Source organism: Accipiter gentilis, chromosome 11, assembly GCF_929443795.1.
Source record: "Accipiter gentilis chromosome 11, bAccGen1.1, whole genome shotgun sequence".
NCBI lineage: Eukaryota > Metazoa > Chordata > Aves > Accipitriformes > Accipitridae > Astur > Astur gentilis.
Window position 1 is genome coordinate 35,342,967 of NC_064890.1, and position 72,089 is coordinate 35,415,055.

Here is a 72,089-nt window from a genome sequence, read left to right on the forward strand (position 1 = left end):
ACTTCTGGGTATCCCAATGCAGTAACCTCGTACTTAAATTACCATGATGTTCTTTCACCTTGCACCTTAATCTGGGATGCTGCTGCAAAATTTCTGTGATTGCCCATTTCCATTTTGTCCATCCCCTCCACTTTCTCCTACTTTTCATTTCATACTCTCTTTAGGCCGGTCGAGTACTATGCCACTGCTCTTGCTGAGTTCGGTTCACCACCTCTTAAGCTAAATACACAGTAACAAAACTGATAGTATATTTTGTTCTCCGTATGCCCTTTCTTGTGAATCTTGACCTCTCTGGGATGGTTAGTATGCCTGCACGTCCGTATCCCTCTAATGCGCTTCTGGTGTACGTCAGTGCTCTCAAGAAAGACTCTGGGAGACATCGGGACTGATGTAAGCCTTTATAAATTATTTCTCTTCACCAGCAGTGAGCTCTGGACAATAGCAGCCAAATTAATACATGCCTAGTATTTATACACATTTGATTTCCCTAGGACAGCATGGGTTTTTTTCCTCTGTTTTGCATGACAGCAAGCATATTGCCAGACATCAGCAAATAAAAATAAGACAATAAAATGCAAAATGGAATACAATCACAATCTCTAGTTCTTCTCAAAGTATTCAGTGACATAGGAAAGGTCTACTGTGGTTTTTTCCCTATTCATGAGAATACCAGGCAGCTTGATTATTTCCCCAATTAAGAGCAGGCTGTATTTCACTTTGTGCTGGGTAAAAGAGGAGCAGTCGGAGGCACTGCTGCTCACGGGGGGCAAGTTGCAGTGAACTGCGAGGCAGTACTTCAGCTGTACTGAAGAGAAGAACGTCAAGGGAAAGAAAACACTGCAGCGGCAGTGACAGTCAGCAAAGCTGAGTATGCAGATCAGTCAAATTCCCTTTCCTAGTCATATGCAGAGGTATGTGACTCCTTCCTATTATTTTTTTCAGATTCCTCGGGTTTATTATCAAACACAGCACGGTGGTAGCCATGGGAACGCTATTAAAGTTGTATCTAGTTTGCCAGGCAAGGATAGGACTTTGCAATCCCACAGGATGCTGTTCAAAGTATTTTATAGATTTTTTGTCCACATTTCAGTGTTGCCAACATATGTATTGTAGCATAATTGACGGGGGTTATTTTGTGATACTTTAAAGTTTTTCGCTAAACTTTTTGCATAATCATGTTAATACAGGTTTTAAAGAAAAGCTATAATGCAACCAGAACACAACATACTTCACCAGTTTTTTTCCCCTGGCAATTTGTTTCATTCCATTTTTTTACTTACATTCCCTTTCCCCAAACATGTCTTATAAGCGTAAAAAGCCTTACACCTGTAAAATGTGTATGAGGCCAATGGTGAGACCAAGATAACACATTTTTTTGTTTTCACAGCTGAAATCTGCAGTCCAGAACAAAACACGATTCGCTTTTCCCTCCGAGATTAGCGTATGTCATTGTGTCAACTGGCAAACTCGGCTTGCCCAGGTAATCTCCGCAGATTCGGAATACTTCACGCCAAGGATGCTGAGAAGGGGGAAGGTGTGTGTGGGAAGGCAGGAAGAGGAGGAAATACGTGCAGATGAATGAGGTTCCACCCTCGCTCAATCCCAGCTCAGAGCAGTTGTGCAGCAGATGTTTTCCAAAACGCCAACCTTGTGGGATGTGAGAAGCCAGAATCTCCTCTCATTCACTGCATTCTGGTTGCATACATATTGCCAGGATATAGGATTCCCTCCCCAGTTTTGGCCCCAGTGTAAGAATGTAATATTTTTGAGGGCAATTTGGGTTTGGTTCTTTCACAGGTGTGCATATGCCATGAATTCAGGAAGGACAAAAGCTTTTGCTAAAAAAAATGAGCAGGTCCATCTTCATTCTTGCCACCAGCTGTTGAAATGGAACACAAACAAAGTGGTCACTATCTCATTTTGCAGGGATATTGTTCGTGAAAAAAACACAGCTCTCGGTACTTGGTTTTATTTCTGATTTCCTGACTCATGCAAAACTAATGATTTTCATTTTAGCCTGTGGTAAATTAGGACACTATTTCCAGAATACATAATAGCAATTAGAAATTGCTTTGTACTTTGTAGGACTATTGTACCAGATGTTGTTGCCTGACAACGTTATAAAAATCAGGTGTTTAACTGTCAGCACTGCTGCAACCTTGGAAATGTTCTTTGATGCTTTTTCTAGCTTTGAGAGACAAAACCATAAAAACACTGGAAAGAAAATTCCTATGTGCCAATCCATAGCAGTACCAACAAGAAGTGGTAAAACTGAATTTGGGAAAACTTCGTGACCTCTTTCTGTCGTCAGGGAAGGGACTTTTTCCTTAAAGGAGCAGAAACTTCCCTGAAACTCATTCTGACTCCATCTGTTTTCCTATGACAGTCCCAGCTCTCAGAAAACACACAGATACTGTTTTATAGATCAGGAAGGAATGTGCCAGACCAAGTTTTCATGACTTGATCTTAGAGTGCTCCGGTAAAGCACACCATCCAGAGCTGCCAAGAATGGCTCTGGGCTTGGGTGTTTTATAGCTTTGGAGGGAACAGAAAGAATGAGAAACCAAAGCGTCGAGTCTGATGTCAGTAGGATGAAGGGCAATAAAAGAAAAAAAAAAAAGTTAAACTGCTGTGGAGGAAATGATTTTGATGAAAATAATTAGAAGGAAAGCTGTACCTGTGGCGAGCAGAGGGTAATATCGGAACAGAGGTGGTTTCAGGCTGAGTAACGTTCACAGCAGAGGGCTTCAGTAGGAAGGGTTGGAAACATCCCTTTGCTATTGAAGGGCACATACATACAGGTGCAACTCTGAGTGCTCTATAGTGACAGGGGAGATGGCTACAAAAAGAAAAAAAAAATCAATACTCCTATAAACAAAATAGCAGTAGCCTATCAAGGAAGCTCAGTTATTGTGATCTAAGCAACTTTGGAAGGAGCCTGGCTAGGTGTGAAGGATCACAGAATTGGAGGGGTGGACAGTCCAACCCCACTGCTCAGAACTGGGGCAACTAAGAGCAGGTTGCTCAGGACGGTGTTCATCTGGGATCTGAATATCTCCAAGAACAGAGACTCCACAACTGCTCTGGGCAATCTGCTTCTGTGTAATGACTACCCTCACAGTAAAAAAAAAAAATTCCGTAGGTTTAAATGAATTTCCTGTATCTCAGGCTGTGCCTGTCGCCTTTTGTCCTTTCTCTGGGCACCAACAGAGAAGGCTCTGGGGGAGTTCTTTACTTCCCACATCAGATATTTATATACGTTGGTAAGATTCCCCCTGGAGCCTTCTCTTCTCCAGGCTGAACAGTTCCAGCTCTCTCAGACTCTCCTCATATGAGATGCTCCAGTCACCTTCACGCCCCTTTGCTGGACTCTCTCCAGTATGTCCAGGTCTCTCTTATACCGGGGAGCCCAGCACCAGACCCAGCACTCCAGATGTGTCTTACCAGTGCTGAGCAGAGCAGCAGCATCACCTCCCTCAACCTGCTGTCAGTGTCATACTATAGGTAATACTACAGGGTCATTACTATAGTTCTGTTTTAGTTAGATGGTAATTTAAAAGCTAAGAAGTTCTTTCCCCTCCTTTGCAATGAGCACTCAGTAAAAGCTTGCTTTTCTGAAATTTTTAATGGATATTCTTTTGACATTGCAGAACACTTCTTCTAGAAAGGCGGTCATCACTTAGAACTATTTAGGCTTGTATTGCCTAATTAATAAGAATAAACACAGGTAAGGATTATCGACACCAATAATCAAGCACTGCCTGTAACGAGACGAGGAACATTTTGAATCTGTTTGCCAATGCCCTGTGATGTCTATCGTATTGATCAAACATCCATTTTGTGAGCATCTGATAAGCAAGAGCACTTCCCACAATCAAGATAACTAAAAATACAGCCTGTGATCCTCATGTTAGGGAAGATTAAGGGTGAGCTGCCCTGCAAGGGACAGCGAGCCAAGAGCCGTGGCAACAGCAAGGCAAGCAGGGCAGTGCCTTCCCCAGCATGGGCTCCAGTCCCACCTCGGCAGAAGATGGAGAGCAGAGTGGGGCTGGCATAGCCCAGGGATGGCCGGACACACTGGCAGCAACCCCGCAGGTCTGAGGTCCAGCCAGCCCAGGCACAAGGCTGGGCAGAACATGCCCGCCAGGAGCTCAGGCAAGGACCACGGGTGGTGTAAATGCAGGTCCCGACTCGTGGGTGAGGGTGATGCTTGTCCCTGCTCCTTCTCCCAGCAGAGCTGCTTTCAGGGCGGTCAGCTCCAAGGTGGGACGTCTGCACCAGGTCAGAGCAGATCCGCAACGCGGCCAGCCCAAGCCCTGGGGCGAGGAGGGAGCTGTGGAAGAGGAGGGTGCAGAAAGACGTTACAGGATGATTCCCGCCTGCTGAGGCACTCAGGGCCTTGATGGTTTATCCATACTATTTTCCAAGCCAACAAATACTTATTTGATGACGTTCCGGTCTATTCTCCAATACAGCACTTTGGGTTAAATTTCACCCCCGTGTCTGTAGCCCACAGTGGAAGCAAAGCAGTGGTATGAATTTCCCATTTAAATGTACTCCCTGGAGTTACCTTCTGTGAGCTGACCCCTACTCGCACAAAGCTCTTTTTAACACCAGTAGAAGTTTTCTTTGGGAGCCTACAGCAGCAGCAGGTGCTACACGCTGAAGTCTTTCATTCATGCTAGTGAATCCTTCTATTTAATAAAACACTTACATCCCCTGTATTGATTCAAGTTATCCATCTACCTACTGCATTTCTTTGTCTCTAATGGGAGTCTGGTTTAGAGTTGATTTCTCCTCTGTAACAATCATGTAAGGTGTATTACAGATTTAACTATGATATTCATCCCTTACAGCAGAGCTGGCTTTCGATTCTCGTGCAGCTAGATCCTTCTGTTCTGCAACAGAAGACATTGAAGTTCAAGAGAGTGTTTAAGCTCACTTTTCCACCATTTTCAGAGGCTGTCAAGTGTAAGTCTTATTCATTATTTGTGACTCAGGAAGTTTATTAATCCTTTTAATTATAATCGTACATTGCTGATACGTAGAAATACAAGAAGTTTAGGTTTGTCCGTTATTTTAAGTTTGGCATATACTGGACATACATTTTTCTCTTTAAATTTACTCTTAAAGCAGGATAATGGTCTGGAGTAGATGTGGGATTCTTTCTTACAAACCTGGGGTTTTAAGGCTTGGTGGATGCTTTAGAAAAGACAGATTTTGATTAGTGGTGAACATTTAGCTTGGGTGTTGGGTGTAGGTTTTGTATTTGAGTTAGAAATCTTCTTTGTTGATCCTGGTAGATAGTGCAGCAACCACAAGATACTATTCCTCATGATGAACTGGTCGTTTGCCTTCATGGGATCTGTATCTCAGTAAACATCGTTGGAGATCACTAGAGAACCAGCTAACATATTTACATAATCAAAAAGGAAGATAATATTTTGAGAAGATGTCTGGCAAAACCTGGCAGCTGCAATACTTAAAACCAGTGACAACTTCTTTAAAATGTTATTTTGAGGAAACACCTCCCTTTGACCAGCAAAGAGTTAACACTGCAGCAGAAAGAGAATAAGCTGACAATGATCATAAAGAAGAACTCTTTCTAACGTACCTCTAGTTATCTTTTCTGACTCTTGACCTCTCAGGATAATAGTAAATTTTGCTGAATATTCATTTACAAAATATTGTTTTAAAATTCACAAAAAATTGTCATTATAGCAAGAACTATATTTGCTGACAATAAGATGTACACTACCTACAATGTCTATGTTTCTCTCCCTACAGGAGTCCATTTTGAAGTGCAGTCCTAAGCATACTAAAAATAATGACAGAAAATAAGGTAAAACATAATTCTTTCCTGTTTTCATCTCTTTTGCTACCATTTTAGATGACATTTGCTCTTATTAAATGCATGTGGTGCAGAAATTAATGACGTTCAGTAGGAGACAAATCTTTTTAAAGGGATAGGGAAACATTTTTGCCATAAATACGAGTGAATGTAAGAAAACATGCTGTATTCATTTGAAAATTCGAGACAGGCAGATGACAGCAGGCCGCTGAGTGTGGGCAACCGAACTGAGCTCCCTGTCGCCACAGCCTGCAGTGGGAGTTTAGACACCTACCTCACATATGGGCACCCCCATCTAGACATTTTAATCCAGATCCAAATCCCATCCAAAAAGCTCGAGAAAAGCTGCACGCATAAATTTCCACAACAGAAGCGTGTCTATATTTTCTGCCCGTTAAGTACTGTCTGTCATGACACATACAGACGTCACATTTGTGTGTGGTCCAGAAGTTAAGCAGTGCAACGTCAGATAAAACTAATTCTGTACCATATGATGGAAGATCGTTTTCAGTGTGGTATAACTGCATTTCCACAGTGTCAGATAAAACTGAAAATCTGTGACTACTGCAAACCAGCCTAATTTATGCCTGATATGCTCTGTGACGCATGCTTGTGCAAATTCCACCATAATCATGCAAAGTAATTTTTGAAATCCATTTGCATGTGTAAAATAGTTCACATCTGCCTATGATCGCATCCCCCAGCGTTAGTGGTCTCTGCAATTATATGCAGGACAACTTGCCAAGCCCCTCTTCTGCTCAAGGCTTAGAAGTCTGTATTTTCTACCTACATGGAACATATGCATGACACTGTATTAAACTTTACCAGACTATGAGAGTGCTTATATAAGAAATTCTTGGAAATATTTATGGGAAAGAAAATGTGGGCGGTGCAAGTGCATAATCCATCTTCGTATCAAGGTCAGATGTGTCTAAATCATACTCAGAAAAGTCACAGACACAACAAGCGGCACATTTTGCAAAGCTTTATTGCATTCTGTGAAACCGTCAGAAGTTCTAAGAATTCAGCAGTGTGGGAATCCATATACTGATTTCTCAACATACTTTAAGGTTTGCAAAGTCCAGGAATGTTTGACCGCACACATCCACCTCTAAAATCTAAACAGATGGCATGCAGCTAAACCCTACATAGTTAGAGGAATCTCCACTTACAGTCCAAAATTTAGGAGGGGTTGATAGGTTCAGAATTCCCTCACACATCAGTACGGATTGTTGCTTTTCAGGCCTGTTAACATACATTTAGATTGGTTTGTGTTGTCACTGAAGTTTTTCAATATGCTCATATAACAGCATAAACACATTAAGTATACATATTATGTATAGTTCGAAGTCACATACGTACTTCTATAATTAATAGAGTGATGTAGTAACAGCACAGATTGCCCTAGTGGTTTTGTGGGGGAGATAAGCTGTCCCAGATCTTTATGGTCAGCTACAAATTCTGGCACCAAACTGCTACAAAAGCTATGCGTTCAGACTTCTCTGCCCAAGCAAAAGCTGCACAGTTGCTACTTTTTTCTGGCATGGTGGCAAATTTGTCTGTACTTTTCAATTGCACTAGCAAATCCTATAAAAAGTTTTACTCTTCCCTGAGAATCTCAGCTGGCTGAAAGTCCTGATTTATAGAAACAATCAGCCTACCCAAAGTAGAATGAAAATGACCTTGGTTTTAAACTGTCTACATTTAAATTTCTTTAATTAAATAAATAGTTTTCTGATGTTTTACTGGCACACGCCCTTCCAGAATATTGAGTTCTCCTGGGACATGCAGTAGTATCAGCTCTGACAGTCAAACCGACATCCAGTTTTCGCCCTCTTGCACCTGCTTTGTGATTTAATTCAATTCAGTTGACCTGTTTCCTCTTTGATTTACCATATAATTTGGATAATGAGCAAAAAGTGAAGGCAGAGATTGAGGTATCTGACCAAGTAAAAGAGCAGCAAATTGAGTTTTACAGGTTTTGATATGTTCTAGGTCAGCTCCCTTTTAATTGCCTTGGCAAAAGTAAGACTGACTTGTATTCTGTAGTTGTCTAGATAACATCTGACAGGAAACATTTTTGTCAGTAATTAGCAGTTCAGATGGCCTACCAGATGAGGAAATGCTTTTTTTTATACCTCGAGTGGAAGACAGCGACTTTCTGCAGTTCAGCGTGTCAATAGCTTGCTGTCACTGAATTCTGTGATACATAGCAGTGATGGTAAATCTGCCAAGGTGAGCTTTGTACAACCACCCTCAGTGCTGTCCCAGGGGTGATGGTCAAACTCATCACCATGGAGACTGACGTGAAGAAAACCCTGCCGTTTGACACAAAAGAATAAATCTATGCCCAAACCTAGGGTGTCCTGTCTTGAGTCACGATCTCCTGAAGCAGAATCATCAGGTTGCCGAGCTACTGTGCTAGCTCGGCGAGTCTGCTTTCCTCTCCCGAAAACACGTCTTGGCATCCAAGCAAGTGTGACTCAGTGGCACTAGCAGTCAATGTACGCGCTAAGTGGCCTTTGTGCATCGACTTGAGGATTTGTTCCCTTACTAAACAGAGAGCGCATTGCTTTGTTTTCTTTCCAGGAATCCTACAGTGATTCATTCCTAATACATAAAAACCAGATTTACTGGCCCTGTTTGTGAGACTGAAGATCATCTTCTTCTCAATGTGGTTCCTATAGTTTCTTCATAAATGCAGGGCACATTTCAAAAACCTTGTTTTTCTTCCCTACTTCAACTTCCTTCTTTCTGTGGTAGGGAATTAAAGTCTAGTTTCACTCAGATCCAACTGAGCTGGCATTCAAAGGCCATTCGTGTCCTATGGAGGATGCCCTTTTTAAAGAAAAAGTAATTCAGAACTTGAAGAATGAGAATAGAGATACTGCTGGCATGTAAAAGTTGCTCTCTGTGGTTCTACAGCTGGGGGGGAAACTGTCTTTACAACTGCAGAGTGCAATGCCTGACACCGATATGTGTTATATTCACCTGAGAACAAACACATACACACATAAGTAAATGAATAGTCCTCGTTCCTAGCTCTTCATTCTGCCGCCTTGCTCTGAACTTAAGGCAGCCTATACAGATAAATAAAAACCAGTCCTAGTTACCAGCTCTCCCTTTGCTTTTCTTGACCTGAATTTTAAGGCTGGGTTTGGGGAAGAGATGGTGTTTGCACTTTTCTTGGAGTGCCTGAGGCGATCGTGGGCTGAGGGCATGTGGTACATATTACATTCTTTGCTTTTCAAGACGAGATTCCATCTTCACGGTTCCGTTCAATGTGGATCTGAATCATATCGATTCGATTACAAAGTCACCTTAAAAGCATTAGTACTGCACCGACCACCTCCGCGAGTCTGAAATATTCCAGGCTGCCAACAAAAATCCCAGTTTCATTACTGAATACCTGCATGTGGTGTAGCAATACAATTTCTGTACCCACGTTTTATCATTTACACAGTTCCTGAAAACCATTATATTCTCAGAGTATTAATCCAGTTAACTAGACAAGGTAAGCATTTTTTAGATTAGTGGGATTTGCTGAGGCAGTTGATATTCCCTTATCCAATTATTTATTCTTAATAGCTCACAGGGATCCATTCTGATATGAACCATCTAATTTTTGAAAGTATTTTAAAAGTGGAGGAAGGAACCTAATGTAGCAGAAGAGTTTAGTTCAGGTCTTGATAAAGAACTTCCAGATAGTTAATACAAAAGAAAAGCACTTCTGTCTTCCTGTAGTGCACAAACCATGTTCTTTCATTTTATTTTATATGCACTGGAATAAGTAAATGCATTAACTGATGTGGACGTGTTCCTGCTCCATTCCATCATACATCAAATTGTTCCTGTGTTTCCTAACCCAATTTGGTAACAGTGAAAAGAAAACTTGTATTCAAGGAACTACTAGGTTTTTTAACAGGCTAATAAATTTGCCCCCCATATATGCATTTTGGATCAGATCAAAATTATTTATGAACTCACTTTTTTTTACATGAAACACCTATACCTAAAAAAAAAGCAGGGAAATTAGTCAGAAACTAATACGACATTAAAAAAATGTTAAATAGTTCCACAGTTAAAATGAAACTGTTCCTTTATTATAATTCAATATGTAGATATAATGTTCTTTTTCCATTTACAAACGAGCAAAAAGTTCTCTCTTTGCTCCATTCTGAAACAAATTTCTCTGTCTACAGCATTTCTAGGGTATTAAGAATGGAATTAGGCCTGTTGTTCTGTTTTGATGAATGTAAGAGAACCCGACTCATACTGTCTATGTGAAATTAGAACATATGTTCCAGAAAATAAAAATTAATCTTCTTTTAGGAATAAGGAATGCAAGGCTGGGATAATTTTAAACTCTTGCAAAAGCCAGAAACCAAAGGAAAAAGAAATAGATCTCATTCTCCTCGATATCTTACCTGCTGGACCCTCAGTCTTTCTATATCCACCTTGCGTTTCCAAGCAAAATATATTTTGACTTTTACTGCATAAATAAATCGTTCTTGGAGAAAGAGTCCATCACTTGTATTTTTATAGTTCTCCAACTTTCTCAAATTTCAGTCTATGCGAACATTCTGCAAGACAACACTTCTACTGTGAGTTTGGTCAAACACTGAAGCTGGCTGCCTGGAAAGGTTCTAGAGCCTCCAGCTGTGGAGATGTTTGAAATCCAAACTCTCCTGGATCCAGCTGCTCCAGCTGACCCGGCTCTGAGCAGAGGGGTTGGATTAGACCATCCCCGGATGGTCTGCCAGCCTCAGCCATTTTCTGATTCTAAAACACTCAGAGTTCCTCTTACAGTAGACAAATGTCCAATGAATGAACATCTGGATGTGTGGCAGAAATAACATCTGTGTGGCTGTATACAAACCTCTCCACCTGAAAAGCAATCCTAAGCCAAAAAGATGAGGTGGTCTCATAGGAGCTCAGGGCATAAGTAGTACAACTCAAGGCTGTCTGCCACAGCGTGAGAAATCCGAACTGCTGTCATATTTCTAAAAAATAAGCTTGGAAAGCTGAAAACAGCAACATCCTATTTATAGTCTCGGTGGTTCTGGACTGTATTCTCAGCTAAGAATCTCAATTTCTTTGTCATTCTGGCTTCAAATGTTTATTTAACACTCTCTGTGTAATAGTAACTGTGACAAGCTAATTATTGTACACAGAGATCTGACTATTGTCCCCAACTCTTGAATCGAAATCTGTACCAGGAACTAAAATTTTCCCATTCCCTGAACCTAAGGGAAAGTGCCATGGCATGGCTTACGTCCTTACGTTCATACTCTCTCCCACCCTTCCCGTGACAGCATAGCCTGGGAAAACTCCAGACCCCCCCTCCTTTTCCTCTACCATCCATAGGCAGGCGACAAAAGGTGCGAGGAACTACCGTGGGCACTCGCGCGGTGCCCGAAGGCGGCGCGTGGTTTCTGCGGGCGCCTGGAGCCGCGTTTCTCACCGCTCTGGCCATGACAAGGCAGTAAGACGACTCTGCACAGTTCGCTTCAAGAGTTCTGTCTGTTTGGCAGGTTTGCTTAATTAAAAGTTGTTGGCAATTCGTTAGAATGTTTTCTGTGAGAAGGAAAGTTCCCTGGACCGCTCCAATGTGACTCTTCTCTCAAGGCGGAGTGGTTCAGGCCTCATTTTCGAGCTACTAACTAAGGAGTGAAAGAGGCTTAGCCCAAAAAACCCAGAGGAAATGCTGCTCAGACAACATATAGATTGTGATCAATGTAGGTTATTAGGAAACAAAAATAGCTGTCGTTTTTTTGCTTTTCTTTTTCACGCATATTTGAAGAAAAATATCTTTCAGCTAAGTGTAAGTGACACCATGATTCAGTAAAAAGGAAATAAAATTAAAACGTCCCCAAACTTGAGTGTGCTACTGTATAGGTACTGTATACAGCTATATAGAAGAAAATTTACTGTTGACTTCTGCAATATTCTAGCTGTAAAAGAATCTGTTTCAACCTACATAACAACATTAGAAGGTAGTGCTAGCACAATGAATTTCTGTAAGCCGTATAATTCATCATCCTTTCAAACAAACTACCTAGCATTCATTCTAGAAAAGGACAATTTTCCTTAAAAAAATAAACTCCTGCTTCACGATCTACGTTTACTTAGACAAATAGCTGCCTTGGGAAATGCAGACTGCCACTGATTATTAGCAGAATGGTCTGAGTCTTTCTGTTATCATCTCTGGCTGAATCTCTACGAGGAAACGGAACAGGGTCAGAGCATGGATCGAGAACGGGGCTGTGACTTTCCACAGCTGTTTGTGCAATCTCTGCCAAGGCTTTGCTCCGGGACAAGCAAACGCTGCCAGGACAGTGCCTGAGCACGGCTCAGGAGACAGCCTCCTCTAGGGGCTGTTCCCAAGCAGCAGTGTGGGTAAGGCTCATTTTGGGGCAGGAGGCAAGTTTAATCAAATGAACATGATCTGAGATGTGCCACGTGCCGTCAGGGCCAGAGAATGGTCCCCTTGCCAGTTTTGGGGAGTAGTATAGATATAACCTGTGTGTAAAGCATGTTGCTTTCCCTACAGGTTGTGAGAGAACAAAATAAGTGGGCTTTTCGTGATTTGCTTTAAAAGCGAGCCACAATTCCATTCATAGAGTGTTAGCGAAAGACCATTCTTACCCTATTCTCAAGCGCTGATGGAAATCTCAAGTTCACTGATGTATTCAATATCTTGTCAACTACTAGGAGGAACATAGCAGCAGTATAATTCTGTTTTAAAAGTTTCTTTCATGTGATCTGCTCTAGCACATCTTGTTAATGTACAGAAAGAAGCATTTCATTGTAAAAGAAGGAGGAAAAATATACCTCAAAGAGACTTTTTTGAAGTGACTGTCGAACAGTGAAGCTGCCTGTTCACACAAAAAGCTGCATTTAACCTGGAAAAGGAAGTCCCACTGGGGCTACTTAATTGTGTAAGGAAGTCAGAAGTATTTTACTACAGTGTCTCAAAGTGCAACTGAGTATAAAGGAATGCGCCTCACCCACACATCTCTTGCAAAAAACCCACCACAATAAAAATATGCAGTAAGAAATACCGAGTCGGATGCTTTTTTAAGAAGTCATCACTCAATGAGAATCTGACTCACTCACTTTGCCTACAAAAGTAACGTTATTTCATCCCACTTTCTGAACAAAGGGAGGAAGGAAGTCAAATTATATATCCATAGTCAAAATATTACACAAATCAGAAGCATTGCATTTTAGATATCCCTGGATCCAGACAGCATTAAAAAGCAGTTTCTTTAAGATGTTTCTGTGTTTTTGAATATGGATTAAGGTCAGTATGTACAATGTGAGATGTCCGTGTAGCTCCAGTGTACAAATTCATCCGCAGAACGATTGGGCTTTTATAGTAGGATTTTAGAGTATTCTGTTACAATCATTTTCCATCATAGACGTAAACACAGGGTATCACAGATTAAATGCTGGGCTTCTAAATGTGCTCTCAAAGTTTCCTTTTGTTTTTACATTTCAAGAAAATTACAGGAAAGCACCATTTCTGGCTCACAAGAAAATGTTGCTTTCTCAGAAGAAATGAGCATTCTATCTAGTGCCTGATTTGAAAGTCCACTGAAGTTAGTAGAGAGACTGCCTTGGACTTCAGTGAACTTTAGATCAAACCTTAGATGAATCACAGTAGGACAGCATTTAAATTCATTTTATAGGTATTTGCTAAGCAATGAACTACTTCTGATTTTTCCCCCCCAAGCATGTTATTCTGTGCTCAGACCCGCCATTCACGTCAGTGGGAGTTCTGTACATAAATCTGGCAGGAGCTGAGCTCTCCCCCTACTTTTTGTCGTTGTTGTTCCTCAGACAAGGTTTCAACTCTTTTCTCCGTCTCAAATCCCAAGTCCCATCCTGTAGCTCAGTTCAGTGCCTATCTAGCTTCATACCCTGAGCTAATCCTCACCTTCCTCTCCTCCCACTCCTGTCTTGGTATCTAGATACCACTTACACTCATGGCAAGACTGTACCTTTGCTGGCCCAGCCGCATCGAAGATGAGCACGGCGTGATCTGAAGAGCCTGGAAGTGATACCCTCATCAGTCTGTCTTGCCATCACTTTCCTTTCGGCAGCCTCACTCCCAAGCAGGCTTAGTCTGTCCCAAACTCTTGTGCGATTAGCATCTGTTTGTAGGTTAGGTATCTCATTTAGGACAAGATTGTCATATTAGGTGGTCACCCAATTCTTTCTGTTTTGAGATGCTGTTACTAGCCACATTTTATTTACACTGTTTATGCGTGCGGAGCACTTCCTGGAATCCCTGGCTATGACTGGGACCCCATCACACTAGATGGTGCAAAATATACTTTAAAAAAATATATTCTTGTCCTAACAGCTGACAAGGGGTAGTATAAAGGAGGTGTCATTGTTTCCATTCTGCAGAACAAGGAATTAAAGACACGGAGAGGGAATATAAAGTGGTCTCTCCAGTCTTGGAAATCAGGTATAAGACCTGGAGACCCATTTGAAGGAACAAACAAACGTAGGAAGAGCCACTATCTCTAAACACGTGACACCTACAAAGCTATTCTAATAACAAATTGCCCTCCTCTCTGATCCCACAAAAATAAAGACCCCTAGACATGCTGAAATTCCAGTGTGGATTTGGTCCGCACGCAACTCCTCATCCCTTCATGCCTAGAGGTATTCCAGGTCTCAGCGGCGGCGTGTCTGAATCCAGATCTCCTACGATCCAGGTGTGCGGGTTCTGCGAGGTGGCATTCCCGCTCCGGCAGGCTGCCGGGGCAGAAGCACGCGTAGCTTCGGCTGGGCGCAGAGCGGTACGCCTGGGACACCGCGGCGAGAGGGACCCTTCCAAGAAGATGGATGTTCCGGCGTGAGATGATAAAGCGAACAGAGAGGGGCTCTGTCATGGAAAAACTGGTTCTGAGGAGAGAATACTTTTGTAAGCTAGTGGCAACATATACTTAAGGCAGCAAATCAGTCAGCAGATCCCAAAGGAAATAAGATTCACATTATACTTTTGTACTAACGCTTTTCTGCAGCTTCTTCCTTACCTCCCCTTTCGGACCTACTCTCTCGCCTCCCTCCGTTCTCAGGATGACTGTATCTTCAACAGATTTATTGATTCAGATTGTTCAAAGCAGCAAGGTTGTTTTCATAGCACTGAAAGTAGCACAGATTACCATTCAAGAGTTCGGGGCTACTGAATAATTTAAAGCAGAGACTTCCAATTAGGTAAGCCTGAAAGTGAACTGGCTGTTATCTCCCAGTCTCTCTGTGTTTGAATTAAAAACTACAGATTCACAGAAAATAAATGCTTTTTTTCTGCCTTGAAATAATAGCTTTATTTCTGTTGCTCAGAAGATGGAGATCTTAGGCAACAGCTGCATAAATTGCAAGCTGTTATATGACCAACATGTTAAGAGCTTTTGATTTTGCTTTCTTCAAAACAAAAGTTCACACTAGAATGTCAGGAAAATGCAAAGTAAACTTAGAGGCCATGACGGGTCTTAGCACAACGGGCGCAAATTTTCTATGATTTTTGGATGTTGTTTCCAAATGCCTTTTTTTTTTTTTTTTTAAATACACTTTTCTAACCATATAATGATTTTATTACCATATTCTCCTGGGTTTTTTTTTCCTTTAGCTTTTTAAATTTAACCTTAGGAGATCAAGAAGGTAAAAAAATAAGAGCATACATATATACACACACACATACATATAGGTACATATACATACGTTTATACAGGTGTATATAACAATATATTTTCTTTATGTCTGAAACACATCAGAAAAGGCAAAGCTGCTTCTCTTTTGAAACCATTCTGAAGTAATCAGTTTCCTTTTTTTTCATAAAAACTGAAAAAAATAAAGAATCTGATAATATATTATTGGATATAAGCATAAACTTCTCACATTTAATATTATTGGATGTTTATGCTTTCTGAATATATCAAGTATCCCCAGTTTAACTTATGGCCCCAGAAACAGAGAATAAACAGAAGTGGTATGAGGGCAGGGGTATCACAGCATGTCAAAAGCCTATGGGCTTCTTGTTCAAGAGAGTTTTTGCACAGCCCGTGATCCTTGAGTAAGGTTCCCAGTGAAACGTTTGTCCTTACCAGGACATAGCTACTGAACGGGAGGGAAGAAAATTCAGAAGGTCAGTGTATAAAAAGCATGGAATGCTCAGTAATTAGAGATTACATAGGTTTAGTGGACTATATTAAATGGTACCAGCTGGCTAGCTAGACAGAAATGACCAGGGCAATATTTGGACTAGAACAACTCCTGATGCTCTTTCTAGTCCCTTGGGGGCCAAATCCGTAAGAATGAAAATGTTCTGCTGCGAAACTGGTCCCTAAACTGTCTCTTGGGGAAAACTGCATATTTTGCCTCCCCTGAGCTGCAAGACCTATTGCAGTCCTACGTCTCCTTCGGAAGCTGATCCCAGGGGCATCAGTAAGGCAGTCAGAGCTTTCTGTGCACAGAGAACGCTCTATTTATTTCCTTGCATAATAGACCACTCTGTCAGGATTTCTGCAGACATCCCAGGCAAAGGGTGAGATTCCACCCCTCAGCCTTGGTGTGAGGGTCCTCATTCAGCTGCTCTGTGTCAATTGATTCTGCACACAAAAGCCCTCTAATTAAGAGAACACTATGGTGGGCTTTTGGCTCTTCCAAGCACAGTCCGTTTGCGGCTTGACCAGATCCCAGAATCAAAAGCGGTTATGGTCATGCCATCTCGTCTAAAAAAGTTGTCACAGTAAATCTGAAAGTCAAGTAGTAGAACAAGGCTGACAAGGTTCCTGGCAACAAATTGATTTCATGACCCTTGGGGAGAAACAGATTGAGACATCAGCAGGATACAAAGGACCTCACAGGAAAAGCCATTGGAGTCTGTAGGAGGTGTCTGCCACTCTGATTTATCTCACAGCTCATCACCCTGTGTGACTGCCATAGGTAATGATAATGAAAGAGAACTCATTTATGGAATGGTTATCTTGATCATAGCTTGGACAGAATGTAAAACTTCATGTGAGTGACAATATTGTGAAATACAAGGAAAAGTCACTTACATTTACTTGAGGAAGGCTTGGAATATCCCACCAGGCAAACCAGGGAAAGAAGAGGAGAGAAGAAAAAAAAATAAAAAAAATTAAAGAAGCTGATGGATGTGACTTAACCTTTAGTTCTGATTTTGCTTGAATAAAAGAAAAACACTTCTTTAATCTGATATATAATTAAAAGTACACTGCTTTCTACCCACAACTAAACTCCATTCCAAGCTCCAGCAGAAACCACCTTGAATTTAGCCTGGGACAAAGCAGGCTTATTGGGAGACACTGAGGAAATAAAGTGTTTGCCTCTTGCCCGTGACATTTAGCGGTATTTCGAAGGCTCACCACTATTGTTTGATGGCTTCTTCACATGCCTAACCCTGAGCTACACCGCTCTCAGCAAACCTTGTGATGCTTTCTCTCTGCCTCGGGGAGCACGAACTGCCATCTTTATGTCCCTTGCAAAACAAAGAATTTTTTTCCTCCTCTGTTTTCCCAGCTCGCTACCAAAATGTAATGAAAATATCTAGATTCATTTACGCCTACTTTTGTCACCCGCTGCTTGTGTCCCTGCTCTCCCGGCACCGTAACACATTGCTGGGATGTAATTGCAGCCACGGGCTGTGTGAGTAAAACAATGAAGGTGAGCCCAGGGGATTCACGAGGCCCTTCTCCGAGCGTGCTGCAAACCTAAAGCAAGTATCATCTCTGTTAAACACCACCTCAAGTTTCTCTCTACAATAGCTAATCGCATCTTATGCCCTCTTGGTTTGGTGCAGAAGTTTGAACTAGATCCTCAGAGGTTTTTCCCAGCTCTATCATACACATATTTATTTTTTTTTTTTTCTTCTGGTTAAATCACATTTTATTTTCTCCTGGTACTTAACATAAAAATAAAGCACCAGAAAACAAACTTCACTTCCAAGAGAATATTACACTGGAGGCAAAGCCATTGAAACAAGGGGTTCAGAACAGCACAGCAACTGGGATTGTCAGATCTGCCTTAAGGGCTAAATCCCGTAAGCGATAGAGGAGCTTAAAGACGGACTTGGCTGGAGTCAGAGCTCGCGAATCACAACTGACACCCAAAATATCCCCAGCACAGCCCCGTCTCAGACGAAGGCTCCCTCTCCAATATGACCCTTTCTCTAGGCACCTGCGGTTCTGTTTCTGAGCCTCACAACTGTGCCTGCAGCGCTCTTCTTTTTAAAATAACGGCTGGAGCGGTAGCTGAGCGGTAACAGCACCGCTGCCGGTGAGGGTGGTTAGAAGCTTGTTCAGAAAATGGGAGATTTTGGTTCCCTGGCCTCCGTGCCCTGCGGCAGTCTAGCTCGTATTTATTTACCGTGCTGTAGCAGGCTCGCCTGGGGAGAGCAACGCGTTCCCCACTGCCGGCGAGAGCCGTGCCTCCTCGCAGACAAGGAAATAAAAATTCTGGAGGAGATGGAGTGACTGAACAGAAGCGGAGGTTAACTTCTCCAGCTGAGTGCACAGTGGGAAGGCACGGAGCTCACCTCTGGTCCACCCCCTCAGGACTGCTTCTGCTTATTTACTGAAATCCTTTTTCTCTCGTGTACTTATTATTACAATTCTAATAACTCTATACAATCCAATGTCTTCTTTTAAGGTCATGTTTTCCAAAGGCCATTAAACTAATTTCTATTTATTCCGCCAACATTAGATAGCTAGAGGGGTATTTCCCGCGTACAGAAAAGAAGCACAAATCCTGTGGCAGAAGGAAATGCTCTTTGCAAACTTGTGGCTGTCTTCTACAAACTTCTTGTCAAGAAGGATGACAGTTCCCCGGCTAAATTTAGGATGTTTCTGTAGTAGATTCAGGTTTCTGATTAGGAGCAAATTCTTGACTTGCTAGGTTTACTATTTAGTAGTGTACTTTTGCTAGCAGCTGGCAGAAAATAATAGCACTACTGAAAAAAAGCAAATTAATATGGGAAAAAGAGCACTGAAGTCATTCGGGAAAACCTCTATGCCTAGGAAACATTGCTTAAAACCAGCTTTCAGTAACACCCCCAGAAAAACGTACATAGATTATTCTATGAGTAGAAAATCTGACAGCTTCACCAAATGATACAAGTGGTCACTGTTCAGATATGAATGAAGAGCTTTCAGAGAAACTTATTCTAGTTGATGAGCATTCAGGCCACACACTTCTACCCACACGCACTTCCATATTTCAGTTAAAAATCTTCAGAATGAAAGAAAAAGAATGAGTTAAAGAAATAGAGTATATTTTTTTCCCCCTCAGAATGGAAAAGATAACTTAAACAAGAGAGAAGCATAGCTTCAAATCAGAGCATGGAAACATGGGAGCTGTGCTCTGTAATTGGGTTGTGTGGGAATAAATTACCTTGAGTAAAACAGGATCAGGACTTCTGCATCTGAAAACTTTGGAATCTGAATTGCGAATGACACAGGGGCGTCAGACACCATTAACGAAAACACGTGTCTTTAAGCATGCAAGACCAAGAGATCCTGTGCTATATTTCAACCTGTTGAGAAAATAGAGGAGAACCATCAGCGGTCCAGGGAATAAGGACTTCTTGATTCTTTACCAGCGCTGTTTTTTACTGGAATATAAGCTCATCCCATTAGTTTGTACTGAGTGTCCATGTCCAAGTGTTGGCCGCGGAGTGGCCGCAGGAGTGGCCTCTGGGAGAAGAGACCAGGGGCTGCCCCACGTCAGACAGAAGCGGTTCTATCGGACCCAACGCTGAGCTCATCAGCAGCCCTGGTAGTGGTTGTATTTAAGATGTGATGGGGTATTTAAGAGAGGATAAAAATGCTGCGTGGCAGCTGGGAGAGAGTTGTCCACCCCTGCACCCCATGGAGGACCACGATGGAGAACGTGGTTGTCTGGCATATCCAAAGCAGGTTTTTTTAAAGATCAGATTTTCCAGTCCTAGCTTCTTCAATTTTGGACAGATTTTCACAAAGAAATCAATACTAAAAATAAATCACACTTCTCATATCCAGGCCCTGTACAGATCCTCAGATCCTTAACAAAGCGTCTCTGCCCAAGGCTTTTTGATCAGTACATTAAAAAATTAAACAACGGAGCTGGATTCCTGTTCTCATAATTTCCCAGCATAAATTTATATATACATATCTGATACTGTTTACAGCTTAAAACTCTTATGCAAAGTCCAATTTTTTTTTTTTTTTTCCAGCAACACAAACTCTTCTGAAGGAGCACAAACGAAATGGCAAATTCCAGCTCAAGCACTGAAGTTTGACACGGGTATTATCTGCTGAAAATTTGTTCTTGTAAATGTATGGCAACTGTAGCACATATTCTGCTCTATCTTTAGCAAATGTATTACTAGTCTGGGTAACTATTAAATCTCTGTTTGGTGTCACAGATTAATGATGGTCTAGTAACTAATCAACAAAACACAATGAGGACATTGCCATTTAATCACTCTTAACCAGACGTTACAGAAAGAGTTTGAGTGTGACCAACAAAAGACAATAAGACACGATTATGCATCAGCTGGAAAAATCTTTCTGGTTTTATATATCATTACCAGTGGTTTTATTCCTGTTGGGTTCCTGGCTTTGTTGAATTTTATGTTATCTTTTTCTTTCTTTTTTTTTTTTTTTTTTTAAATCAGGACCAATATATTTTGTGTTTTATGTTATATATTTAATATTTATATTTTTATAAAATACATTTTAACATATTTATACACTTTATAGTTATCAAGTCCAACATATTTATATTTTATATTTTATTTAATAGATGTATCTTTTTATTTTCTGCCCTAAAGATCCTTCTTATTTATACACAAGAACAAAGAGCCTCTAATTTTTAGTGCCTTGTGATCCCTGTAGCCAAAAATCCTAAAACAACTAAACCAACATTTGCCATAATGAAGTGTTATGGCAAATAAGAAATCTCTTTGTAAAAAGGCTAGTGATATCTGTGTTTGGTGGCTTTTTTTGATCTTTGATATTGTTTTCATCGTTGTTTCCTTTTGCAGTAAAATATTTTTAGTCTTTCCATGCAAAACTTTAAGTAACTATTTTAACATTCCTCTGCAGCGTGTTTTTGTTCTTCCTGTGCTGAATCATTCATATTAAATGCATGATCTACTAATATTTTGACTACTTCACAATGAACTGCAGGATGATAATTTGATTCTTAATTTAAATAGGCATCTGCGTAAGTATCATTTCTCTGAACTGTGAAAGGCAATTCACTATAATCTTTCTTAATAATATTTTACATCAAGAAAGAGAAGTATGCCATTATTATCTCTTTCTAGATCAGTTCCATTTTACTAGATGTAATTGTTCCTGTGCAGTTCTCCAGACTGCTTCATTTTATCTCGTCCTATAACTAGGAAGATGCTATTTGCATGTCATTACTAACTTTTCCACACCAAGCTGTTCCTTTAAAATTTCATATTAATTTATGTTTGAAGTTGACCATTGCTAAAAAGGATTATTTTCCTATGTGTTATAAACTTGGAAGAGGACAGGATGGTTGTTTAAGAACAAAAAGCTATTAACACAGTGTGGGAGTTAGGACATAAAGCAAACCCCAAAGCTGTCTACTTCTCTGCCAGTTTTATTTCTTGGACAGGATTTGTGCACTCAGAGGAGAGCAGAAGTGTGTAGCTTCTAATTCTGTGCTCAAACCATGTGGTTGGAAAATATCAATAACATCGATGGAAACCTGAACAAAGATAGCAAATCATACTTGTTATAAAACACAAGTATTTTCTAATGTTGTAAGATAACAGATAATTGGGGTTTTCGGTGATCACCATCCTGTAGGACTAGATTTTTAGGAAGAATTTTTGGCTAACAGTGGGCAGGAATTGTTTTCCATGAAAGGATGGGTGCAGTCTGCACTAAATGAGTAGAGGGAGTTGTAAAGCCACGTGTGCTGTTGCACAGGTCCTGCTGCCTGACTCCAGCGAGAGGTTGTCTCAGCAAACGTGAACTACCCTGTGCTCCACACAACAACAGTAAGGATTTCTCATTTTGTTTTCACGTTCTAAGTAAGTCCAACCACAAACCTTTGAAGTATTTTAGAGACTCTGAGACATTTATTTTTAAGGCACTTACCCATGGTTCAGAAAAAAGTAATTCCAGTAACTACCTGATTCAATGTCAGTGTCCCCAAAGCAGTGTCCTTAAACATCCCAGGAGAATAACTCAGTCACTAGAACACCACGGCAGCTTCACTGTAGCTTAGCAAGTATGCTTTTACAGAAAATGAAATCGTTCCAGTAAAAGATACAAAGAAAACCTCTTTAATATCTTGGGATGTGGAAACCTACACTTCAAAAATCCCTGGAATGAGCTAGGCACAGTGGGGCTCTTGAATTATAGCTGCATATATCCCCAGCATATGTCAAAACCACTTGGCTGTTGAGTAGCTGCATGGATGGGTTCATAATCTTGGCTTTCCATCTTGGTCTTGATATAGGACCACCCTGCCTGAGCATTCAAATAGCTGTAGCAATCTCCTACCTGCAGTCATAAACGTCAATAAACCATATCCAGCCCATCATGCACAGCTGAATGACTTCTTGTTCTTACTGCATTCATGGCTGGATAGCTAAGAAGCTCAGATATGTAGATGCCACATTTTGGGTAAACATACTTTATACATAAATTTAAAGAAACTCAGTCATCGTTCTCAAGACCTCCTAATAGTAGCAATATAAAAAAGTTTACCACCTGTCTCTTAAACATCACCAGAGTCAGCAGAAAAGGATCTGAAAAATTCAGTGAACAGCTGGTGAGGGAAAGTCCACTGAAAATTCCTGAGAGCAGAATCAGGAAAGAACACATGTAAAAACATAGAATAAACGAGCAATGCAAGCATATCCTTAGAAACCCAGGCCATAGAAAGCAATTACCATGAAACCCCCCTATATAACAGGAAGAGGTGAAGCATGGTTTGTTATTGCTAAAGGATAACATACGTGTCATGCAGTCGGCTAAAAGTGTTAAAATAAAACCTCTTCTGGAATCAAATAAGTCCAAGTAACATACCACGTGAGATCATTTCTCATTACAACCCATCAAATATGGAAAAGAACCAGAATGTGGGAACTGAAAACCTTTCATAGAACTACACCTAAAAGGCAGGCAGATTATCAGTAAGACCTCAGCCACCTGTCACTAATTATTTTAGCTTCAGGTTCTTAAGTAAACACAGATGCAGCAAAACTAATCACTTGAGAAAAAGAAATGCTCAGGCAGAATGCAGGAAAAAACCCTTATCCATTGCACTTCCCTTGTAACACCCATCCAGAGAGATAATCATTTTTGAATGGAACACTTAATGAGGTCTTTTCATACCAAGGGAAATTACTCCATAATGAGGTTTATTGTGTTAGAAATGAGGTGGAATTTATTAAAAAATAAATAAAAGCCTTACCCAAGGTGAAAGGTAGTACACTGGATTGTTAGGGATGCTGTGTTTTGAAGGGCATTCTCGCCACAAATTGTTAGCACATAGGCAAAGCAAATGGAACAGTTATGTGGGGGAAAGCGCACAGCAAATGAAAGCTGACAAAAACCCAAACCATAGGCTTTAAACGTTAAAACAACTGCTTAATAAACACTAATATGCTTTAAAACTCCATGTGATGCCTCAGGCTTACATCCCAGCCTACTGGGAAAAAGGAGAGCTTTGCCCCTGTGCATCACTCATTTGAGCTGTGCCACATTTCAGGAACATTTTCACTCTCTGACTAAAATTTAAAGCAAGCCAAGCATGGACACTTTGCCATGACTTCTCATCAGGAAAGCCAGGAATATTAACAACGTGTAGAACGGTAATCATGTGTCATCTCCTTTTCCTGTGCAACATGAAGCACCATCTCCCTCCAGCACAGAAAGCGAAGTTTTGCTCCATCTTCTATTGCTGCTCCTGAGCAATCCCCAGCAGCTGCTCTGCACTACATAAATCTCACTATGTGTATCAGGTCTTTGTGAAGGGTAAAGAAAAGTCATCACGAAAGAACAAAGTACAAAGATGATCAATGAAAACGCAAGGTCAAGTAAAACCAAACCAAACCCGTACAAATGGTATTTCAGTACAAATCAGAATAGCAGAATCTGATAATAACGCACTCAGGGAAATAAAAGAAGATACACAGTCAATGAAATAGATCTGAAATGCTAAAGGTCTGAGCACACTGTGGATGAAATCCGCTTTTGTGCGGAGCAGCAGTGAAAGGCCGGTGCGGCAGCAAGCAGAGGACGAGTAAGGTTTAGCTGGTGCTGCAGAGGGGTGAACTTCATTCGGAATGGTTTGGACTTTGGGAACACAGCCAAGGCCACCAGTGCGTATCTTGATAGAGTATTTCTATTACTTCACTACTAGAGTTCAGCCTCAGCTCCCTAGGACATGAAGAATGTACCGTCTATTCATTATGACTTTAAAAAAATACATATTTTAACAGCTTGAAAAAAATCCCGCAGGTAATTCCATCACGAGCAGATCAAAAAGCAGTCGTGGACAGTGAACATCAAAGTTTGATTGCTATTGATACATACAGAAAAATCAAGGAGTATCTATTTTCCTTATCTTAAAAGAATAGCTTCAGTAATTAGCATAAAATAATATTTAAATCTAGATAAAGGTAATTCTTTGCACTCATATGAGTCTTAACCACCCTCACAAATCAGTTGGGAAACGTAAGAAAACCTTGAAGTAGAAAGAAGACTTTGAAATGCAGCCGTTGTTACGACGGTCTCCGATCACAGCCCCAGCACTGATGTTCCAGTAGGCTTGAGCAAGGGCTGGGGGGAGAAAAGAATTGAAATCAGCTGAATAGAAATCACAGGGGAAATTTTCATAGTTAAACAATAGCCAAAATCCCTAATTAGAATGTATCCACAGACACTCGATCTCATACTTACACTTCATTAAAGAGGGACCTGGGATATTCAGTAAGCCAAAGTCTTCACTTTCTTACTTGTGTATTTTGTATGGATACAAGAATCTGCAAAGGGGAATGTATAAGCAGGTAAATAGATTGTGGAGGATGTACACAATCCTTTAACTGCTTCTTGGGAGGTTTATGGTAAAAACAGATGAAAAGTGGACACAGCCTTAAAGCGTGGAGGCTTGCAATTAACTAGTGTGCTATCCCTGATTTTATGCAATGCACAGTTAATCTTTCATCAACTCACAAAGGCTTTAAGCATTTTTTTATTGTCAGAGGAAACCGAAGGCAAGTTCAAAAGTCTTGGGGTACTTAGGAGCCTAAGTAGAAATCAGACAAATATTTCTTGACAGGAGAATTATCTGTCAGAACTGACTTATTTCATCAGATCTCCATAGGAAAATAAAAGCTCATCCACATTTTGCTTAGACAGATTTTTATTATGAAGTCTCTCATGTCTTGCTCTCGGAACATTCAACCATTGACACAAAGGAAGAAGGAAGTCTGCTGGTAGGAAAAAATCCCCTCACTAAAGAGTGAAAAATTAGAAAACAACATTAGGCAGTGTACTAAAGCGAAGAATGGTATAACATTTTTATCAGCTTCATTTCAGCTCACTTCAAGACGCAAAAAGTTCCATAGGTCAAATAAATAATTTTTCCTACTACATGACAGAAGCAGAAGGGAATTACAATTTCTCTCTGCAGATGGATAGACTTTCTACTGAACTTTCCACTCAGCTCAGCTAAAGTTTGTCTTACATATGGATAAAACAGAAAAATATTGGAACTTCTTTGAAACATGAAACATCAGAAGTTAACAATGCACATCCAGGGAGCAAATGTTCTCAAAGTGAAAAATGCATATAGTAGAATTGCATGCTTAAGTTGTTAGAGTTGGGTAATGTGGGGTTTTTTTCTGCTGATTTTCCAAACCTGACTTTCTTCTAAATATCAGATGCTTACTTGGTTGATGTCTTCAGACAATTATGGTCTTTGTAGAAATCCAGAGTAACTAAGCAAACAGGTTCAATATCAGCCAAGAGCAGGTATTAGTCAGGTTATGTCCTGATTTGTGTTGGTCCCTAAATTATAATTATCTTTTACATGACAATTGCACTTAGAGGTCTTTTCTGTTAACAGTAATGCTAAACCCTATACAAAATATTGCTGAATAATCTTGAAACCTAAAAAGACTGGGATATAGGAAATCAGAAGTTGTATAGGTTTCATTTAAAAACCAGAAGACTAAAATTGAGTGGCTTTACACAAAAAAAAAAAAACAACCTGTGTCAGAACTGGATTCTGGACTCACATCTTCCAAGGTATTTTTATCCCAAGTGACCACCCTTCATCGTTAATGTTACACAACTTCTTACGAGATTAATGTTTTAATGCAGCTTACAAGTAAAAACTCAGGCTTTGCAGCTTACTTACTGTTACTTACTATTTATTTTCCCTGGAAAGTAAATAAAATTATTTGCTGGGACACAGTTTTAGAAGCAATTTAAATGCCTTTAAATGCGGAAAAAATATTTAGGCTTTAGAGAAGCACAGCATGAGAGCTAAATATCAGCAACATCAAACAAAGAGAAATTAAGCAACTGCAACAGGTACAGATCTAAGGTAGAGAAGTACATCAGGCTGCAGAACCCAAGATCAAATACTCCCGATTTTCCTTTTACCCTTTGGGGTCATTTCTCTGATAAATAATTCACAGACTGCAGTGCAAAGTAGTTTGCATACTGACAAGATTAAAAAGAATGCTTTGTCTGGGTTAAATTTACAATCTGAAACCTTCCTTTAAAATGTCAAGCAGGTAATTAATTTAAGATGGTTTGCCAAGCAGAATCTCTGACCCTATCAGAATAATTTCATTTCTTAAGGGTGGAAAGGGATATTACATTTATCTTTCTGGAGTCTCTGGTTTGTTTTCTTCTTCCCTTCTCCTCTCTTCTTGCCATTTATGACCTGTTTCATAACGTCACACTGAAGCAAAAATTAGCGCCGCAATCTTTTCCTCGTTAATTTGTGACGATAAAGCAAACATTGGCTGCAAATTGCCAATGAATAGGGAATAGAGTACAAGTCAGACCTCTTGACTCAAACAGAAGATGAGCATTTTCTGCAGAGAGAGCTCTCCCCTGCCTGAGCATTCAGACAAGCATTTTGAGTAGCAGTGGGAAATGCATAAATTCAACAGCATGAAGATTCGCTTTTGGCATAGCAAAACATCCTGTCCCACATATGCACAGTAGTGTGCTTTCTTATGAATGAATGCCTAAATGCATGACAACCAGCAGGATTTTTACATCTGCTCTTCAAGCCGGGTTTACTGGTGTAAAATTTTATTAGAAATTGTGTCACCTCAACTAATCCCTGCAGGCAGCGTGAAAGAGATTAAACAATGCAGTAACACTCTTTGGAGGCTTAATTCTGAGTTTGTACAGTTAGGTGAGAGAATGGGAGAAAGATGCCAAAAAAGGAAATATAATTAACTTTCCCAAACACATACCGAATTTTTTCTTAAAAGCAGATTGTGATGTTGTATAATAATTGGTTAAAGCAAATGCCATTCCAACTAACTAATCAAGACACAGTAAGCTGATCTTGATTTTCTTCCAGAGGAAGAGGTCACACCAAGTTTGGCTTCATCTGAAACCCAAGGAAAATGTATATCAAACATTTATAAATTGCAAACATAAATCCCAAGATGTATGGCTAAATTTTTATGCAAATTCAAATTAGAGATATGCTGAAATACTTGAAATTGTTGGCACTTCTTAGCTCTCCTCCATGCTGACTGAGCTTTTGAACTTTACTGTTACATATCTTTCATGTGGCTACCCGATATACACCTACTTTTTCTGTTCTAGATATTTCCCGCTTCCAACCAAGTCACAAATCAGCTTGTTTATAAACGCCTTTCCTTCAGGAATCAGCGCAGAAAAGTGAAAATAGAACAGGAATCTTCTGCATTCTGCACAGAAACGATGAACTGGACAGCAAGAGTATGAAACTGTCCATATTGGAAGGTGAAAATTTTCCGTAGCGCCTGAGAAGAGACATTGTGACCCCTCAAATGCCGTTGCTCTCTCGGCGTTTCAACCGATGCCCCACATACCCTCTAACAAGCTTATATTAGCTCAATGGGGCTACTCAGACTCTTCATCAATAAACAGAGACCACATCAGGTGAACAAAGGTAAAACCTGTTCGATCTTTCAAACATCGCTAATCCTCAGTCCCCACATTGCACAGCACCAGAAGAAAGCTTTTTGAAAATCCTTGTTGCGGGTATTTTAGGATGTTATGTCTTTCACTGGCCAACATTTCTGCTGCTCTTAGTCTCCTCCTGGAAAGCTCTCCTTAGTCATTAGCTTTCAGGAAGTAACTCAACCAATTTTCCATTAGGCCAGATTTCATTCCTGCAGTTGAAAATGCAGTCATTTCCTTCCTGGCCAGACATTATCCATATGGGGAAAGAAAGGATGGAGCTGGACGCGAGGCCAGAACATGATATGCTGATGAGACTTTTTATTTGATTTCAGATGAGTGAAGACAAAAGTATCCGGAGCACCTTTTTCAGCCTTATTCATCTGAGTCTCCCTTATGACTATAAACTGTACGTGTAAAATGTGGTCTAAAGATTGGAAGAAGATAAATGTCATAGCGCTAACTCCCTAGCAATGAAAATACTTATTGTTCCATTGAAATGAGCAGAGCTCTGCCTAGTGTTTCAATATTTCTGGTTCTGTATTCAGTACAAAGTGATTTCTTCTTTTCCAGTGCTGTTGGCCTAAAAAAAGCTCTCGGAGCCTTCTCTTCTTCATCTCACAAAATTTTTGAGTGAAACAAAGCCATGCCTTTTTCATGACATTTTCAAAGTAAATATATGTCTCACCATAGAAAAAGCTGTGATTTCTCTTGATACTCCTTACTAAGGAGTACTTGGATACTCCAAAATCAGACACATATCTGAATTACCTGTGACTCTTTCATGTTAAATATGCTATAATCAGGCCTTGATTCAGTGAGATTAAAAAGCACAAATTTAGTTTCAATCCATGAACGATAGTTCCAGCATCAGCAGAAACACTGGTGTATTCAAAGGCACTAATTTTAAGATAATTTTTAAAATAACTTGCTATTGGGAGTGCCTCTCCCCAAAGATCTTCAGAATTAATCTGATGCTCCACTATAAAAAGTGATAATTTTCCTTTCCATTGACGAGAATTCCGAAAATGGATGAATAGAAATTCACCTTATTGAGTGGCAGTCATGAGAGTTCTCGCTCATTTTTGAGACTGTAAGATTATGTCCCTATTCCATGAATAACTATACTCCAGGCTACACGTGCACTGCATTGAAGATAACCAAAGCTGTTTACATCTCTATTCCAATGACACAAACATCTTACCTTAAGAAGCTACATTAGGAAATTACAGTTTGTAAACTTAGATCTACAATAGGAACAGCTTGAACCAGTACAATTTATAGTGGGTGTTTCCAGAAATCATAAACAAGCATTAAACAAAGAAAAAAAATCTTTTTCATTGCATGAATGGTCATATTGACAATTTAAGATCATTCATGAGCAACTGATGATAACTAGTCCAGAAGACAAATGTAGTCAATCTAAAATTAAACTGCATATATTGGTCTATTAGTATGTTTTGTGAATAGCATGAACATACATAGCCCATCCTGTAATTACTGTTTACAGAACATTTAGCATTCTCATGTAAAAACAGCTGAATTATTTGTTATGTCAAAACATCTAGGATAAAATAAAACAGTTTTTCCCATGAGTGAAAAGGTAGGTACCCTATGAATTTTAATATGTTGTCAAATATTCTGACAACAAATTATGAACAGAACTTCTACAGTGTTAATCAAAGAACAGCTCCTGGGGGACTGGAAACTGAGAAATTATACTCAAGGTATGAAAGACAGTAAATGTACCAATATATTCTCAAATTATTTCACCTCTCTTCTTTAGTATGACTTTTCTAGTTTTCAGACTGTTAGACTCCTCTAAAAGTAGTCTTGGAAATGCTTGGCAACTACTTTCCAGTACCTTTGTTGTAATCCATACTTTTCTTATCATACAATTTCATTTGCAATACATCCTTTCAATAAGGATATCCAATAATGTCTCTTTTCCATAACAGCAATTACTTTTAGCTCTAGAAATGCACAACAGTGCCTTCACTACAAATTTATCAGCAACACAAGACCAAGTTGAACACATTTCGTTCCATACAGAGTTTTGATCTAAGTAAATGCTGTGCTTAAAAACTATGTTGTCTTGGGGAAAGATAACCGTGTCAGAAAGAAAAGAAAAGAAAAGAAAAGAAAAGAAAAGAAAAGAAAAGAAAAGAAAAGAAAAGAAAAGAAAAGAAAAGAAAAGAAAAGAAAAGAAAAGAAAAGAAAAGAAAAGAAAAGAAAAGAAAAGAAAAGAAAAGAAAAGAAAAGAGAAAAGAAAAGAGAAAAAGAATAGATAAAAGATAAAAGAAAAAAAAAAGAAAGGAAGAGTTACTAATAAATAACAACTTGGACAATTTAGGCAAACCACTTTTTAGATTTGATTTTCAAAATTTATTAGCACCTTAATGATGAGGTAATATCATTCATTCATATGTAAAAAGGTGATTCAAATATCTCTGTCCGAGTACCATGCCAAATCTAGCTGTAAAGAGTTGTTCTGTTACAAAAGAAAGTTATATGTTGTTAAAGAACAGATTGTATCATGATTAACTTATTTATATATCCTTGTCTCTGTACTCCTCTTTACTATTTGTCTCACACTTTCTACAGATTTTCACTTATTAATTATCACTTCTGTAATATTTGAGATGTCCAAATATTATGTAATATCCAACTTCCTCAATAAACTAAAGCTTACTGAATAAAATATTCTAATTAGATTTGGACCATGTCTCACAGCCAGAGATATATTTTGGCCAAAGAAAGCAAAGAAAAAAATGATGTTTCAGTAGATAAATCAAGAGGTTTTCAAAAGTAGAAGTTAAAAATAAAACTCTTCTCCCAAATTCCTTAAACCCTCCTAGATAATTTTCATTTTACCAAAGAATGAGCAAATGGAAAGCAAAAAAAAGTAGACAGACACACCGAAAATCAACTTTAAGTTTATTAAAAGAATTGTGAGTCTTCAACTTTATGATCACCATCCTACTTTCAAGAGCCAGGCAAACATAAAGTGGAGGAGTAACACCGAAAATAGAGACTGCTCTAGCCTTCGCATGGGGAACTCTGTCTTGGGACAAGAGGGAATTGCTGCAGGAGAGTTCCAGTACACAGCTTTTATCATTCCTTTTTCTGCCAAAACCCACAGAAGCCCGTAAAAGAAGAGTTTATTAAGGCAGACACCTATACAGGGGACCGCTTTATTTAATCTGGACCTGGGCTGATTCTGGTGAGTTTGGCCAGGTTGACAAGCTCGTCCCTCCAGCCAGGAACGCCTTGTGCCTGCCCTGTCTTCTTGAGACGGCTTTTTTTTTCTTATCCAGTACAGCTGGGCTATGTAGCATTCTATTCCCATGGAAGAAGGGTTAGCAGCTCTTTTGGATTTCCTGTCATTTTACTAGTTATCCTAGAGTAACGAATAAGCCAGATCCTTCTCTTTGGTAATGTCTTATCCAGCTAAACCCACGAAGTTATCACTGGCTTCAGCACGCTATCCCCTCTACGCTGAGTGGAAGCACGTTTGCCTCTAAAAAGCATCACGAGCCTTATCTCAAAGATGTGGGTCCTGTTTCAAGGAATCCTTTCTCTATACTTACAGTGCTCAATATAACATCTTCCTCAATTTTTAGGAAGGCTTCCATTGATATTAGTGTGAGTCGGCCCAAACCTAAAGAACAATTGCCCAGCTGTTAGTCAGCTGAAATTTCCCATTTATTAAGGTAGTACACATTATTTTGGGAGTTGAAATTACTGACCATAAGTTTAACTGTTCTAGTCCCGGTCCTTTTGCTGAAACAAGGTGAGGGTTTACTGGCTTTCATTATAGCGTTTTAAGTGGTGCAGCTGCTCTCCCACTATGAACTAGCCTGAAATAATTAAATTCTGTCACTGAGACCAATGAATGAGAGTAAATTAGTGACAGTGACCTTCTACTGCAGCTAAAATGGGTCACTGAATTTGAAACAAAAATCTGCTGTGAAAATACAAGTGATAAATCTGTATTCAGCCTCCTTAGCCCCCAGCCACATAGTAAATAAACAACGCAATTGTCTTTCTTGGTCACTGAAATTTGGAGGAAACCTACAATCCTTGAAAAGCCTATGCTGCATCTTAATAGCAATAATGTCGGGTTTAAAGTGAAAAGGATAGAGACACTAACCGCAAACCAGCTTTTGGATCTGTGAAGAACAAACCTATTTCATTTGCTGCATTGCTTTGTTAAGCACTTGTAATTCTCCGAACAGATCTTGAGAAGGCATTTCTGTGGATTGTCACTAAATTCTGTCAGCTCCTGCAATGATGGAAGCCTCCGATATTGCGAGTATGATTAGGTGCAGAGGAATCTAAGGAAGCCATCAGCAACCACTCAGCTGTCTTCACGCCCTTGCAATGCTGCAGCTAGAGAGAAGTTAAATTCTGACAGCTGATTTCACAGAGTTTTACTCAAAGCAGGATATAGATCTCCCCTACTAGGGATATCAAATCCTTGACCTTTGCTTCTTTTACCTCATTTACTCTTGATTTAAAAGATTAGAAACACTATAAAAAATACAATCTTCTCAAATGCCTTGACAAATACATTGGAAAAATCATATAGAGGGAATAAAAGCATTCTGCTTAGCACATAAATAGACAATCCACTATAAGGCAGATTATTTGGATATCTCCAGCCCTTCACAATTTGATCTCTTTATGGGGAGAGAGGTTCTTATATATGGCAAAGTTTCAGCTTCCACATGAATACATTTTCTCCTGTCATTTATCATTATCTCATTATTATTATTATTATTATTGTTGTCATCATTGTTGTTGTTATTTTCCTTCCTATGCCAGATACACTCTTCAAATATTTCATCCGTAAGAACTTTAATATTTAGACAGCAGATGGTGATAACTGACTGTAACCAAGACAGCAGGTTAAAGATAACAGCCTTTTAGTTATGTCAATAGTATTTGCACTTGTCTTCAAAATCATGGAATAATGGCGTATCTGTGAATCTCCCGAGTTGTTCGCTTTAACAAGGGAACTAGGATGTACTCTCGGTACAACACTTAACCTGCAACCTATTCAGGGTGTGCTGTGAGTTGATTCCTAAGACAGAGTTGCATGTCTGCATATTTCCATGGACTTGTGTCGCAACTAGAGATCTGTAGTTTAAAAAGCTTGAAGTTTTGATTTAGGGTGCCATCGCTTAAACTTCAGCCACCTAGAACAAAGCCTTTGTGTGATACAGCCAGTATTTTCAACCGTATTTGCTACTGTCAGTCAATGGCATTTATATAGATGGAGGCATATCACAACCAGCAATAATTTATAGGACTTGCAACATGAGGGTTGCAGAACTTCCCCCAGTATTCACCATGTTACAACTTAAATTGCTTAGTCGCAAGGGAAGAAAAGCACTTTATGTGTATGTATATGTATAAGTGTATGCGTACCCGTATGTGTATGTGTAGGTGTATGCACCAATATAGCTTTATGTGTATGTGTATGTACCAATATAGCTTGTTTGCCCCAAAAGTCCTGAAATGATAGAGCACAGCTCTGGGAAAGGAGCCTGGCAGATCAGGATGCTTTGTGGTGTTTAACAGAATATTATGGGATGGGAATGCAGAAGCAAGGCTGTAGCTGAAGTCTGAAGCATTTTATTAAGCCACCCTGCACCCTCTGTCATCATCTATCCTGCTGAGTCTGCTCAATACGTTGGTCTGAAGCAGGTAAGGAATGACTTAGCAAAACTGCTATGAAGAAAGACCTGCTTTGCTAGAAAGAAAAAAAAAGTTCTAGAATAGAAGGTCAGTGTTGACACTGCTACCTTGGGTTTAGCTTTTCAGGAAGAAGCTTATAAAATAGAACTTCGGGATATGACTGACAGAACTGAGTCCCTTCAATTTTAGTCTCAGAAGGTATTGCTAACTAAAGCTAGAACTGAAAAAAAATCATTATATAAAAAAGAGGTTTTGATAAAAAGTTTCACATCAAAACTTAGTGCTTGTACCCTTAACTAAACCTGTGGAAAGTGTCTTCCTTCACACTGTTGAATTATTAGCATCATCTTCTCTTGTCATCTGCAAGGTGCAACCTAAGAAGTGTTTTACCTTGTTAAATGTTTGATTCCAACTCACTGTTGCTCGTTTTCTAATGAGCATGTCATCCCCCTCTGTTTCCCTGAACCAAGCCTGACAACTGAAAACGAACAAAAAGCAGCTGGCAGTGGTACAGGCCTTGGCCTACTCCTCCACTTCTTTTTGTTTCTGAGGTAGCTCTTCTGATAAACAAGCAAATTTTCAGGAGAAATCTGGACTTAGGAAGGGAGAACTGAAGGAAAAAATATATTAAATTGGCAACTGGGCTGATTCGTCCATTCTTCAGCATCCCCAAGTGCTGTGGGAGCCGGCTGATGGCATTGCGAGGCCTCCCTTGATTATCCAAGGGGAGGATGCTGAGGTCTGGAGGAAAGCAAATGTCACTCCTACCTTCAAAAAGGGCAGGGAGGAGGATCCAGGGACTACAGGCTGGTCAGCTTTTTTTCAGGTCCTAGGGAGGTGATGGAGCAAATAATCCTGGAACATGAAGGACAGGAAGATACTTGCAAGTAGTCAGCATGAATTTATGAAGGGGAAATCAAACCTGACCACCCTGACAACCTCCTAGGATGACTTGCTCGGTGGATGAGGGAAGAGCAGTGGGTGTTGTTTGTCTCAACTTTAGCAAAATTTTAAACAAGGTCATGGGACATCCTCATAGATGAAGTGATGAAGCACAGATTAGATAAGCAGGCAGTGAGGTGAATTAAAAACTGGCTGAACTGCCAGGCTCAGGTGGTGGTGATCTGCAGGACAATGTCCTGTTGGAGGCTGGTGTACTCGTTTTGTCCGGGACAGAGTACCCCCAGCATTGATACTAGGACCAATATTATTTAACATCTACATTAATGACCTGGACGATGGGAAAGCACCCTCAACAAATTTACAGATGGCACAAAGCTGGAAGGAGTGGCTGATGCACAAGACGGTTATACTCTCATTCAGAGGGACCTGGACAGGGTGGAGAAAAGGGCCAACAAGAATCTCATGAAGTTCAGCAAAGGGAAATGTTGACTCCTGCACCTGGGGAGGAATAACTCGGGGCTCCAGTACAGGCTGGGGGCAGACCGACTGCAAGGCAGCTCAGCAGCAAAGTCCCTGCCGGCCCTGGAGGACGACAAGTCGACCGTGAGTCAGCAACACATCGTCATGGCAAACAAGGCCAACAGCCTCCTCAGCTCTGTTAGGAAGAATGTTGAGAGAGCAGATTGAGGAAGGTGATCCTGCTCTTCTGCTCAGCACTGGTAAGAGGCACCTGGAGTGCTTGGTCCAGTGCTGGGCTCACCAGTACAAGAGACACCTGGACATACTGGAGCGAGTCCAGGGAAGGGTCATGAAGATAATGGGGTTGGAGCATCTGTCATACTAAGAGAGGCTGAGAGAGCTGGGATTGTTCAGCGTGGAGAAGAGAAGGCTCCAGGACGATCTTATTGATATGTCTAACTACCTGAGGGGGTGGGGGGAAGTAAAGAAGATGGAGCTGTAAAAGTGCCCACAAGAGTCAGTGGGCATAAACTGAAATATAGAAAATTCTATTTAAAGTAGGAAAAATATTTTTCTTTTATTTTTTTCTTCCTGAGGGTGGTCTTTACACTGGAACATGTTGCCCAGAGAGGCTATGGACTCTCCATCTTCGGAGACATTTGTAACGTGATTGCACACATCCCTGAGCAACCTGCTCTAGCTGATCATTCCTTGACCAGAGGGTTGGACTACGTGATCTCCAGAGGTCCATTCCAGCTTCAGCTGTTCTGTCATTCTTTGGGAGAAAAAAGAATGGATGATGTGCTGGAGAAATCTCAGATCTAAACTGAAAATCTTCATGTTTTATTCACAGGCAGCGTTCATTCCCTATCAAGCTCAGGGACGTTGGAGCACGCTTAGGAAATTCAGCAGAGGGAGTGATGCCAATGTGGGAAAAGAGTTAGCTGCCCTCAGCACCTCTGACACTGAATACGACTTCCACCTCTCTGACTCTGAGTCCCACTGTAAGCACTTCAGAGCAAGGGTGTTCTCATTATACATGCTGGGCTCGAATTTGCTATTTCAGCACAAACAAGACGTAACAAGCTTCAGTCCTCAGGGACATACAGAAGTCAGGCAGGCAGGCGTTTGTACCATTCCTTAGACCCATCCTGGGGAGATGTATGGCTCCTAAGGACAAACTTTGGTTATAGGTGACGTTACGCTTCGGTCAGATTAATGACTTCAGGTTTTATCCACATACCCAAGCTGGTTTCCAACAAGCTCATTTGGGTATTGATAACAGTGTACCTGTGAAAATATGGGGATCAGAAGAAGTCATAAATACTTCTGGATTCCTCAGCACGTATTCGAACCGTTGGCTTGTGCTCAAGTCCCACGGTAGGAGTTGGCGTCGTGACCTTGGCAGCACCAGCAGCAGCTTCTGGAGGGACAGGCAGCGGGGCTTACAGCCGGGCTTCTTCAACGCCAGATGCCTGCCGAATGCCCGAAGCCTGCTCCTTCATGCCCAGGTACACTGCAGACTTCTTCTAGTCCATTTGTCCCCACTTTTACCGCTTAAGAGCCGCACGGTGCCAACATTAACAAAGTGTTACGCTTGCTATCAATGGCAGTTTTGAAGTGAAGGCACAAAGGCTAAACCAGCTTCAAATAATTGCAGAAAATTAAAACATCCATTACTGTTCGGGTAAAATTTCAGTGAACATGAATTTCATATGCTTATCTTTATAGCAAAAAGGAGTCCTATTAACCCGCCGAGAATTTTTGTGTAACCTCCAGATGTACTTACCATGGCTGATACCTGAATTGTCTCAGAGATCTCCTGCCTTCCTAATTCCAAAGTACTAGCTTCAGCAGTCCAGGGTACACAGGCTTTAATGAGATAGCATGCCAGTGGTTAGAGAGAGACCTATTACTAGAGAAAGGGATATAAAACTAACATACTGTTTGTGGTTTACAAAACCACAAAGGGAGCTGCTGCTGTAGGGGTAGAAACCATGACATCAAAACCAGCATGTAAGTTATAGTTTCATTTGTTACCCAGCCTTTTCTTTTGCTTTTATAGGTCATCATCACATCGGCTGCATTTTAAATATTACTGCTTTTCATTTTCGAGCACTAACATAACATTAAATAAATTCTGGCAAGGTCTACAAGGCACAGCTATTTCCCAGCATGATTTTGTGCGGCTCAGCAAGTAATTTCACCTGCTGAGGGAACTCAGGAAAGCAACCAGGCAATCTCATAAGGCTACTAAATCAGTGTAAACAAAGTTGTATTTAGACTGGACCAGAGAATGGTCTCAAGTTCATAAGCATAGGAATTTGCAGCTTATATTTCTTAATAGCAAATTTCATACTAGCTGAGTTTGGCACAAATCATAAAATTCTTATCAAGCCATTCTGGCTTTTTGTTTGTTTCCTTGTTTTAGTTGAGATATTAAGAGGCTGCAGGAATATTCATTTCCTGGGAAATGCTGTACAGAGAATGTAAGACATAACATTTTTTTTCATAGGAACAGTTTGTGATTGTTGATTCTTTCTTGGTGGTGTTATCCTGCTTTTTAAATGTGTAGCTTGGAAACGGATAAAACCCCTTTACATTTCAAAGAGTAAATAATAAGGAAAGAATAAAATAAAATACAATAAAATAAATAATAAATGAAAAATAAAATAAAATAAATAATTAGCACCCCCCCCCAAACCAACCAACCAAAAAAACCCAAAAAACCACCATACTCCCAAACTCTTCAGGTTTTGCCAGCGTATCCCTGATGTGCCTGAGATGTCCCTTTTGCTCCCTCTCTCCAGCAGGTCCCGGTGCAGTTGGTGGCTCGCTATTTTATTTCAGCATTGTGCACTGAAATGGACCTTTCTTGGACCCAGGGAAAACATAAACTGTTCCAAAAAAAGGATTTTTCTGCATGGGTATGTTTTCAGCTTTGCACAAGCTGCAATGTAAACGGTGAGCTCTGACGGACCAATCTGTGTCTTACGATAAAATCTCAACAGGCTCCAGCAATCATGTTTTGACAAAATTAAAATACAGTTCCAGGTAAAAGCTTTTCTTGAACATGCATTTTAAATATTTTCCTGACTGCAGGTGGGCAAAGGGTTTAGTACATTTCGAGAACAGAGTAAACGCTTCTTCAATAACTATGTGCATTTTTCTAATAGTGACTTTCTGGAATTTGTTCGTGGGTCAGAGATTTGGAAAACTAACTCCAGAGTGAGTAAAAAGGAGAGAGGAAATAGCTAAAGATACTCTAAAGTAAACAGTTGATCAAAATGGCCCAGTAATTCACCACATAAAAAAAAGTTTGCCCTGTGTGTATGTCGGGTGCACATTTGTCATTTTAGTTTATCATTTTCTTTTGTAAATGTGGAATGACACATGTCTTTATACTGATATGGTTTTGCCTTGGTTTTCCACTGCGTCTGAGCTTTATTTCGTCTTTGTGATAAAGACTGGTGGCAAAGAGCCATTTGCAATTCCCTGCTCCGTGACCCGTGACTGATTAGCCTTGGTGCATGTTAAAGCAGGGATGGTTCTGCTCTAATTTATACCACTGGGCTAAGGCCTCTATCACACTCCTGTCACTCTTAAACAGCCACTCTGACCCATCACCACATGCTCCTTCTCTTTCTTTGTGCTGGGCGTAAGAAGTTGAGATTGAATAAATTGCAATTTTGGCACATCCACCAGCTCTACTCCAAAGCTTACTATGCAAGGAAATATTCTCCAACAAGGATCTTCAGACAATGTAATGTCCTTTACACAGTGTTAAGTGGGATTACCGAAGCAGAAAATGTGTGTACGCTAATTTTTTGCATAATTATGTACGCACAGATACACGCATAGACAGAAATTCTTGTCCAGCGTTAAGATCTACATGTCCAAAACTGTGTCTAAAACATTTACTTTGATGTTCAGCAAAAAGAAAATGACATAAAATAGAAAAAAATATGCTCCTTACCATTGTCCTTTGGCTGGTGCTATATTTTTATGTGCTTAAATCATCAGGGCAGCACAGCATAAAGTTGATGATATAGTGCTGAAAAAAACCCAACTGTGTCAATATGAATCTACCCCAGCAAAGCAATATTTTTCAGACCTCTTAATGTAGGACGGTGAATCAAAGTGACAATTGACAAACGTTCGATAAGAGGTCAAAAAACAACCATGCAGACAGATTTGTCGAGGGCTTATGTTACCTGTTTTTGATAAGTGAAACAATTGGCCTAAGTCATGTCACCTGAGGCTCTTCACGTCTGAGTGAGGAGCAGTCATAGAGTTGAAAAAGATTATAATGATTTATTTTTTTTTGCCTTTGTGCCCTTCCAGGAGAACTTGCAGCATAGTTTCAAAGGCAAATACAGTATCAAAAGACAGTTAGCTTGAAATAAAGATAGAATCTCTGTTTGGTTTACTTAGGTTTAAATAACTTAATCAAAGAGCTAATATGATTGTGTAGCATATGCAATTAGGTGACCCAATTAATTAGTGTATCTTATCAAGGGGAAGAGGACAAAGCTTCTTAAACACAAGTTAAAGTGACAGCATAAAACAAAGTGAAACACAAAGCTCCTTACTACTTATATCAAGTGATTTACAGGTGGATATAGAAAAAATGCTTTAAGAACGCCTCTTTTCTCTAAATGATCTTTAAGACGTGGATGCTTGTGGGGAATTTCCTTAATTTTCAGCCCATTTACATATTAGGGATGGGACTTTGTTCTTAATTTCACATTTGCTTTGTCTGTATCGGTAAGTACCAGTTCTTCTTTCCTCTTTTTCAAGAAGACATGGTTTTCCTTTACCCTAGAAAAGGGGTTTCCTTATTCCGTTGCATGTAGCCAAGGTCCTTAGAGGCACTTGATTTCCGTGGGAGTTAGGTAGCCGAATATTCCTCTAGTCTTACCCCTGCTTTTGCCTTCTGTGCTGAACGAACGCATCAGGGAGCATCTCCTCGTCTTTCACTGGCGTCAGATGACAAGGAGCAAGAGGCGTTTGAGCTAAATGTTCTTCATCTTTCCTTCTTACCTGAACATCTTTCTCTCAGTTACCTTGGAAAGAAAGGCAAAATGATGGATTTTTCTGTGTCTCGGAACAATACAGTCAAGGTACCAATGGAGATGACTCCCACCCCCAAAATTTTAATGTGAACCTGATGCTGAAAGTTAAAACAATGCCAAAGGTAGTGGAGGAATGATAATGTTAGCTGGCAGTGGCCTATGTCAGCATAAACCAGCATGAATTATTCTCCTTAAAATGTAGAAGAGCATAGTCTGTAGATTCACCATATATATGGGGCATGACAAGTCACTCCTTGCCTTTAATTTCCTAGTATTATGTCCTCACTCTGAGAATCATTATTTTCAAATGTACTTACTGTATTATTGAATCTTCACCTCAAAGTCCTCAACAATTTTTTCTATAATAATTTGGACTAAAAAACAATTCAGGCATTGTTGGGTTTTTTTTGTCAGGCTAAATAAATGCAGTATTTATGATGTTAAAAAGATGCTGTAAATGCAATGGTGAGATTACAGGCATGAGGGATTTAAGGGGAAAAAATAGTGCTCTTAAAGCACTCTCCCATCTTTACCTCCAGGGGTTATAACAGAGCTTAACTCTAGGGGTTTCAGACTGGATAGGGAATGCAAAGTGGAGTGATGGAAGGACTGCAGCTATGCAAACTGAGCAGGTTCTAATTGAATTCCTAATAGACAGGAAATAATTAAATCATTTACTATCATTTCACAATCAGTTAACTCACAGGTATACCTCAGACAATAAAAAGGTTTTATCCAACCTTCTGCTAGGGATTTAAAGTTTTTATTATCTCACCTTCTCCGGATCTGTTACTTCATGTCTCAGTTTTATCAATAGCAAGCTTGTCAATATGAAATGATCTCTCTGGTTATTTAAAAAACAGAAATACAAGTACGAGCAAACTGCTTGAGTGTCATACTACTTACAGACAGTACTTATTTTGAAGATATTATTCATTCATACACAGACTTCTACTTTCACTTGACATTTAAAAACTTCTAGGTGATATGCCTTAAATATTTAGGGAACTTATGCAAACTATTATAATACAAAAGAACATGATTTTTGGATGAGGAAATAGTCTGCCTTCGGAACAATGGCAGTCCATTTCAGCCAGCTGCATCTGTTATGATTTTTTACTGCCCTTCCTACATCGCCCAAAGGCTCAATTTGCAGAAGAGTTTGGGCACTGGACTGTTAAGCCCAGCGGCACGACCCAATTAGGTAACTACTGCAGGTCAGGCACCCAGGGTCTGCGTGATACTGAGGAAGAACTTGGCACGTCACAGTGAGATGCAAAAGCCAGGACAATAATCCTTCAGAGTTATGGAAATGCCAAGGAAGGACATGTAGCTGGAGTGTGGTGTGTTTTGAAGACGCCAGCCTAGCTCACCGATCCACAGAGGCACCCAGTGCCGCGTAGAGTTCATAGGTGGACGTCTACCCATGAGGAAAATCTTGCGACAGGCTCATCCCAGCTACACAGCACCCGGATTCACCTCTCTCCTCTGCCAGAAGGGATGTAAACTTTCCGTGTGAATATTGAAACTGTGAAGTTTCAATTTTGAAACTTCAATATTGAAGTTTTCTAGACCTGGGCACTCTCAGAGTCATCTTTTGATATTATTTGTTCTAATATGTATATTGTTGTGCTATGGAAAGTGGACTATAGTGAGCCTGGGAGGTGAGAGACGTAAGTATACAAGCCCTCAGGCAGAGAAGAGAATTAAAACTAGCCTCCTCATTACAGCCGTACATCTTCTACCACTTAGACAAAGGGCAGCTAGCTAGCTATCTGCTCAGAACTTCAGCTGTTGTGGATAAACTCAGGAGGAGTCACTTTGGCATTTGAAAGTTTAATTGGTGGTTGCAGAATCACAAAATTGCTGAGGCTGGAAGGTACCTCTGCAGGCTCTCTAGTCCAAGCCCCCTGCTCAAGCAGGTGCAGCTAGAACAAGTTGCCCAGGATCATGTCCAGTTGAGTTTTGAGTATCTCCAAGGATGGAGACCCCACAATCTCTCTCCGCAACCTGTGCCAGTGCTCAGCCACCCTCACAGTGAAAAAGGGTTTTCTCGTATTCAGATGGAATGCCTTGTGTTTCAGCTTGTGCCCGTTGCCTCTTGTCCCGGAGTCAGTTATCTGTTGAATTCAAGCAGCTCCAGGGGTAGCTGGTAGCTAAGTGGGGGTTGAGTGGACCTGTATTCCAGTCTTACAATCTTCTTGTAAACTCTTCTTTAAAGAAAAGGATTTCTTGTAGCTCTCTGCATTCTCCACCAGAGAAGTGGCTTCCTGAAAGAGCTGCAGATCACACCTGTCTCCAAGTCTTTTACTAGCCTACATTATGAAATCCCCAGAACACTTTGTAGGCTCCAGTCTCTTTGGATTGTAAATGTCTCTGAGTTAAGATTTTGTGTCTCATTTATATAAGCCAGAATTTTTACCTCCTCTGTTTATAGATAGGCTATAAACAGTAATATGAATGGTTTCTTCAGAAGTAACTGACTTCAATTTAATCATCGCAATTATATTAACTGTGGGTCTGACTGCATATATGCAAAAAAGGGTAATCTGAATTGTAAAAAAAAAAAAGGGTAAATTGCTGAAGGCTTTGGAAAAAATGCACTATGTTCCTTACACCATATTTCAGTCTTCAACATGGAAAAATAGGCCAAAACTCTAATAATCTAATTGTCATTACTTAATCTTATTGAGATCACAGATTTAACTGATTCATTTAAATAGCTACAACTTGGAATTAGAATTCCTTATGAAATCAGGAAGGTGAAACTGTTGAAGTCTCTTGTTTCTCATACACAGGTTCATATTGCCAAATAGATGCACAAAGTCTCGGAGAAAACTTTAGTTCTTTCAGGCTATATATTAATTACAATTTTCTCCAAAGACATTACTGGTATTTCTTAATTCCTATTGGTTTGAGGCTATCATTATGAATCTATTGTTATGAATCCTAGTTTTCAACTAGGATAATTATTCTGGGGTTGTATTCTGTTATCTAAGTACAGAACTGAAACAGTTATGGAACAAGTGTTGTGACCTAGAGGAATGGAGAGCTGAAGCTGTTGTTGCTGATGGCTATTGACAAGGTTTGTAGCTGTGAGAGAGACAGGTTCAGGAAGCAAGGAGAAGAAGACACTGGGACACAGTCTGAGAAAGCGGTGTGGTGCAACTCTAAAATAAATACATGCAGAAAATTTGACCAAAAAAAGTAACAACTGAAAAGATTTTGAAACTGTGAGAAAAGATACTCTTTCCTTGACTGCTTTCCTGATCCAGCTCAGTGGAACATTATGTCTGGATGTAGTACATCAAAGAAACACTCAACTACATTGCCAGTTTCTCCTGATGGAGACGAAATACAGTAACCTAAAATTTAAGTGATTATGACATAGAGTAGTAGCATGGTCTACTGTAAGAAAGGAAGCTTTTTTGTATCATGGATTGTCCAACACAAGTTAATGATGCCAAACAGCTCTTGGGTTAATCCACATTTTATCTTGGAGTGGGTATTTTGGGTTTTTTTCCAGTAATTCATTTCATGCATCAGCTGGATATACACCAACACATCTCAGATCAGCTGTCTCAGACCTGTGACGTCTACTTCAGAAGTTTCAAAGCAGTCACTTGAAAACATGGCTGTAAATGAGTCTTAGCCACAATTTGGAATTCATTGACCTCATGGGAGTTTGCAGATCATGAATAATATAGGAATATAAACAGGCCATCTTGAATCCGGCTTTCTAATTCAGTTCTTTACAAATGTGCAATTCAGGTTGTTCACATCTCTCTAACCTCCTGCACCAGAGTACAGGAGTAGAACATTAAAGTGCCTGGAAACACACAGAGGTTCATCGGTCTTACTGTCTTGCCCATGCTGCCTGTACCATGTGCTTACCAAGACCTTAAAGATGAACCTGAGTCAATACGTCTTCCACTGATGAGAGCCAGAGGCGGCCTTGGTTTGACCATTTTATCAGTAAGGGCTGAAGTGTAGTCATCTACCACAATCTGTTATGCTCCTGATGGCAACAAAATCCAAGTCCAAAATAGAGACAAGAGAATGGATCCAATTTTAAGTATAACTGAAGTGTATCAGGAAATAAGAGAATGAAACTGCAACCATATGAGAAAATGTCTTGCTGATCCCAAAAGGCTTACCTGTTTGAATAGACACTGCAAAATACGAAAACATGGTACTTGTCATTTGGAATTGCTGTTTTCTTATTAGGTTTTCAGAAGAAACATCAAGCCGGTTGGTAGGCTTCCACCATCTCCTTGTGCAGCAAAATAGCACCTCGGAGACAGTATCTTCACAAATAACCAGATTCCTATTAAATGCCCAGCCACAGGCTTCGCCATGACCGTGCTTTTGTGTCTTTTCATAGTGTAAGGGAGAGACTGTCTGGGAACAGAATAATTCAGATGAGATGCTTTCTCTTTTCCAGTTGCAAAGACTTTGCAAAATTAAACACATTTAGCACCTTTGGGAAAAACAGCTCAGGAAACATTTTGAAAACAGTTTCCTTGCTGACGATCAATATTAGTGTGCGTGTCTGTTTGTCTGTGTATTATTTTTTCTGCAGTTTTAAGCAACACTATGAGTATACTTCATTCATCTAAGAACAAAATAATAAATGAATCCATACATGTTTAATATTGTTTTAATTAATTTTTCAACTCTCTAAACAACAAAGCCTTTTTCACAAATGAATAAAAGATAAATCTCCATAGAAAGTTTTCACTGTTGTTTTTAGAAAAATTTTAACACTTTTTTTTTTTTTTTTTACTGTAGGAGCTATAAAGCTGAAGATTTTTTTTGACTGCTTTTAACAGTAATGCTCAAAACAATTTTTTGAGCTGGATCTCAGACCTGAAGCTGTTATAAAGTCAGATTCATCTTCTGGATCTGAACTATCAAGACCCTTGAAACTTCTCCATCTGGTAAAAGTACAAAGTTTGAAGAGGTATCAATGGGGATGGGAGTACTTGTAAAGTTCCTTTGTATTGTGAACCACGTTCCTACACCATCAAGCCACTCATTAATCTAGATTTCATCATTTCTGAGCCTGATCAGTATTCAGATGATCAAACTCCAAGTAAGACAAGACTCAGAATCTCAAACAAGGAAAACAAAGCAAAACCCTCTCCCTTCTCTCCTCCACAATAATAAAACTCCAAAGAAAAAGAACTACTAAGCTGGGAGGAGGCTTTCAATTCCCTCTCATGTATTCAAATGGATCTAATCCTAGAATCCTTTTTTTCTCTTATAAGCTGTCTGTTTCATATCCTAGACAAAGTCAACTCCCTAAACAATCAAAATCATCGATAAATCATCTGATGCTTTTTCAAATATGTTGTTAAACTCCCAATTCCATTTAAATTCCTTGTCAGATAGTTGCAGTCCATAAATATCACATAGAGGATATGATTTTTTCACCCCAAATTCATGTAGTTCAGTGTGCATGTGATTTCAGTTTCATTCCATTAATAGCTGGCCTTTTCTTTGGATGATTTAACCTTATTAATCTTATCTTTTCTCAAATAGTAAGACAAAAAAAAATCTATCTTTTAGTCCATTTGTACAGATCACAAAGCACCGAGTAATTTTTAAACTTTAATTTTGATTTTCGTTTTGCTTCTAATATTACTATTTGTGTGATCATAGTGTTGGCCATGCCGAGGATCACGTCAACACACTGATGAGTAGCTTTTGTTCTCTGTTTTCCCAATGTGTTCGCACTAAAGAACTGCAGTCTGTCATGTTGCCAGTCCCGCAGAGATTTTGAAGTACCACATCAACGCATTATCCTGTTCCATGAAAAGGATGGGACACCAAGACTGCATAATTATGTTCATGTTGGAAGGCTTTTCTCAGGGATGAAATACAGATCCTGCACATGGAAAATGTTCTGATCTTGGAATAGACCTATTTGCTCACAGAAAGTGACAGCTCACACAGCTTGCCTGTCCCAGTAGGACGGCCCTTTGTTTATTCAAGGCAGCCAAAGAAACTTGCCTGTGAGCAGATGAAGGGAAGAACTTTAAGCTACATATAAACACATGATGAAAGGTTGAGCAGCAGGTGTTAGAGCAGAATAACGTTAGCTTCATCGTTGTGAAAGTTTGGTATGGCTGCTAATTGCACCAAGGTTATATCCCGGGCTGCATCAAAAGAAGCGTGACCAGCAGGTGGAGGGAGGGGATTCTGCCCCCCTACTCCGCTCTGGTGAGACCCCACCTGCAGTACTGCATCCAGCTCTGGGGTCCCCAACATAAGAAGGACGTGGACCTGTTGGAGCAGGTCCAGAGGAGGGCCATGAAGTTGATCCGGGAGCTGGAGCACCTCTCCTGTGAAGACAAGCAGAGAGAGTTGGGGTTTTTCTGCCAGGAGAAATGAAGGCTCCGGGGAGACCTTACAGCAGCCTGCCAGTACCTAAAGGGGCCCTACAGGAAAGCCGGAGAGGGACTTTTTACAAGGGCACGTAGTGACAGGACAAGGGGTAACGGCTTTAAACTGAAAGAGGGTGGATTTAGATTAGATGTAAGGAAGAAGTTCCTCACTGTGAGGGTGGTGAGGCACTGGAAGAGGTTGCCCGGAGAGGTTGTGGCTGCCCCATCCCTGGTGGTGTTCAAGGCCAGGTTGGATGGGGCTTTCAGCAACCTGGTCTAGTGGAACTAGATGATCTTTAAGGTCCCTTCCAACCCAAATCATTTTATCATTCTATATCACTTTCTGAGGGACTCAGGAAAACTTTCTCAAGGTTAGGTGAGAAGAATAAGAGTGAAAGCCAGATGCTCTAGTGACCTACTGGAATGAAATGTTGAGCAGGGAGAAAGAATTCTGTTATTATTGGGAGAATAACAATTTTGTTGGTAGAAATAACTTGGGGTTTAGCCTACCTGAGATAGCTGGAAAAAACCAGCCATACTTTCCTTGTTTGAAGTGCCCTTATGAAGTCTGTGATTGAAAGTTTTTCTTTCTTGTTCGGATATAACAGTTAATTTAATACCCTTTTACCTCTGCTTTCAAACTGTAGCTCTGTATGTGAGGTCAACATGTATACAGAAGCCACGAATGATTAAGACTAATTACAACATAACAAAGTGACAGGTTAACTATAGTGTTTGCATGTCTGGAAAGGGGCTTGAATGGCTTAGAGTGAGCTCACTCTTAGTAGGCATGTCTTTGGATCCAGATCTCTGGGTCCAGATCTCTTTCTTACTTCCCAAAGTAACAGCAACTGTAGAAAAGGCCAAAAAGGAGACCAATTTGTTGCCAAGCTTATAATTCAACCTGTCAGACATTTCAGCTATTAATACAATGTTTAAAAGTGAAGCTGTAGCCCCGTGTGATGTGATCTATTGGCTAAATAGGAGCTGTGACATTTTGCAAAAGCCAAAAGAGGTAATTATGATGGTAAGAGCTTTTAGATTGTAAGATGGAAGGCAATAATAAAACCGAAGAGAGGATGAGTCATTACAGCCTCTATTGTTTACCATTCAGGGAAAGACCACACATTTGCTTTTATTGGAAAAACTCTAGTTTTAGAACTTTCTTAAAAGCAGGATCAATTCTCCATTAAATGTGATCCATAGAACTATAGAGGCATTTCTTGGATTTCTTTTCTTTTAATTACACATTTATAAACATAAAAAATTCTATGGGGAAAAATCCTGTTTTTTTCCTCTTCTATGCCACAGCAAACAGAATATAAAATTATCTGTAGAGACACACACCAATGTTATTTCTCTGACATTTTCACCTCACTCTAGCCCAAAAACAGGAGGAAAACTTTCTTACTGTATTTACAAATATTCTTAGACAGTAGCATATTGTGAATGAAGAGTCTACATCGTCATTTGATCATTCATCTTCCTAGGAGGCTACCATCATTAGTTTAGCAAAGGGAAAAAAAAATAAAAATCTTTGGTTAATAGATAGCCATATTACTCTGGCTGGAAGGCAGAGCTTTCATTCTCTCAGTCAATACATCATGGTACCGCTGGGGTTTTGCTTTAATGGGAGAATTTTATTTATGCAAGTAAGATTAACACATCAGCTTTTGTAGGAGTGAGAAGAATTCTTGATTCGTCTATGTTCCCTATTACAGGGATTTAATTCTAAACTATACAGTCCTGTATGTCATAATGATCTCAGAACACAGAACTCTCTTGCTAGCTATACATTGTCGGTTTTTCTCACAAAATAGAAGAAGGATTTCTAGAAATGGCTGGGTTTCTTTTTTCCCCCAGACAAGAATGCAGTTTTAATTTCTATGTGTGCGTGTGTTCAATTTATTGAACTGCTCTGGCAGATAAGTTTCAAGAAGTATTTCAAATTTTTTTGTAAACATTTTACTCATTATTTCTCTACCAGTTCTACATTAATGCTTGGTTGTGGTAAAAAATAAAGTAAGACCCTGCAATTTAACCTAAATTTATTGAAAGCCCAGACTTTTTCTGTTGTGAGTTATAACTGGATAACTGTGCATTCACTACAGCATGGGCAGACGGAAATGTTCTCTGAACACATCCTTATTTCATATCCCCTGTAGCTAAAAAGAAGAGAACTGAAAAGTATGAGGTAAGGGGAAATCAGATCTTAAACGACCTAGAGGAAATGTTCCCATGCTCAGCTTGGGTAAATTTTTTTCTGAATCTCTCTTCTGTCTATAACCAACTAAGCAAAGCACAGGAGGCTTCTGTGCATTACAACAGTGTGAAAGCAGTTTCAGTGGTGGGAAAGACAACGGCACAAAATAATCTGAAACCATCTCTAGGGCTTCTTAAACTGAGATCGCTCCTGATGAAGAGCCTCGTTCCTAGCAGCAAAGAGCACACTTCAGAGAGGAGTCAGCCACCTGCTAGCTAGCAGTATTCTGGAAGGTGGATTCAGAAACGATGGTTATTTTTATCTTTGCTCTGCCTCAACCTCCTCATGTACCATTCTGTGTCACCTATGCTTTCCAGTTCTCGTGGCGCAGGCTGATGCCGGCGTTCCTCAATACCTATACGTTACCAAAACAAACACGTCCACTCCACTTACAGGTCACGAACTGTAAAACTATGAATTGTGTTTCCTTGAGGGAGACGAAACATATGAGGTTCCCCTCCTCTTCACAGCGAATTTAGTAAGAATCAAAACCAATATACAACTTAATTTCAAAAATAAATTTGTTAGCTTATCTCTGGCTTATCGCGCCTTGCGCTGGCTGGAGGCCAGAAATATGAACAACCTGTGTTGTACAGAAAGGCTGAGTCCTTAATCAATACAACAGAATATTTCCATAGCCTCTCAGTATGATAAAAATCAGGTAATCAATTATTTTGTCATAAGCTTGGCCTGTTGCAAGCATGATTAAAATATTCCTGAAAAATTGCTGTGCACTGATCAAAAATTGTAGAAGGGTTTTGCAAACTGAATAACAGAAATCACTGTTAAAATAATAAAACCCTGTCACACAGACCCACCGAGGCAGAACACATCAGAGCTAAGGGGACTGTGTTAATCAAAGAATAACAAAATGAAAGGTGATCTTACTCTGCCTTTAACAAGCCCTTCTGTATGTGTACTGAAGCATATATCGTTAGTTATAATCTTTCAGTTGGAAGGGGGATGGTCCTTCCAATTATGTTTCTAAGTCAGAATAGGCATGGGATTGAAAATATGCTCTTGGAAATGACAATGTTGTAAAATGCTCTATTCTGTGAAAATTGCTCCATTAACTCCTTTGTTAACAGGCTGCTTCTGGTACTTCATTCAAAATCAACAAAACTTACGGATGCAGCTAAAACTGCAGATGGCAAACTAGAGTTGCCATGCGTTAGGATAAAATGTCAGGTTGCCTAAGAGATTCCTTCAAAAAAATCTTCAAAAAAGGATAAGAAAAAAAAGTCAGTTAATTTGAAGCGCTGGATTTGCTTCTCAGGAAGTTTGAATTCAGATCCAGTTAATCATTTGTATTATGTTGGTCGTCAGAACTGTAATGCAATTTTTAAGGAACAGGGCTTAAGGCATTAGCATGAAAAATAGGAAAGCTGGGTTGAGAAAGGACTGTGTATCATGGAAGAGAAAGATGAGGTGGAAAGAAAGATCAAAAACATGTCAAAAGTGTCTACAATAAAATTCTACCTACACGTTTCATACCAGATAGAAGGCACAAAAAACTCTCCAAAGAAGATATTAACTCACCCCAAGCACACAAAACACCCTTTTAAGGGGGCTCTGTCACCAAGGCCTGTAGCCTAATGCATACAGTTTAGCTCTTGGAATGTAAAGACCTTGTGCTGCTATAGAAATAGCTGTAACAAAGAGGACTTGGAGAACTTTTTTAATGGGCGAGGGTTTCTGGTCTCACTCACCAATGCTCAGCTCCCTTCATAGCAAGAGGAAACACGATGTGCATTCTCCCTCCGGCAGAATTGATAGTGGCTTTCCTGACTTTACTCCTTTCCCAATGAGGGCTTGACTGAACAGTCATGTGCCCCCTGCCAGATCATGATCCCCACAGATGTTAATGGCAACTTTAAAATATTAAAATTCTTATTAGTGTGATTTCTTTCCTGTTCCTACATAAAGATGGTTATAGCAGAGAACCAGTTAATTTTCACCACCCTTGCTCCCCATTAGCAATGAAGGAGCCTCCAAAAGCAGTAAGGTGGTGGGGCTCACCCGCTCTCTTCCTAGCCTGCTTTTTGCCCTAGACATCTAATGAACTCTTCTCTTTTACCTTGTGACACAGAGGTGTGACAGTAATGGTCCTGACAGCAGACGAGAGATGAGAAGATCACAGCCCAGGGATTTTCCGCTTTGTATTCGCACACATTATCAGACTTTTTCATGGTTTGAGGGCTGCAGAACACCGACTGCAAGTTAGAGTAGTCAGGTACTGTCTGAGATCTCGAAAGAGGAGCTAAATGGTGTTCTTCCCAAATCCTCCCTCGTGCTCACAGCACTATGTCCTCTTGGAAATCCTAAGGGATGTTATTCTTCATTTAACAGCCCTTGCTCTTTGCATCCGTCCTTGTTAGCTCCAGAATCAATGTTTCAGAGCACATGCTAACGTATGGCCGTCTGCTCTTTCCAGTTTGCTCCATTTGTGTCATGCATGTGTCATTTGTGTCCATTTGTGTCATTTTGTCTCAGCATCACAGGGCAGAGTCGAGCTGCATTCTTGACAAAAATTCCAATTTTCAGGTAATCAGTTTTGAAGAAAACACTACACCATATATGCCCTGAAGAAAATTAAATTTAGTACCTACATATTGCACTTAAAATATTCACCAGATATTAATAATCCATGAGAATATATTCAAATCTATGTCAAATAATATTACCTTGTTTTGGAAATTATGTCTGGGTACAGATACTGCAAAGTGCTCAAATTTCAGAACCACCAAAAATACACTGCTGTCATCTGAGGCATTGTAATCTGGACCCAAACTGAAGCACGAGCAGAACTCCCAGGTAAAGCCAAGACATCTGTATTCTGCAGCGTGCTTGTACAGAACTGGAGATGAAACTGCTGTATGTGGTTTTTATTTGGACTCTAAATCTTGCTAAATAGGACACAGTTACACAAATCCAATGCGGACACTCAGTCTCAGAATATATGTCTATTTATAAATAAATTACTCACACTGAAGGATGCCATATATTTTACTTTGATTTTCCTTTGGTTTGTCTAAATAATTAATTATGCTTCTCTTCATTACAATTTTCTCACATGAACCATTTTATTTCTTCTCAAAATGTTTTCATACAAGAAATATATTTCACTGCCTTTCTAATTTAATTCCCCAAGCACTGCATTCTTTCTAAGTCATTTCTTATGTTTGTTCTTTCACAGCCTAAAAGACTTTGCCTGAGCATGTTTTCCATCATTGTTGTTTTTTGTTTTCTTGGCTCAGAGCATTAGATCCTAGGCAGAGCCAACTAGAAACCATTTGGACCCAAACTTGGCGGGGAGTGATGGGTCACAGAAAAGAATAGCAGACAAATAGTAAGGAAAAATGTTTGTTTTCTCACAAATTTATATATTTATATGCATATATAAAATGTATATAATAGTCTTAAAGGCATAAACTTGCTATTAGCTAAAAATCACCCCCATGAATAAATTAATACCCTCAACAGACCATAAATGAAATACGTTTCAAGTCTGCTGTTGTATCGATAAACTGCCAACTTTAGGACCTGTAGGAAGTTGCTTTACCTGAAATTTCAAAGTGGTGAATGGAAAGACTGTGAGAATAAGAACCCAGCTGCCCTCCTAAGAAGTGTTATGTTAGTTTTTACCAGAGTTTTATCAGAGATATACAAGGACTTAGGAGGGTTAAAACGCACCATCTGTAGCGGAAGATCTTTTATCTCCAGGAAAAATGCCCTTCAAAGCCCCGGCAGCCACCCAGAAAACTAACATCTGGAAGACAAAAGTAGTTCTTCTGTTTAGTTTGGAGCTCACCAGTTTCATCTTTGTGTATACATGACCTTGTTCTTGGATGAAATACTGGAAGTGTGTTGCTTGCCTCCTAGTTTCCTTATCGCAAACTTCCTCATCAGACTCTAATGATAAAGAGAAAAGAAAAAGCAATTTCCATAACTCAGCACCAGTTTCTCTCTACCAAACAGATGAGACCTGGGACGAGAACAAACAAGGTAGCTATATGGGACTATACAACTATATAACCACATAAATATGTGAGAACAAAGCTACTTTAAAGCAAAAGCAAGGCTATCCTTTCACTATTATCTAGCGCTTGAGGATGTTAAAGCTAGTGATTCCTTGAAGACCATGAGAAGAGTCAGCAAGCAGCTTTGGGATGCACAGTCATCCTCCTTGGTGTGCCCTGAGTTTCTCAAACTGTTCAGCTGCTGCCTAATGTCCTTGGCTTCTCTCTTAGATTCCCCATGCTGCTTCTGACAAATGTTTGCAACCTTGCCCAGCAGATGAAGGACAAGGGTGGACATCTGACCTGAGATATACACTACTGCAATGCTTCAACACAGAGACTGAATTTACGTTGAAGTCCTGATGTGGAAGATGAGCATAAACTCAGATTCCGCTTCCTGTCTCTTTGCTGAGAGCTCTGAGTTTCTGTTCAACCACCATTAGCACTGATGTTACTGTGACTCTTTCAGAGAAGAGGGCAATGGAAAACTGCTAAGCACTGGAAGGACAGGGTGTAGGGGCAAAGGTGAAAAGCAGTTCCAGTTTTCATGAAAATCACCAAGATTTCGACTGTCGTAAAAAGTTTGCCTCAGACAAGCCAGCCCAGCTCCAGGCAAGAGGCTGGTACCCTCCTCCTTACCCATGAAGAATACCATGGCTCAGAGAAAGTCGGCGTCTGTGTTCAGCGAAGGCAGAAGTGCAAAATCAATCTGGGCATAGACTACACCCATGTGTTACTTTGACTGGGGAGCCTGCTAGCGCCTTGTGTCCCCAAATCCCTTTGGAGGGTGCTGATTGTTGACACACAAAACTGGCCTTTCATACACCCACAGCCTTCCTCATTTTTGGCCATACAAAATTAAACTTTGCTTATGTTGTTCAGAAGCCTTGAGCAGGCCCTTTTAGCAAGTGCTCCCATTCCCAGCTACTGTCTGTTGGACGTAACATTATTTTCTCTCTATTACATTTCTTGTGCCTAACTACATTTCTCTTCACCAAGGGAAATAAGCATCTGATCAGGAGTTTGACTTTTGTTCTCCAGAAGGCTGAGCAGGGAATTCTGAGATGTAGTCCTTGGTCCTCTGAGTTGTTTTGTACCATGCCCTGTACAGCAGCCATGCTTTGATAGATGTTACACCGCTATTCTTGTTTCACTGACACTCTACTAACCTTATAATTGAACAGGATGATCTTAGTGTGAGTTCAGATTTTTGCCTTGTATGTATATGTATTGTAGCTGGCAGACCTCTCCTGAACTGGGAAAATATACAGACAACCATCCAGCATCCAAAAAACAGTTCCAAATATTTATCCAAGTAACTCATTCCATGGCTGCTTTCCCTACCTTCACTGTGAACATACATCTTTTTCTTCTCCCACATCAAGGGGAGATTTTCATGGCAGCAAGAATAGGTTCTAAAGCAGATTTAGCTAATTGCAGTAAAAGGCATTCTGGAGTTTCCTTTTTTGTTTGTTTTCTGTTTTATTCTTGTCTACTCTTGGATGACCTGTGTGATGCTGTTGTTACGAGAGAGATACTAAGAAACTAAATCTCACTTCTCTGCATTTCACTGAAGACAAAGATAGATATTAGGAAACTACAAACTACATTTGTTGTGCTTCTTACAGTATACTTTAATCCTGTGAGATTTCTTCTTTTTCTCCTCCTTTAATTTGTAACATGACATCCGTGACTTTGGTGGGAATGTATTTGAAAAGAATGCCTGTAAAATGTCAGAGTAAAAGTAATGAGAAAAACTTTCCAAACACTTCTAAGGAGCTGTGTTCTCTTGCATAACACTCACAGTCAATTTATGCTGCGTCGTTTGTGCTGAATCACTCCGTGCATTACTGTGCCAAAAGGAGGCAACGTGTCTGTCATTGCAAAGGAGACTGTTGTTTGGATGCTGATAGGCCAACTGTCTACACACTCAGCCAATATAAAAATCACACATGCTCCATGATTAAAGGAGGTGATCCTCAAGAAAGTCAATTACATGCTACTATTGGAGTGAACAGTTGGCAATCTGAAAGCATAATACTAAAAAAAAAGGTTATTACCCTAATCTGCTCTGGAAAATGGACCGTAGTACAGAGTCAAACAAATATGTTGAAACATATTCAGATGGATTTCATTACAGTACTTAGTGCCCGGAGTCTCAAATTCAAGGAGAAACCTAGAAAATTGATCATAATTTAGGGTCATAATAAAATTTCACTCTGTTCACAACATCCAACTTATAGCTCCTGTATTGGGGAAATCATTGCCATTTCCAAAAGCAACACACATTCCTTCACAAAACATTTACTGACTTGCAATATTCTTCAGATCCCATGTTTTCTAAATGGTTCTTTCTGTTCAAGTCAGTGGGAAGTTACCTGGACAAGGACTGAATTAAAATGTCAAAGTTGCAAACATCTCATCTTAAATAGTTCTTAGTAGTGCAATATTTTAAGAGAAAGCTGACAGATATTGAGAGGTCCCCTTTAATTTAATTTATGTCTTCCTTGCCATGTGTACCTTTCCAGCAGCATAATGCAGCTTGATCACACCCCGTGTTGAAATGGGAGGCAAGGCGCCCATTTACCTTAATGTTACAGAATCATGTCCCTAAAGAACTTCAACTAGTGAAACACCAAAGCCAGAAATCTGCTTTACTTATGATTGCCACAGGTGTTTATCTGAATCCCTACCCACTGGGTCTGTAAAATGGAAGGCGAGATGTTGTGTAACACCAGATAACAACAAAAATCTATAATTCTTCCAAGATAGGCTATCTTGTACAATTATAAAATGGCAAAGTATTCTCCAAATTGTTCTTGGTTTGAGCAAGGTGACACTTACTGTAGACATGGTGCTATCACATCCACTGCACGCAGCATGAAGTACAGAATTATCTGGGTACGCTACCAACACGAAGATGGCTTTGTTAGTTTGCTACTACTAGTCTGAAATCAAAGCCTCGTGTCCTGAAATGATCAGAGGGCTCTTTTGATGTTGCTGAGGGCCTGGGTGGCTGTTTGGGAAGCTCACCTAAACTCAGCTTATGAGCATCACAACAGCTCACAAGTGCATCCTAGCTAGAATCATACAACAATTTAGGTTGGAAGGAACCTCTGGAGCATATCTGGTCCAACTCCCTGCTCAAAGCTTCCACCTTCCACCCAAGCTTCAAAGTTAGATCCAACTTCAAAGAGCTTTCCAAGCTAGTGATGCAAGGACGAGGAAGGGTGAGAGCATACAGAGAGAATCCTCATTCAACTCAGTTGCTTAAACATAAAATGTATAGTGGCATATGAGAGACTTAGGGTATCGTAATCTACCATTCAGGGGTGTCTATGACTCAGGGGCCAGTTTTATGTGTGACATTGCATTAACTTTACAAGGGGGAAAAAATCTGCTCTTAGATTGCAAAGAAGAGCGCTAAAGACACAGAAGATAAATGGACTGTTTGGTGGGTGAGGAATTTGTTGGAACTAGATGATCTTTCAGGTCCCTTCCAACCCAAACCATTCTATGATTCTGTGATTCTATGATCCATTGGATAGTGGTCAATGGCTCAATGTCCAGATGGAGATCGGTGACAAGTGGTGTCCGTCAGGGGTCCATACTGGGACAAGTACTCTTTAATACCTTCATCAGTGACACAGACAGTGGGATCGAGTGCCCCCTCAGCAAGTTCACAGATGACACCAAGCTGAGTGGTGCGGTTGACACACCTGAGGGACCAGATGCCATCCAGAGGGACCTGGACAAGCTTGAGAAGTGGGTCCATGTGAACCTCATGAGGTTCAACAAGGCCAAGTGCAAGGTCCTACACTGGGTCAGGGCAATCTCCAGTATCAATACAGGCTGGGAGATTGTGAGCAGCCCTGCAGACAAGGACTTAGGGTTACTGGTGGATGAAAAGCTGGACATGAACTGGCAATGTATGCTCACAGCCCAGAAAGCCAGCCATATCCTGGGCTGCATCAAAAGAAGCGTGACCAGCAGGTCGAGGGAGGGGATTCTGCCCCTCTGCTCCGCTCTGGTGAGACACCCCCCTCGCAGTACTGAGTTCAGCTCTGGGGTCCCCAGCATAAGAAGGACATGGACCTGTTGGCCTGGGTCCAGAGGAGGGCCACGAAGATGATCAGAGGGCTGGAGCACCTTTCCTGTGAGGGCAGGCTGAGACAGTTGGGGTTGTTCAGCCTGAAGAAGAGAAGGCTCCGGGGAGACCTTATTGGGCCTTCCAGTACCTAAAGGGGGCCTATAAGGAAGATGGGAACAAACATTTTAGCAGGGCCTGTTGCAATAGGACAAGGGGTAGTGGTTTTAAACTAGAAGAGGGTAGATTTAAACTAGATTTAAGGAAGCAATTTTTTATGATGAGGGTGGTGAAACATGGGAACAGGTTGCCCAGAGAGGCTGTAGATGCCCCATCCCTGGACACACTCAAGGTCAGGCTGGACGGGCTCTGAGCAACCTGATCGAGTTGAAGATGTCCCTGCTCACTGCAGGGGGCTTGGACTAGGGGACCTTTAAAGTTCTGTTCCAACCCAATCTATTCTATGATTCTAAAATCATAAAATAAAACCAGAGAGGTAAAATTGTTGGCCTATGTAGTAGCAGTAGTAGTCACTAGCTGAAGGTCTCCAGAGAAAAACACCTACACAAAGAAGTATGAAAGCCTGAAAGAAAAAAAAAAAAAACCAAGAAAGCTGGAAGATGGCAATTCAGCAAGGTGGAAGATCAGACCAAATGCCATGGAGACTGCCACTTCCCCACCTGACTGATGAGTGCCTGCTGCCTGGCCAGCAGAGATTCATCAAGAGTCTGTCTTACAGGTGCTAAGAATATCAATGTTAAGCCTATGACTATAGTCCAGCTGTTTACTCTGTGTGTTCACCAATAAATAAGACCATTGTTATGTACTCATGAATTGTGTATGAACCTCTTTGCAAGTGTCTGCACATAGTGAAATGCCCAGTAGAGAAAGGGTTATACACTTGACTCCAGAAAAGTCTCCTTGGGCTGTAGTATTTGCTACCTCCATGCAAATGTTTTGAACTCCTGCGAAGTCTCAAAAGGCATGAGATGCCCATGAATAGGAAACTAAATCAAGGCATGAATTTCTGTTGCTAACACAGAGATTAATACTGCTTTGTGGGACCGTGGATATGACAGAAAAGAAAGCTTTTGCCATTAATCAGTATGGCAAATCAGGCCCTGGCTTTTTTACCAGACAGGAATCTCTTTTTTCACTTGAGATTAATTAGAGAAGTGGTTTTCAATGAAATAATTAGCAGGTGGTGCAGGGTTTGGGATATATGTGCCTGGATGGGTGCAGGCAGATGCTCTCTCATTTTGCCAGTATTTAACTGATCAGAGATGTGCCACGTTTGACCCAGGAGCCATACGGCCGCAGTGCCATGTCTCGGTGGCAATCCATAAACCTTCCTGGCTGTGAGGAGGAACCCACTTCTGTTTACATTCCTCCGCAGGCATAGCCTACGTACACTATGTATACTTACAGTACACTGTAAAGTATGGACAGCAAAGGTGGTGAGGTTTTCTTCTCTTTACCTTCTCAGAGCCTGAAAAATACCCCTAAAAGAAAGCAGAAGCCAACCAAGGAAAGACGCCGGCAAATTCTCCACCTATCTCTGTCAGCAGATGTGAGCGTTGGGTTGGTTTGTTGTGAGTTTCATACACACTGTCCTGGTTTCGGCTGGGATAGAGTTAATTTTCTTCCTAGTAGCTGGTATAGTGTTATGTCTTGGATTTAGAATGAGAATAATGTCGATAACACGCTGATGTTTTAGCTGTTGCTGAACAGTGCTTACACTAAGTCAAGGACTTTTCAGCTTCTCATACTGCCCTGCCAGCGAGGAGGCTGGGGGGGGCACAAGAAGTTGGGAGGGGACAGAGCTGGGACAGCCAACCCCAACTGGCCAGAGGGGTATTCCAGACCACAGGACGTCATGGTGAACAATAAAACTGGGGGGACTTGCCCGGGGGGGGCAGCCCGTTGCTTGGAGGCTGGCTGGGCATCGGTCAGTGGGTGGTGAGCAATTGCATCGTGCATCACTTGTTTTGTATATTTTTTTATCATTATTATTATTTTCCCTTCCTTTTCTGTCCTGTTAAACTGTCTTTATCTCAACCATGAGTTTCCCCCTTTTTCCGATTCTGTCCCCCATCCCACTGAGGGGGAGTGAGCAAATAGCTGCGTGGTGTTTAGCTGCCTGCCAGGTTAAACCACAACACATACCTATACAGAACTGCTGTAACACAGTAATAACTATTTATTTAGAGGCATAGGGATCCCCCACAGAGAAATCTGTTGAGTGTCACAATCAGATAAACAGCTCCATGCAAGCCACTAGCTATATGCTCATTAGATTGGACTTCTCTCTTCAAGGACATCTACAAATGCAGTATAAAAGGAAAAATTCACTATGCTCTGTGCCACCGAAAGACGATAAATAAATAAATGAATCAAAGATTTTGTCTGAACATTATTTTAGCTTTTCCTACCCTTCTGCATGTGAATATGAAGCAGAACTGAGGGGGGGGGGGGGGGGGGGCGGGGAAGAAAATCAAGTGACCAAAATTTAAGAATTTGTGATATTAATACTTTATTTTCTTTTGCATTCAATAATAAAATACGTTTGGAAGATTTCTTTTTCTAAAGTTCCATTAAAAACAATTATATTCTCTGAGAACAATAACACTTGAAAATCCATAGTAGAAAATAATAATAAAAAAATATCAACCCTTGTCAGCAGAACAAACCCCAAAGGCCAGATGATGAACAGGTTATGAAACCATTTTGCACTCACACTCATGACTTTATATAATATGAGTTACAGAATGGAATCTGAAGCAATTTGCTTGGTATCCTTTTCTTATAACTGCTGTCTGTCACCAATAAGAGGCAGAGTTATCAGATGTTTGTGACAGTATAATTTTACCTACAGACATCATATTTTGAATTACTAGAAAAAAAGACTCTGTAGTATTTCCCTTTCTTATGTTATTGTTGTGATTCACTTACTACGAAATGAATTGTGTTACTGATAAAAGTCCAAATCTAAGTATGAACATGAAGAAGAGTCTCCTTCGGGTGTGACTGGATGCAGTCTGCTGTTATTAAACCTTTTAATAATTAAATACAAGGAGTTATATTAAACCAATATTTAGGTCCTTGACTTAAACTTAGAAAAAACAAGAAATGCAGCAATAAAGCCAACTGCAGTCCTTCTCTCACCTGATATTATTTCTTATTGACCAAATCTCAGCCGAATGAATGACTGATTAGCCTTTATGCATTATTAGAACTAGCAGGATGGATTATAGAAGGGAAGTCTTCACAGACATTGAATTTCTTTCTCTGTTCTTGCGTATTGTCTTGTTTTGTTCTGTTTTGTTTTCATTTTGAGTCTATGATCTGAAGAATCACATTTGGGAACAGTCGTGCATCTGCTTACACCCGAATGTGCATGGGTGGTCTTTACAGAAAACCACCCGTTAGTGCTCGGGTTACTACTTCAAAAAGCATTGCTCTTTTGTACAAAGATTTACCTTCTGATGCCCAGAGTCAATTCAGAAGACTGCTGCTGGTCTACTGTGAAGTCTGTACGTATCTGTGGGACAACATGGAGCCAGACTTCCAGAATGGCTCTCAGAGAAAATTTTGAAGATGATGGTGCAAAGCAATCACACAAATGATGGAGAGTAGCCTGACTGCACCAGCTCCATTGGTTGCAGAAGACCACTCAAAAAAGGATAAACACAGACTTCTGACTCCTGCTCATCTCTTTTGGCCAGTATCTTGAGAAAGGGGCATCTGCCAAGGACAGTTTTAGTGATCTCTGAATGGTGCTAATAGTAGAAATAAAATACTTTGTGTTAGGTCAGAGCGCTGATGTGTAGAAACGAGAAACTCTTGCCTGGTAGCTGGAAAAGAGATCTGTCCTTTGGCCTACAATACAGTAAGTTGTTACCACCCGATATTTCTTCTGATAAAGGCAAAATAAGTTACCATTTGGAGCTTGCCACTTTATGAGGGCTTCCAGGAGTTATAGCTCATCAGGAGAGCTGACATGTTACGACACACTGACAGAAATGTCCAACAAAACAGCTTTTGCAGAATTTGGACTCTGATCACATAACTAGTACTTTTTATTTTTTCTTCTTCTTGAGCTGTCCCTGCAGGGCTGATAAATGTACAAGTCTGTCTGAACACCTCATCTGGAGAGTAATCCAGACACCCACAGCACTATATAGGATGGATGTCTAATCCAAGTTGCTGACCGGAGTTGCAGTAAAATGCTCACAACTTTCTGCAATTGTGTACTGCTTAAAAATAGCTGGGGCTAGCTTTTAGGTATTTACTAGGTATTCCTCAGACACGTAAGACTGCAGATCTCTTCAAATAACTTAAAGCCTTTTTAATGTTAACTTATTTTTCAAAGTGAGCACTCCTGTGCTTTGTACAAACAACACCCTTTTCTTTGGTTTTAAGAGCAGTTTGGTTTATTGCAACATTTTTCAGTACTGTCAATGCCTATTCAGTTGCATGTTATTTTACTATCAGTAAGGTGAGGGTTATTTAAATGGGAAAGCAAAATGATACCTCATTAACAGCAAATATCAAGATACTGATTTTTTTGCTGATAATATCTGAGGTCAAATTTACAGTCATCTCAAAATATTTGAAAACTTAGACAAAGTACAAGCACTTGTCAAAGCCTGATGCTCTCACTAATCAGAAATATCAGCAATGTTGTCGCTTTCCCAGGTAAATTCAGGATAGTAAGAAAATATATTCTTAAGGCTGTTCTATAACTATTCTGCGCAACTCAGCACCATACAGCACGGCTCGTAAATGAGTTTAAGATATTTCTGTGCACAATAGAAGAAACATCAAGTGGAGCCAACAGGAATGAAAGTTTTCAAAGCAGGATTAAATACCAAGTGCTATCTTAAGCAGTAACTTTTAGGAATTTAAGCCTTGTCAAAACTTTTCAATGGAAATGAGTAGCGAAAAAAGCTACAAAGATGATTTTGATCCTGTTTTCTCAGCTTATTAAAATAATTCTCCAGTAAGACTAGCGGGTGACCCACTCAGCAGGTGGGTGACCCACTTAGCAGATGGGTGAACTACAGAGGTCAGAATGTCAGCTCAGTTTGTATTTGCACACAAGGCTTGGGATGTAAGCATTGAACCTCATCCAAATATTTTTAAAAATGAGCCTGAAAAAAGTTTGGACAATCTGACAATGAAAGTTTTCTCCTGAGATTTCAAGGGCTTTCTGCTTCTGTTAAAGTAAGAGCTTCTCCCAGAATATTTTGGCACTTTGGATACCAGCAGAAAAGAGGACCAGGAAGTGTGAGGATATGTGAAGTTGAAAGTAAGTGGGAATCAAAAGTGGTCTAAATACTTCTGAACCATAATAAGGCTTGGAGTCTGTTCAAGTTTGGAGTGAAGTTTTGAATCATCCATCTCTGTATCTGGCTGGTGAGACCGTATCTATATTAATGGGAACTGTATACAGTGTGTTCCCCGTGTGATCTCAGAAGGATCACATAGAAATAACATCATTTACCAGCTGGCTATTGCAATAGCTGTGCTTATGCAGCTTGATATTGATCTTGTTTTCACCACAGCATACTGCCAGGACAGACGCAAACTGTTGTTCGATGTCAGGTCTTTCAGGGTAGTGCATCTTTCAAAGAACTTGCTTACAACTTAGTAATTGTGATGCAGAATATTTTTCCTACAGGAATTATCTTTGTCACGTCCCAGTTTCTCAGGACGATGACTCAGGTTTGCTGATTCCCAGGTCAGGATTAAGGTGAAACAACACCAGGGAACCTTTAACTCACAAAACTCAACTTTTATTCGCTCACAACAAGAATTGGCATAAAACTACATCAGTGAACTATGTAATGTGCTAACCATGCATCACAAAACATATACTACAAGCCTTGCTTATTTGGGGATCGATTCAGGGAAGAATATAAGGCGAGCCCTCCTGTTGAGTCACGAGGTTCAGAGCAGACCCCCTTGCTTTCTAGACTCTCTCAGAGAAGAGTCTAGGAGCAGCTGGATCCACTCCTAGTCCAAGACCTGGTCAACAGTTCTATGTCTAAAGGGATGAAGTATAGGGCTTGTGAAAAAAAAAAAAAAAGACAGAGAGAGGAAGAGAAATGAGGACAATTTATGTCAATTAGCCAATTTAGGCTCATTAGGTGTCAAGCGCAGTTTGTGCTTCCAGAACTTTTGGGAAATGGGTCGGTGGGCTTGGGGGTCGTTGGGGAGTAACTTTTCCTTCCCTGCAGGCATGACCGTTGTTTGACCTTTGGCCATGCATGGTGAGCTGCCCCACTCAGCGTATCAGAACATGGAACTGTGCATCCTTTGGCACAGCACACCCTCCGCACCAGTTCGGTGCATCACACGTTGTTACGCAGGTTTGTTGTTCTGCAGAACTTGCCCAGCCGCAGTGTTTGAGACATGAACTCTTTCAGTCTCTCACAGCACCCCATGGCTCAAACATTTGACTGGACCAAGTTATTGTAGAGACCTTCTTCTCCCACAGTAGTAATCTTCACATATCGGACAGAAGGAGAGAAAAGAGAAGTAGAGGAAAGCAAGTGGGTAACCATGCATCACACAATTGCAAGGCAAGCACTAAGAACACAAAAATCCACATGAGTCCAATGTTAATAAGCCATTTTCCCCACGCCATGAGTCCCAAGGATGAGGAGAGAGGTCAGCAACAATCCTCTGTTAAACCAGTCTCCTGGTTGCATCGCTTGGAAAAGATCTCAATTCTTGTCTGTGTCTTCTCTCATCTTCACTCGGGCTTCTTCAATTGAAATGGAGGCATTATGGATGGTGATACAACATTCCCCATCAGTTAGATTCAACATCCCACATATCACATGTTCTTTTATCAACATATCCAATGCTAATCTGTCTTGAGGGATCATTTCAGATCCTTGTTGAACTTGGGTGTTAAGTTCTCCAAATGCACAATGTGTTCAGTTGGACAAAACATGCATTTGCCACGTGGTATTTTCCAGGACAAAGTGGTGCCTCCTAAGGCTAAAGGAAGGGGTAAAGATGGTTTCTAGCATTCAGGATGCCTTCACTCCCAAGGTATAATTAACAGGTGCTGCGACTCCGTGTATTGCCCATTCAGGTTGTGCCTTAGGGCCATCAGCATCTCGGCACTTTCAACTCCGTAGGGATGTCAAGTAAATAAACAGCTTGTGTGGACACATTGTTGGAGTACCAATTCCACACTTTAGACCAGCATGTTGTTGGATATTTAGATGGGAATATATTTTGCCATCTGAACATCCCCAAAGGGTACCATAAGGGGCAGGTATTGGGTATTTCGCCATGCAGCCTTATCTAAAGATAAAAGGGTTATACAGACTAGCGGCTAAACCAGATGTGGGATATCCCCAACAGGCACACATATCTCCAATAAGGGTTCTTATTTCCCAGACAAACCAAGTTTCCAATGGATTACATGCACCACTGGTACAATTTAATTGGGTCACAAACTTAAAAAGAGGACATGTATCTTGTTTGGGTATCCTTTCAAAATCTTCTTTGTCCAACCACCATTCCCAGACCCACTGATCGAGGTTGGGGTTTTTTTGGTATTTCGATACACCATGAAGATTTAGATTCTATGTGGTAATCAAGTTCAAATGAGGTTATTATTTGCATTGGTGATGACCACCAGGGGACCGAGTACACTTGGTACGGTTAGGTGCTATCGCATTTGAACATCTATATCCTTGGATGGATCATTCTTCCTTTATACCCGTGTCCCTTAAAAAATTCCATATGCTTCAAGATTCCCGATAGCATTTTTCCCCGGTAAAATTACAAACTCTACTTGGGTTCCACCCATTTTTCCATTCCCAACATTCGCTTTTCCATAAGTCATGATATTCAAGGTTTCCTCCTCGAGGAAGAAGATAAATCTTTCAATCATTGGAGCGAGATTTTAGAGCCATAAAAGGTCCCCCAGGGGCATTGTTCCAGGAGAAATTTGGTTTACATAAAATGTTACCAGAGACAAGACTCCTTTTCACAAGATGGGTGAAGTTTAGATTAATGAGTCTGAATTGAATTCCTTTGTTGACAGATTTTGGTAATGCTATGCAAACACCTTGATTGGTGTCATTCCAGAGGTGCATAAAACCTTGAATCAAATTCCAAGCTAAATTTGGAGACTCTTTTTCTTGTCCTCCGGTGGAAAGGATGAGAATGAGGGAGCAGGATCCCCAAAAGCATCTTTCCCTATGTAACAGACAAAATTTACAAATAACAATAAACTGGTAACACAAATAAAAATTAATATATTTAGGACTAACATGGGCCCCTCGTCATCTTTCTTCATTCCTCTTTGGGTCTATGAAGTACAAATATAAAGCACACATAGATTAAAATGAGGGTATTATCCATCGCGTGGGGGTTCGGTGGTCTTTTCCATGTTCATCAGTTGCTATCCCTACATACAAGTGCAAAGGGGTTTTCAATGCCACAGGTACTTCCCCTACGTGAGGTCAATCTACTTAGAACAGGTTGTCCAGGATAGTGGAGCGGGTGTATTGGATCTTTCTTATCGCCCCATCCTGGAATTAGGGAGGGGGACTTTGGGCAAAATGCAGTCAGTCTACGACATCCATTCACCTCCCAGCAGCTATTTAACTTTTGTGACTGCATCTGGCACTGGTTGCGGCTATCCTGGTTCATGGGTTTTTAGGGTTTAGTTTAGAAGTCCATTAGTACGCTCCACTCTGCCATTTGCTTGAGGGTAGTATGGGGTGTGGAAAACCCATTGTATTCCTTCATTGTGTGCCCACTCTGGGACCACCCCGGCAGTAAAATGGGGTCCTTTCTCCTTCCCTGCAGGCATGACCATTGTTTGATCTTTGGCCATGCATGGTGAGCTGCCCTGCTCAGCGTATCAGAATAGGGAACTGCTCAACCTCCAGCACAGCAGTTGCTCATGTCCTGTGCTGATCAGTGCTGATCGTTAAGCAGAACTTGCCCAGCCACAATGTTTGAGACATTAACTCTTTCAGTCCCTTGAAATCTTACACATTTTTTGAATGAGATTTCACTTTATTTCTAATCTCTTCACATCCTCATCAAAAAGTTGGAGGGATTCAGAAGAAAGCTCACAAATATCAAAGCAATAGGGGAAATAACCTTTTGGAATGGAATTCTTTCCTTCTAATGTAAACTCGGACTAGAAGCTGCTGTCATTACTGCTGGGTTTTGTAAAGGTGTAACTCTGTATACAGTCTCCACATAATGACATATTTTTAAGAATCAAGAAACCTGAGGTCAACATCAGGAAGAATTTCCTGCACACTGAATTAGAAGTATGGTCTAGCAGAATCTTTATTTGTTTGGTTGTTTTTTTTCTGTATGATCTACATAATATGTACATCTACTGAGCATCTCTAAATTACTAATGTTCTTGGAGGATAGGTCTGCTGCAGCACATGATTTTAAAACTCTCTCTGGTTTTGCCTTCCATTACAGAGGGAAGACTCCTTACAATCCCAATGGCAGTCCTGGGATGTTGACTTGATTTTCAGGCTGGTGAAGCGTTGGCAACCTGTAGTTGAGGTGAGCTTTTTGGGTTAACCTAACTCTCCCTTTACCAGTAACTTGTCTCCATGTGCATTTTGGCAAGGGGTGAAAACATTGTTCTCGGTGAAAAAAACTAAGTTGTTTGGGGGAAATAATTGGCTGAAACAACATAGATTGATTAGGATTTAGGAGAAATAAAGAAGAGAGGTAGAAGTACCCTCAAATCTATGTTGTGGGAAGGACAGAAAAAAGGCCAGAAAATGAGGAAGAATAAGTGCAAGCTCACATTTCTTGACAAGTAGGACAATTTGACCTCCTCCTCTGTGTGGAGAGCATATGAAACTACACACAAGTAGTAACAAACCAGCTTAGTCAGGTTTGACATAGTATTTACCATGCACTAAGCAAAAAAGCGTGACTTTTAAAATAAGATCATTAAAAATAAAAAAATAAAAAAGATATCATGCTTACAGCTTTTTGAAAGATGGAGTAGTTATTTAATAAACCTGAAAACATACAATGGGTGATATAAAATGCATACAAAATTAAATCAAGCAGGTACATTCATCACTGACAATAGAATAAATGGACCCAAGCACCAAACATTTATTTTAATGACCTAAGGCAGCATAAGGATAATGACATAAGATAAAGAATACCATAAAAAGTTTTTGTATTTTTTTCTATAGCCCGTAGCACAAGGGCAAGCAGGCGCTGGAGTATAGTAGCACTTAACTTGACACTTTTTTGACTGTGATGGAGAACTAGTGTAGGAGGGTGGTTATCCTCCTAACAGGTTAATTGCAAATCCATTTATTTTAGGTGGCCAGCCTGGTTTATTGTGTCAGTATTGGCAGGACAACATGTTGTTTTGATTTTAACTTTTTAGTGCCCTCCATTATATGACACAGTTAGTCTAAAAAAAAATCCAAAATATTGAATTGCAAAGTCATTCTAAATTGTGAAGTATCTCATACAAAAACTGTTAAGACAGGACACTGTGATGTGTTTTTTTAAGTCTTCCTCTAAAGCAAAAGTTTAGGAAAATCAGCATAGAGCATCTTTTGGTGCAGCTCTGTTTTTTGATGTGCAGTTTTCTACGCAAAATTTTCCAAGCAGCTCTACATAAGGATCAGCCTATGTGAGAGGCTGATCCTACAGAAATACCTTTTCTTTAAAAACACTGCCTCTTAAAATACTATCTTTAAATGCCCCACTAAGTTTAATATAACGGACCAGGTCTTTCCTGGTTCTACTCCTTGCATTTTTTTTTGCTGCTTTGCTCTCAGTTCTCTCTCCCTCTGTTCACAGGGGACTAAAACACTCATCTGGACTGACTATGGGCAGAAACAAACTCAAGAAGAAGAAAGCAGTAGAGAAGCCACCAGAGGAATAACTGATCAGCAACTAAAAAGCCTGAAAGCAAGTATTAGCACCCAGAAAGACTGAACTATAAAAATTAAATAGATAATAAGGTATTTCTTAAGATTCCAAAAAGCAAATTAGTCATTTTAGCTACTTTTGTCCCAATAAAACCCATTTTAGAACTCATGTATAGTAAATGAATCTGGATGACATAGCATTATTTACATTCTGAAAAGCCATAAGAAGCATAAGAGCCTAAACGTTAATCTCATGGACTGCTTCTCAGATAACTGGTATTATTTCTAGTGTTCAATTTCCCTGTAAAATATTCATTTCTTTATATTTGCCTCATTGATTAATGTATTGCTTCAGAACTTAATGGAATTTCCTAAATCCTATAAACCAGCCATAAACAATTAAGGGTGATCTTTAAAAAAACCCTGGAGTTTAAAATACATTTTCCTCAGTACATCTGTAATGCACTAGCATTCAAGAATAAAAATCTTTATGAACCTGCAGAAATTAGTAATTACCTAAAAGTCAGAATTCCCTCTAATTTCATAGAATCACAGTATGGTTTGGGTTGAAAAGGACCTTTAAAGATCATCTGTAGACATTCGTCTGATCACCCCGTGGGACTCGGCACAGGGTCCACCATACCCTGGGCCACAGAGCACTGACACCAATATGAGGATGCTGCAAATGGCGTTTATTCAACTGCATCACGCCCTTACATACTGTCTGTCGGTCATCCCGCCTCCCTTAACCCTTCTCTTTCCGTACATCGCGAGATCTTCCGAGCGCCAATCCCTACAAGTCCCCCCTCACTATGGCGGATGACCGACGGTACAAACTGGCGTTACAGCTATAAGCGATCCCACCACCTCATGGTAATTCGTGTACTGGTGGGTACCCGCACTCTGTATAAAGAGTTTCCGCACGCAAACAGTCAGTGCTGGTATCCCACAACAAACCATAATAACCACCACCAAAAGGATTCCAAATAGGGTCAACGTTTTTCAGTCAATCAAAGACAGGAGCCATTGCCAGGTCGACGAGAGGAGATTGTCAAGCCACTGTCACCTGCCTCCTGTAATTGATTGGCTTTGTCTAAAAGCATATCATAGTCCCCTGCTTATGGGGTACACACAGCGGTTGCTGTAAAGTGGATCTGCAGTGTTCAAAACATCGGTCACACCATTTTGATGCTCGGTTGGTGCGTCTCCAGAGTTGTTGTCCACAGCGGTCATACTTGGTAAGCACCCAAAGGTCACAGCGACCACAGTGCAGGTACTTAGACGATCTTCTGAACGGCATCCTGCAAAATAACTCACAACAAATCGTCATTGACTGAGGTCTGGTTTCAACCACCGTGACGGCACCCAGCGCACACGTGAGTCTGGGTGCTCTGATGATTGTACTGCAGCATACCCTCTTCCCTGTGTCACCAAGCGCCACCCTCCTTCCCACTTTCCTGTTTCTGGGTCTTTCTTGTTGGGCCTCAACTAGTGCTGCTTGTAATCTGTTTGTCCAAGCTTCTTTCTAAATCAAGAAAAAGGTGTGAGTCAAAATCATACTGCAAAACTGTCGCGAATCCCAGGGAGTCAGTGAACCTGAAAAAACCACATCTAAAAGAGAGCCTGTCATGGGATGTCCTAAGCCGTAATCATCCACGGTCTTCTTCACTTGTTGCAAAAGCTTGCTATCTAATGGAGACCACTCCACCCCTACACCACCTGGACCAGCTCGGACTGGGCAAACTAAAGGGGGTCCTTCAAAGCGTATGCCGTCCATAACACATTCCTTTGCTACAATTTTCCAGTCTGGCAACGTGACCTTCGGTGAATCGGGGACTCCTTTCTGTTCCCCAGCTGCTTGTAGCAGCTGCCGCTGTTGCTTCACCTGCTCCTGTATCTCCTCTACTACTCGCTGCAACATCTGCAGCGGATCTGTAGCTGGGTCGGGCGCAGGTATTAAAGGCATAGGCGTTGCCTTTTCACTGGCTGCTGCCGACTGCGCCTTACAGCCGGAGATAGCCTTTTGTTTTATCGCTGCGTGCGGCGGACGACAGCGGTTTCCGCCCACCAGTTGCCACGCCTCCTCTAACCGTTGAGCCGACCCCTCGATTGAGTCCGGCCCACTCTCTTCCTCTTCCGCTACGCGCGGAAGAGGGAGTGTCCTGACTTTCCTTCCTCCTTCCTTTGGCCGTGCTCCGCTTCTCCCGACCTCCGGAGAGACATCCGGGGAGAAGGTGGATGTCGGCGCCATCTTAGGGTGAGCTTGTGGCGCGGTTCGCAAAACACGTCCCGGCACCCAATCCTCCGGATCATACAGGGGAACCGCTCCCTCCTCTGCCTGCTCCTTTTCTGATCCCTTCATCACAGCCCTCTCCGCCTCCTCTAGCCTCTGCCTCTCCTTCTCCCGTCTCCTTTGCTCAGCCACGGGTTCCTCTGCCTCCTGAATTAACTGTCGCTCTTTCTCCCGCTCCTCCTCTCTCGCCCGTTCACGCTCCCGTTCAAACTCCTCCCAAGGGTATCCCGGTGGTTCGGCCGGTGCCGACGGCTGCACTGGGAGCACCAGAGGCGTCTGCTCCGCTACCTCCGTCAGCCCTTCTGTCCGCGCCTCCCCATCCGCCTGCACGCCCCGATCCGCCTGCGCGTGCATCAATCTCTTTGCTTCCTTCCATGTTAAGCCCTCCTCCCGCACTTTCCTGAAAATCGCCCTAATCCGCCCCCACGTCTTTAACTCCGGACCATGCTGCGTCGCCATAGCCCGTTCCGCTAAAGCCGCGGTGCATTTCGGCCAGCACTCAGGAGACAATATGTCCCCCGGGCGCTCTATCGCTTCCTCTTTCAGGAGCCGCTCTAGGCAAGCTTTCGCTTCTTTTTGTCCCATAGGGATTTTTACCTCTCTAGAGCACGAGTCCAACACCTTCAGGACTCCTTCCATGCCTGGCCAGGCCTTCGATTACGCCCCGCGTAATCCGCCGATGTCCAATCACGTCGGGGTCACCACTTGTAGACATTCGTCTGATCACCCCGTGGGACTCGGCACAGGGTCCACCATACCCTGGGCCACAGAGCACTGACACCAATATGAGGATGCTGCAAATGGCGTTTATTCAACTGCGTCACGCCCTTACATACTGTCTGTCGGTCATCCCGCCTCCTTTAACCCTTCTCTTTCCGTACATCGCGAGATCTTCCGAGCGCCAATCCCTACATCATCTAGTTCACCCCCCTTGCCATGAGCAGGGACATCTTTCAGTAGATCAGGTTGCTCAAAGCCCCATCCAACTTGCAGTATCCCCAAGATCTTCTCTGCTCTCAAGCAGTTCATCCCATGATGATTCCCCAGACTATATTGATATTGGGGATTGACCCAACCCACGTGCAGGACCTTGCACTTGGCCTTGTTTAACTTCAGGAGGTTTGCACAGGCTCACTCCTTAAGCCTGTCAACTTCATACTACTGATTTAAGTCCTGAATTTGGGAGTTTAATTTTCTGAATGTTTAGGAGGTAAGGGCATTACTCATGGGTTATGGTCCTGAGCTATTCTGGTGATAGTTCACCTGTCTACTATAGCTACTTAGCTGCCTGACTCATAAAAGTTTAGAGGAGCTAACCCTGCAGGCCACCTCTGGGAAGAAAATCGGTGCAGGGTTTACAAAACTGAACTTAGACTCATGGACAGGCTTAACTTTGGCCTTAAAATAAGTGCCAGATATACCTTCTCAAACCAGAAGCTTAAGCGGTAAACACACAGAGACAAAATTGTACTCAGAGCAGTGCAAATAACTTTTCTGACCAACTCTTCTAGCCCTCTCAAAAGTACAAAAGCCATGTGGGAGGAATTGGGAACTCCCTAAGGAAAGCTTGGTAGCCGGAGCTGTCTTGGTGTCTGTAAGCCCTAATTCCCAGTTTCTTCTTTTTACTCCAGCCTTTATCTTGATGACATTCTTTTGCACATGTGCTGTTAAGAAGACCGACAAGTCTATTCAGCTTTGCCCAAGCCATTGGCCTTTGCACGTCAATATCGTACTAGTTTGCACAATTACGTATATGCAGAAATATATATATGATAGGGGCAAAATCCTCTATCATAGCTATCCTTCTTCACTTTCCTGGGTCCGAGTGGTGAGCAGGTACCCCCTCCTGACCGACTGGGCTGCATGTGACCTTCAGCATGTATGCAGAAGGCTCAAAGTCATGTCTCCAGCTCAACAGCGAGAAGG